General features: G+C 43.2%; 2 protein-coding genes and 1 long non-coding RNA gene across 4 annotated transcripts; 2 read left to right on the top strand and 1 right to left on the bottom strand.

The window, feature by feature from the left end:
• The first annotated feature begins 24,323 nt into the window (after positions 1 to 24,323).
• Positions 24,324 to 28,326, top strand: LOC109737539 (uncharacterized). Its single transcript, XM_020296671.2, has 4 exons — positions 24,324 to 24,598; positions 24,727 to 24,840; positions 25,883 to 25,987; positions 27,751 to 28,326. Exons 1-4 carry the CDS (start codon positions 24,487 to 24,489, stop codon positions 28,008 to 28,010), a joined length of 591 nt encoding a protein of 196 aa, XP_020152260.1. The 5' UTR covers positions 24,324 to 24,486; the 3' UTR covers positions 28,011 to 28,326.
• A 789-nt stretch (positions 28,327 to 29,115) lies between these two features.
• Positions 29,116 to 31,492, bottom strand: LOC109737540 (protein LURP-one-related 7). 2 transcript variants are annotated; one of them, XM_020296672.4, is made up of 3 exons: positions 31,106 to 31,492; positions 30,185 to 30,397; positions 29,116 to 30,043 (listed from the first exon to the last, which is right to left on the bottom strand). In XM_020296672.4, the coding sequence occupies exons 1-3, from the start codon at positions 31,346 to 31,348 to the stop codon at positions 29,918 to 29,920; spliced, it is 582 nt and encodes a 193-aa protein (XP_020152261.1). In that variant the 5' UTR covers positions 31,349 to 31,492; the 3' UTR covers positions 29,116 to 29,917. The 2 variants fall into 2 exon arrangements, with proteins under 2 accessions (XP_020152261.1, XP_073364668.1); XM_073508567.1 differs by having other exon boundaries at positions 29,116 to 29,388; positions 31,106 to 31,471.
• Positions 31,493 to 33,828: 2,336 nt separating this feature from the next.
• LOC109737541 (uncharacterized) lies at positions 33,829 to 36,148 on the top strand. Its single transcript, XR_012202698.1, has 3 exons — positions 33,829 to 34,589; positions 34,987 to 35,169; positions 35,657 to 36,148. It is a non-coding gene; the product is annotated as an uncharacterized lncRNA (long non-coding RNA).
• Positions 36,149 to 72,089: the final 35,941 nt, after the last annotated feature.

Raw genomic sequence — 72,089 nt, 5'->3', positions numbered from 1 at the left:
AAAGCCTTTATTCCAACTCCGAGAGGCTTGCACCAGTCCATAAATGGATCGCTGGAGCTTGCACACTTTGTTAGCTCCCTTTGGATCGACAAAACCTTCCGGTTGCATCATATACAACTCTTCTTTCAGAAATCCATTCAGGAATTCAGTTTTGACATCCATTTGCCAAATTTCATAATCATAAAATGCGGCAATTGCTAACATGATTCGGACAGACTTAAGCATCGCTACGGGTGAGAAGGTCTCATCGTAGTCAATCCCTTGAACTTGTCGAAAACCTTTCGCAACAAGTCGAGCTTTATAGACAGTAACATTACCATCAGCGTCAGTCTTCTTCTTGAAGATCCATTTATTTTCAATGGCTTGCCGACCATCGGGCAAGTCAACCAAAGTCCATACTTTGTTCTCATACATGGATCCCATCTCGGATTTCATGGCTTCAAGCCATTTTGCGGAATCTGGGCTCACCATCGCTTCTTCATAGTTCGTAGGTTCGTCATGGTCTAGTAACATAACCTCCAGAACAGGATTACCGTACCACTCTGGTGCGGATCTTGATCTAGTTGACCTACGAGGTTCAGTAATAACTTGATCTAAAGTTTCATGATCATTATCATTAACTTCCTCACTAATTGGTGTAGGTGTCGCAGAAACTGATTTCTGTGATGATCTACTTTCCAATAAGGGAGCAGGTACAGTTACCTCATCAAGTTCTACTTTCCTCCCACTCATTTCTTTCGAGAGAAACTCCTTCTCTAGAAAGGATCCATTCTTAGCAACGAATATCTTGCCTTCGGATCTGTGATAGAAGGTGTACCCAACAGTCTCCTTTGGGTATCCTATGAAGACACATTTCTCCGATTTAGGTTCGAGCTTATCAGGTTGAAGTTTCTTCACATAAGCATCGCAACCCCAAAATTTAAGATACGACAACTTTGGTTTCTTGCTAAACCATAGTTCATAAGGCGTCGTCTCAACGGATTTCGATGGTGTCCTATTTAGAGTGAATGCAGGCGTCTCTAAAGCATAACCTCAAAACGATAGCGGTAAATCAGTAAGAGACATCATAGATCGCACCATATCTAATAAAGTACGATTACGATGTTCGGACACACCATTACGCTGTGGTGTTCCGGGTGGCGTGAGTTGCGAAACTATTCCGCATTTTTTCAAATGTAGGCCAAACTCGTAACTCAAATATTCTCCTCCACGATCAGATCGTAGGAATTTTATTTTCTTGTTACGATGATTCTCAACTTCACTCTGAAATTCTTTGAACTTTTCAAATGTTTCAGACTTATGTTTCATTAAGTAGATATACCCATATCTGCTCAAATCATCTGTGAAGGTGAGAAAATAACGATATCCGCCACGAGCCTCAATATTCATCGGACCACATACATCTGTATGTATGATTTCCAACAAATCTGTTGCTCTCTCCATAGTTCCGGAGAACGGTGTTTTGGTCATCTTGCCCATGAGGCACGGTTCGCAAGTACCAAGTGATTCATAATCAAGTGATTCCAAAAGTCCATCAGTATGGAGTTTCTTCATGCGCTTTACACCGATATGACCCAAACGGCAGTGCCACAAATAAGTTGCACTGTCATTATCAACTCTGCATCTTTTGGCTTCGACATTATGAATATGTGTATCACTACTATCGAGATTCATTAAAAATAGACCACTCTTCAAGGGTGCATGACCATAAAAGATATTATTCATATAAATAGAACAACCATTATTTTCTAATTTAAATGAATAACCGTCTCGCATTAAACAAGATCCAGATATAATGTTCATGCTCAACGCTGGCACCAAATAACAATTATTTAGGTCTAAAACTAATCCCGAAGGTAGATGTAGATGTAGCGTGCCGACGGCGATCACATCGACTTTGGAACCATTTCCCACGCGCATCGTCACCTCGTCCTTAGCCAATCTTCGTTTAATCCGTAGCCCCTGTTTCGAGTTGCAAATATTAGCAACAGAACCAGTATCAAATACCCAGGTGCTACTGCGAGTATTAGTAAGGTACACATCAATAACATGTATATCACATATACCTTTGTTAACCTTGCCATCCTTCTTTTCCGCCAAATACTTGGGGCAGTTCCGCTTCCAGTGACCAGTCTGCTTACTGTAGAAGCACTCAGTTTCAGGCTTAGGTCCAGACTTGGATTTCTTCTCCTGAACTGCAACTTGCTGGCTGTTCTTCTTGAAGTTCCCTTTCTTCTTCCCTTTGCCCTTTTTCTTGAAACTAGTGGTTTTACTGACCATCAACACTTGATGCTCCTTTTTGATTTCTACCTCCGCTGCCTTTAGCATTGCGAAGAGCTCGGGAATTGTCTTATCCATCCCTTGCATGTTATAGTTCATCACGAAGCTCTTGTAGCTTGGTGGCAGTGATTGAAGAATTCTGTCAATGACGCTATCATCCGGAAGATTAACTCCCAGTTGAATCAAGTGATTACTATACCCAGACATTTTGAGTATATGCTCACTAACAGAACTATTCTCTTCCATCTTGCAGCTATAGAACTTATTGGAGACTTCATATCTCTCAATCCGGGCATTTGCTTGAAATATTAACTTCAACTCCTGGAACATCTCATATGCTCCATGACGTTCAAAACGTCGTTGAAGACCCGGTTCTAAGCCGTAAAGCATGGCACACTGAACTATTGAGTAGTCATCAGCTTTGCTCTGCCAGACGTTCATAACTTCTGGCGTTGCTCTTGCAGGAGGCCTGGCACCTAGCGGTGCTTCTAGGACGTAATTCTTCTGTGCAGCAATGAGGATAATCCTCAAGTTACGGACCCAGTCCGTGTAATTGCTACCATCATCTTTCAACTTAGCTTTCTCAAGGAACGCATTAAAATTCAACGGAACAACAGCACGGGCCATTTATCTACAATTAACATAGACAAGCAAGATACTATCAGGTACTAAGTTCATGATAAATTTAAGTTCAGTTGATCATATTACTTAAGAACTCCCACTTAGATAGACATCCCTCTAATCATCTAAGTGATTACGTGATCCAAATCAACTAAACCATGTCCGATCATCACGTGAGATGGAGTAGTTTCAATGGTGAACATCACTATGTTGATCATATCTACTATATGATTCACGCTCGACCTTTCGGTCTCCGTGTTCCGAGGCCATATCTGCATATGCTAGGCTCGTCAAGTTTAACCTGAGTATTCCGCGTGTGCAACTGTTTTGCACCAGTTGTATTTGAACGTAGAGCCTATCACACCCGATCATCACGTGGTGTCTCAGCACGAAGAACTTTCGCAACGGTGCATACTCAGGGAGAACACTTTTATCTTGAAATTTTAGTGAGAGATCATCTTATAATGCTACCGTCAATCAAAGCAAGATAAGATGCATAAAAGATTAACATCACATGCAATCAATATAAGTGATATGATATGGCCATCATCATCTTGTGCTTGTGATCTCCATCTCCGAAGCACCGTGCTCGTGATCTCCATCTCCGAAGCACCGTGCTCGTGATCTCCATCTCCGAAGCACCATGCTCATGATCTCCATCTCCGAAGCACCGTCATGATCACCATCGTCACTGGCGCGACACCTTGATCTCCATCGTAGTATCGTTGTCGTCTCGCCAACTTATTGCTTTTACGACTATCGCTACCGCTTAGTGATAAAGTAAAACAATTACATGGCGATTGCATTGCATACAATAAAGCGACAACCATATGGCTCCTGCCAGTTGCCGATAACTCGGTTACAAAACATGATCATCTCATACAATAAAATATAGCATCATGTTTTGACCATATCACATCACAACATGCCCTGCAAAAACAAGTTAGACGTCCTCTACTTTGTTGTTGCAAGTTTTACGTGGCTGCTACGGGCTTAGCAAGAACCGTTCTTACCTACGCATCAAAACCACAACGATAGTTTGTCAAGTTGGTGCTGTTTTAACCTTCGCAAGGACCGGGCGTAGCAACACTCGGTTCAACTAAAGTGAGAGAGACAGACACCCGCCAGTCACCTTTAAGCAACGAGTGCTCCCAACGGTGAAACCAGTCTCGCTTAAGCGTACGCGTAATGTCGGTCCGGGCCGCTTCATCTCACAATACCGCTGAACCAAAGTATGACATGCTGGTAAGCAGTATGACTTATATCGCCCACAACTCACTTGTGTTCTACTTGTGCATAGCATCAACGCATATGACCTGGCTCGGATGCCACTGTAGGGGAACGTAGTAATTTCAAAAAAATTCCTACGCTCACGCAAGATCATGGTGATGCATAGCAACGAGAGGGGAGAGTGTTGTCCATGTACCCTCGTAGACCGAAAGCGGAAGCATTATCACAACGCGGTTGATGTAGTCGTACGTCTTCACGATCCGATCGATCAAGTACCGAACGCACAGCACCTCCGAGTTCAGCACACGTTCAGCTCGATGACGTCCCTCGAACTCCGATCCAGCCGAGTGTTGAGGGAGAATTTCGTCAGCACGACGGCGTGGTGACGATGATGATGTTCTACCGACGCAGGGCTTCGCCTAACCTCCGCAACGATATTATCGAGGTGTAATATGGTGGAGGGGGCACCGCACACGACTAAAATATCGTATATCAATTGTGTGTAGAGGTGCCCCCCTGCCCCCGTATATAAAGGAGCAAGGGGGAGGCCGGCTGCCCTTGGGCGCGCCAAGGAGAGAGGGGGGGTCCTCCTCCTAGTAGGAGTAGGACTCCCCTTTCCTAGTCCAACTAGGAAGAGAGGGGGGAAGGAAAGAGAGGGAGAGGGAGAGGGAAAGAGGGGCCGTGCCCCCCTCCCCTAGTCCAATTCGGACTCCTCATGGGAGGGGGCGCGCCACCTCCTGGCTGCTGCCCTCTCTCTCCCCTCAAGGCCCACTAAGGCCCAATACTACCCCGGGGGGTTCCGGTAACCCCTCCAGCACTCCGGTTTTATCCGAAACTTCTCCGGAACACTTCCGGTGTCCGAATATAGTCGTCCAATATATCAATCTTTATGTCTCGACCATTTCGAGACTCCTCGTCATGTCCGTGATCACATCCGGGACTCCGAGCAACCTTCGGTACATCAAAACATATAAACTCATAATATAACTGTCATCGTAACTTTAAGTGTGCGGACCCTACGGGTTCGAGAACTATGTAGACATGACCGAGACACCTCTCCGGTCAATAACCAATAGCGGAACCTGGATGCTCATATTGGTTCCTACATATTCTACGAAGATCTTTATCGGTCAGACCGCATAACAACATACGTTGTTCCCTTTGTCATCGGTATGTTACTTGCCCGAGATTAGATCGTCGGTATCTCGATACCTAGTTCAATCTCGTTACCGGCAAGTCTCTTTACTCGTTCCGTAATACATCATCCCATAACTAACTCATTAGTCACAATGCTTGCAAGGCTTATAGTGATGTGCATTACCGAGTGGGCCCAGAGATACCTCTCCGACAATCGGAGTGACAAATCCTAATCTCGAAATACGCCAACCCAACAAGTACCTTTGGAGACACCTGTAGAGCACCTTTATAATCACCCATTTACCTTGTGATGTTTGGTAGCACACAAAGTGTTCCTCCGGTAAACGGGAGTTGCATAATCTCATAGTCATAGGAACATGTATAAGTCATGAAGAAAGCAATAGCAACATACTAAACGATTGGGTGCTAAGCTAACGGAATGGGTCAAGTCAATCACGTCATTCTCCTAATGAGGTGATCTCGTTAATCAAATGACAACTCATGTCTATGGCTAGGAAACATAACCATCTTTGATTAACAAGCTAGTCAAGTAGAGGCATACTAGTGACACACTGTTTGTCTATGTATTCACACATGTATTATGTTTCCGGTTAATACAATTCTAGCATGAATAATAAACATTTATCATGATATAAGGAAATAAATAATACTTTATTATTGCCTCTAGGGAATAGTTACTTCACTTTATCCTAACAGGGAAAGGTGGTTTCTCAACATAAGTAGTAGGAACAATAGGATCATTATAAGTGATAGTCTTTTCTTCAACTTTAATAGGTTCAACTACTTTTACTTCTATAGGAGGATGATATTTAAACCACTTCTCCTTAGGGAGATCAACGTGAGCAGCAAAAGATTCACAGAAGGAAGCTACAATCTCAGAGTCAAGTCCATATTTAGTGCTAAATTTACGAAAAACATCGGTATCCATAAAAGATTTAACACAATCAAACTTAGGTGTTATACCTGACTCCTTACCTTCGTCGAGATCCCAATCTTCAGAGTTGCGTTTAATTCTTTCCAATAAATCCCATTTGAATTCAATAGTCTTCATCATAAAAGAACCAGTACAAGAAGTATCGAGCATCGTGCGATTGTTGTCAGAAAGCCGAGCATAAAAATTTTGAATAATCATTTCTCTTGAAAGCTCATGATTGGGGCATGAATATAACATTGACTTAAGCCTCCCCCAAGCTTGAGCGATGCTTTCTCCTTCGCGAGGCCAAAAATTATATATATAATTACGATCACGATGAACAAGATGCATAGGATAAAACTTCTGATGAAATTCCAGTTTCAATCGTTTGTAGTTCCATGATCCCATATCATCACATAGCCTATACCATGTCAATGGATCTCCCTTCAAAGATAAAGGGAAGACCTTCTTCTTGATAACATCATCGGGCATACCTACAAGCTTAAACAATCCACAAACTTCATCCACATAGATTAGGTGCTCATCAGGATGCAATGTTCCGTCTCTTGCAAAGGATTAGCTAGCAGTTTTTCTATCATACCCGAAGGAATTTCAAAGTAGACATTTTCATTTTCAGTAGGTTCAGTTGGTTGAGGAGCAACTCTTTGCTCTACTGGTCGGGGTGAAGATACCCCGAACAAGCCCCTCAGAGGATTACTTTCCATAGTAACAAGTGACAGTAAATTTCAGCACACTATATAAATTTTCCTTACCAAAGGCGCTTCACTCCCCGGCAACGGCGCCAGAAAAGAGTCTTGATGACCCACAAGTGTAGGGGATCTATCGTAGTCCTTTCGATAAGTAAGAGTGTCGAACCCAACGAGGAGCAGAAGGAAATGATAAGCGGTTTTCAGCTAGGTATTCTCTGCAAGCACTGAAATTATAGGTAACAGATAGTTTTGTGATAAGATAATTTGTAACGAGCAACAAATAACAAAAGTAAAGAAAGTGCAGCAAGGTGTCCCAATCCTTTTTGTAGCAAAGGACAAGCCTGGACAAACTCTTATATAGAGAAAAGCGCTCTCGAGGACACATGGGAATTATCGTCAAGCTAGTTTTCATCACGTTCATATGATTCGCGTTCGGTACTTTGATAATTTGATATGTGGGTGGACCGCTGCTTGGGTTCTGTCCTTTCTTGGACAAGCATCCCACTTATGATTAACCCCTATTGCAAGCATCCGCAACTACAAAAGAAGTATTAAGGTAAACCTAACCATAGCATGAAACATATGGATCCAAATCAGCCCCTTACGAAGCAACGCATAAACTAGGGCTTAAGCTTCTGTCACTCTAGCAACCCATCATCTACTTATTGCTTCCCAATGCCTTCCTCTAGGCCCAAATAATGGTGAAGTGTCATGTAGTCGACGTTCACATAACATCACTAGAGGAGAGACAACATACATCTCATCAAAATATCAAACGAATACCAAATTCACATGACTACTAATAGCAAGACTTCTCCCATGTCCTCAGGAACAAACGTAACTACTCACAAAGCATATTCATGTTCATAATCAGAGGGGTATTAATATGCATATAGGATCTGAACATATGATCTTTCACCAAATAAACCAACTAGCATCAACTACAAGGAGTAATCAACACTACTAGCAACCTACAGGTACCAATCCCAGACTTAGAGACAAGAATTGGATACAAGAGATGAACTAGGGTTTGAGAGGAGATGGTGCTGGTGAAGATGTTGATGGAGATTGGCCCCCTCCCGATGAGAGGAGCGTTGGTGATGACGATGGCGATGATTTCCCCCTCCCGGAGGGAAGTGTCCCCGGCAGAACAGCTCCGCCGGAGCCCTAGATTGGTTCCGCCAAGGTTCCGCCTTGTGGTGGTGGAGTCTCGTCCCGAAAGCTTGCTTATGATTTTTCTTCGGATGAAAGACTTCATATAGCAGAAGATGGGCATCGGAGGGCCACCAGGGGGCCCACGAGGCAGGGGGCGCGCCCAGGGGGTAGGGCGCACCCCCCACCCTCGTGCCTGGTGGGTGGCCCCCCTCTGGTATTTCTTCCGCTCAATATTTTTTATTATTTCCAAAAATAACTTCCGTGGAGTTTCAGGACTTTTGGAGTTGCGCAGAATAGGTCTCTAATATTTGCTCCTTTTCCAGCCCAGAATTCCAGCTGTCGGCATTCTCCCTCTTCATGTAAACCTTGTAAAATAAGAGAGAATATGCATAAGTATTGTGACATAATGTGTAATAACAGCCCATAATGCAATAACTATCGATATAAAAGCATGATGCAAAATGGAAGTATCAGACATACATCAAGTGTTCTGAAATCCTTAAAGACTCAATCCGATAAGATAACTTCAAAGAGAAAACTCAATCCATTACAAGAGAGTAGAGGGGGAGAAACATCATAAGATCCAACTATAATAGCAAAGCTCGTGATACATCAAGATCGTGCCGAATCAAGAACACGAGAGAGAGAGAGATATCAAACACATAGCTACTGGTACATACCCTCAGCCCCGAGGGTGAACTACTCCCTCCTCGTCATGGAGAGCGCCGGGATGATGAAGATGGCCACCGGTGAGGGATACCCCCTCCGGCAGGGTGCCGAAACAGGGTCCCGATTGGTTTTTGGTGGCTTCAGAGGCTTGCGGCGGCGGAACTCCCGATCTAGGTTATGTTCTGGAGGTTTCTGTATTTATAGGAATTTTTGGCGTAGGTCTCAGGGGGGTCTCCGAGTGGTCCACGAGATAGGGGGCGCGCCCAGGGGGTAGGGCGCACCCTCCACCCTCGTGGACAGCCCGGGACTCTTGTGGCCCAACTATTTTACTCCGGGGGCTTCTTTTGGTCCATAAAAAATCATCAAAAATTGGCACGTCAATTGGACTCAGTTTGGTATTCCTTTTCTGTAAAACTCAAAAACAAGGAAGAAACAGAAACTGGCACTGGGCTCTAGGTTAATAGGTTAGTCCCGAAAATCATATAAAATAGCATATGAATGCATATAAAACATCCTAGATGGATAATATAATAGCATGGAACAATCAAAAATTATACATACGTTAGAGACGTATCAATGATTTGTCTTTATCATACTAACCTATCTCACGAAGTTCCGTTAAGTTTTGTGTTGTGAAGTTTTCAAGTTTTGGGTAAAGTTTTGATGGACTACGGAATAAAGAGTGGCAAGAGCCTAAGCTTGGGGATGCCCAAGGAACCCCAAGGTAATATTCAAGGACAACCAAGAGCCTAAGCTTGGGGATGCCCCGGATGGCATCCCCTCTTTCGTCTTCATTCATCGGTAACTTTACTTGGCGCTACATTTTTATTCACCACATGATACGTGTTTTGCTTGGAGCTGTTGGGGAACGTAGCAGAAATTCAAAATTTTCTACGCATCACCAAGATCAATCTATGGAGTAATCTAGCAACGAGGGGAAGGGGAGTGCATCTACATACCCTTGTAGATCGCGATGCGGAAGCGTTGCAAGAACGCGGATGAGGGAGTCGTACTCGTAGCGATTTAGATCGCGGTTGATTCCGATCTAAGCGCCGAACCAGGGCGCCTCCGCGTTCAACACACGTGCAGCCCGGTGACGTCTCCCACGCCTTGATCCAGCAAGGAGAGAGGGAGAGGTTGGGGAAGACTCCGTCCAGCAGCAGCACGACGGCGTGGTGGTGATGGAGGAGCGTGGCAATCCCGCAGGGCTTCGCCAAGCACCGCGGGAGAGGAGGAGGGAGAGGGGTAGGGCTGCGCCGAAAGATAGACGTTCTCCTGTGTCTGGCAGCCCCAAATACCTCCAGTATATATAGGGGAAGGGGGAGGGGCTGTGCCCCATCTAGGGTTCCCTCCCCAGGGGTGGCGGCAGCCCCCAAACCCATCTAGGGTGCGGCCAAGGGGAGGAGAGGGGGGCGCCACTAGGGTGGGCCTTAAGGCCCATCTGGACCTAGGGTTTGCCCCCTCCCACTCTCCCATGCGCTTGGGCCTTGGTGGGGGGGACGCACCAGCCCACCTGGGGCTGGTCCCCTCCCACACTTAGCCCACGCAGCCTTCTAGGGCTGGTGGCCCCACTTGGTGGACCCCCGGGACCCTCCCGGTGGTCCCGGTACATTACCGATAACACCCGAAACTTTTCCGGTGACCGAAACAGGACTTCCCATATATAAATCTTTACCTCCGGACCATTCCGGAACTCCTCGTGACGTCCGGGATCTCATCCGGGACTCCGAACAACATTCGGTAACCACGTACATACTTTCCCTATAACCTTAGCGTCATCGAACCTTAAGTGTGTAGACCCTACGGGTTCGGGAACCATGCAGACATGACCGAGATGTTCTCCGGTCAATAACCAACAGCGGGATATGGATACCCATGTTGGCTCCCACATGTTCCACGATGATCTCATCGGATGAACCACGATGTCGGGATTCAATCAATCCCGTATTCAATTCCCTTTGTCTATCGGTATGTTACTTGCCCGAGATTCGATCGTCGGTATCCCTATACCTTTTTCAATCTCGTTACCGGCAAGTCTCTTTACTCGTTCCGTAACTCACATCATCCCGTGATCAACTCCTTGGTCACATTGTGCACATTATGATGATGTCCTACCGAGTGGGCCCAGAGATACCTCTCCGTTTACACGGAGTGACAAATCCCAGTCTCGATTCGTGCCAACCCAACAGACACTTTCGGAGATACCTGTAGTGCACCTTTATAGCCACCCAGTTACGTTGTGACGTTTTGTACACCCAAAGCATTCCTACGGTATCTGGGAGTTGCACAATTTCATGGTCTAAGGAAATGATACTTGACATTAGAAAAGCTCTGAGCAAACGAACTACACGATCTTGTGCTAGGCTTAGGATTGGGTCTTGTCCATCACATCATTCTCCTAATGATGTGATCCCGTTATCAACGACATCCAATGTCCATGGTTAGGAAACCGTAACCATCTATTGATCAACGAGCTAGTCAACTAGAGGCTTACTAGGGACATGGTGTTGTCTATGTATCCACACATGTATCTGAGTTTCCTATCAATACACTTCTAGCATGGATAATAAACGATTATCATGAACAAGGAAATATAATAATAACCTATTTATTATTGCCTCTAGGGCATATTTCCAACAGTCTCCCACTTGCACTAGAGTCAATAATCTAGTCCACATCACCATGTGATTAACACTCATAGGTCACATCACCATGTGACCAACATCCAAAGAGTTTACTAGAGTCAACAATCTAGTTCACATCTCTATGTGATTAACACTCAATGAGTTCTGGTTTGATCATGTTATGCTTGTGAGAGAGGTTATTTAGTCAACGGGTCTGAACCTTTCAGATCCGTGTGTGCTTTACGAATATCTATGTCATCTTGTGGATGCTACCACGCGCTATTTGGAGCCATTTCAAATAATTTCTCTACTATACGAATCCGGTTTACTACTCAGAGTCATCCGGATTAGTGTCAAAGTTCGCATCGACGTAACTCTTTACGACGAACTCCTTTTCACCTCCATAATCGAGAAAATCCTTAGTCCACTAGATACTAAGGATAAGTTCGACCGCTGTCATGTGATCCATTCCCGGATCACTATTGTACCCCTTGACCAACTCATGGCAAGGCACACTTCATGTGCGGTACACAACATAGCATACTGTAGAGCCTACGTCTGAAGCATAGGGGACGACCTTTGTCCTTTCTCTCTCTTCTGCTGTGGTCAGGTCTTGAGTCTTACTCAATACTCACACCTTGTAACACAGCCAAGAACTCCTTCTTTGCTGATCTATTTTGAACTCTTTCAAAATCATGTCAAGGTGTGCGTTCTTTGAAAGTATCATCAGGCGTCTTGATCTATCTCTATAGATCTTGATGCCCAATATGTAAGCAGCTTTATCCAGGTCTTCCTTTGAAAAACTCCTTTCAAACAACCCTTTATGCTTTCCAGAAATATTACATCATTTCGGATCAACAATATGTCATTCACATATACTTATCAGAAATGTTGTAGCGCTCCCACTCACTTTATTGTAAATACAAGTTTCTAACAAACTTTGTATAAACCCAAAAACTTTGATCACTCCATCAAAGCGTATATTCTGACTCCGAGATGCTTGCTCTAATCCATGGAAGGATCGCTGGAGCTAGCATACCTTTTAGCATCCTTAGGATCGACAAAACCTTTCTGATTGTATCACATACAACCTTTCCTTACGAAAACTGGTAAGGAAACTTGTTTTGACATCCATCTGCCAGATTTCATAAATGCAGCTAATGCTAACATGATTCCGACGGACTTAAGCATCGCTATGGATGAGAAAATCTCATCGTAGTCAACTCCTTGAACTTGTGAAAATACTCTTTGCCACAAGTCGAGCTTCATAGACGGTAACATTACCGTCCATGTCCGTCTTCTTCTTAAAGATCCATTTATCTCGGATTTCATGGCTTCTAACCATTTGTCGGAATATGGGCCCACCATCGCTTCTCCATAGCTCGTAGGTTCATCGTTGTCCAACAACATGACTTCCAAGACAGGATCACGTACTACTCTGAAGTATTACGCATCCTCGTCGTCCTACGAGGTTTGGTAGTGACTTGATCCGAAGTTTCATGATCACTATCATAAGCTTCCACTTCAATTGGTGTAGGTGCCACAGGAATAACTTCATGTGCCCTGCTACACACTAGTTGAAGTGACGGTTCAATAACCTTATCAAGTCTCCACCATCCTCCCACTCAATTCTTTCGAGAGAAACTTTTCCTCGAGAAAGGACCCGTTTCTAGAAGCAATTACTTTTGCTTCCAGATCTGAAATAGGAGGTATACCCAACTGTTTTGGGTTTTCTATGAAGATGCATTTATCCGCTTTGGGTTCGAGCTTATCAGCCTGAAACATTTTTCACATAAGCGTCGCAGCCCCAAACTTTTAAGAAACGACAACTTAGGTTTCTCTAAACGGTGTCGTCTCAACGGAATTGCGTGGTGCCCCTTTTAAAGTGAATGCGGTTATCTCTAATGCCTAACCCATAAACGATAGTGGTAATTCGATAAGAGACATCATGGTATGCACCATATCCAATAGGGTGCAGTTATGATGTTCGGACACACCATCACACTATGGTGTTCCAGGCGGTATTTATTGTGAAACACTTTTCACAATGTCTTAATTGTGTGCCAAACTCGTAACTCAGATACTCATCTCTATGATCATATCACAGACATTTTATCCTCTTGTCACGACGATCTTCAACTTCACTTTGAAATTACTTGAACCTTTCAATAATTCAGACTTGTGTTTCATCAAGTAAATACACTCAGCATCTACTCAAATCATCTGTGAAGTAAGAACTTAACGATATCCACTGCATGCCTCAGCACTCATTGGACTGCACATATCAAAATGTATTACATCCAACAAGTTGCTCTCTTGTTCCATCTTACTGAAAACGAGGCCTTTCAGTCATCTTGCCCATGTGGTATGATTTGCATGTCTCAAGTGATTCAAAATCAAGTGAGTCCAAACGATCCATCTGCATGGAGTTTCTTCATGCATATATACCAATAGACATGGTTCGCATGTCTCATTCTTTTCAAAAACGAGTGAGTCCAAAGATCCATCTACATGGAGCTTCTTCATGCGTTTCTATACCAATATGACTCAAGTGGCAGTGCCATAAGTATGTGGTACTATCATTACTATCTTATATCTTTTGGCACGAACATGTGTATCACTACGATCGAGATTCATTTTAGGTGCAAGACCATTGAAGGTATTATTCAAATAAACAGAGTAACCATTATTCTCCTTAAATGAATAACCGTATTGCGGTAAACATAATCCAATCATGCTTAACGCAAACACCAAATCTCGATGGTAGAGGGAGCATGCGATGCTTGATCACATCAACCTTGGAAACACTTCCAACACATATCGTCATCTCACCTTTAGCTAGTCTCCGTTTATTCCGCAGCTTTTATTTCGAGTTACTAACACTTAGCAACCGAACCGGTATCTAATACCCTAGTGCTGCTAGGAGTACTAGTAAAGTACACATTCATATAACGTATATCCAATATACTTCTGTCGACCTTGCCCACCTTCTCATCTACCAAGTATCTAGGGTAGTCCTGCTTCAGTGACCGTTCCCCTCATTACAGAAACACTTAGTCTCGGGTTTGGGTTCAACCTTGGGATTCTTCACTACAGCAGCAAATGACTGTTTCATGAAGTATCCCTTTTGCCCTTGCCCTTCTAGAAACTAGTGGTTTTACTAACCATCAACAATTGATGCTCCTTCTTGATTTCTACTTTCGCGGTGTCAAACATCGCGAGTTGCTCAAGGATCATCATCTATCCTTGATATTTATAGTTCATCACGAAGCTCTAATAGCTTGGTGGCAGTAATTATGGAGAACCATCACTATCTCATCTGGAAGATAAACTCCCACTCGATTCAAGTGATTGTAGTACTCAGACAATCTGAGCACATGCTCAACGATTGAGCTTTTCTCCCTTAGTTTGCAGGCTTAAGAAACTTGTCAGAGGTCTCATACCTCTTGACGTGGGCACTAGTCCGAAATCCCAATTTCAGTCTTCGGAACATCTCATATGTTCTGCGACGTTTCAAAAACGTCTTTGGTGCCACAATTCTAAACCGTTAGCATTACGCACTGAACTATCACGTAGTCATCAAAACGTGTATGTCAGATGTTCCGCAACATCTACAGACGACGCTGAGGTTCAGCACACCGAGCGGTGCATTAAGGACATAAGCCTTCTGCGCAGCAATGAGGACAATCCTCAGTTTACGGACCCAGTCCGCATAATTGCTACTACCAACTTTCAACTAAATTTTCTCTAGGAACATATCTTAACCAGTAGAACTAAAGCGCAAGCTATGACATAATTTGCAAAGACCTTTTTGACTATGTTCATGATAATGAAGTTCATCTGATTATGAACTCCCACTCAGATAGACATCCCTCTAGTCATCTAAGTGATACATGATCCGAGTCAAACTAGGCCGTGTCCGATCATCACGTGAGACGGACTAGTCATCATCGGTGAACATCTCCATGTTGATCGTATCTTCTATACGACTCATGCTCGACCTTTCGGTCTCTTGTGTTCCGAGGCCATGTCTGTACATGCTAGGCTCATCAAGTCAACCTAAGTGTTTCGCATGTGTTCCGAGGCCATGTCTGTACATGCTAGGCTCGTCAACACCCGTTGTATTCGAACGTTAGAATCTATCACACCCGATCATCACGTGGTGCTTCGAAACAACGAACCTTCGCAACGGTGCACAGTTAGGGGGAACACTTCTCTTGAAATTTTAGTGAGGGATCATCTTATTTATGCTACCGTCGTTCTAAGCAAATAAGATGCATAACATGATAAACATCACATGCAATCAAATAGTGACATGATATGTCCAATATCATTTTGCTCCTTTGATCTCCATCTTCGGGGCACCATGATCATCTTTGTCACCGGCATGACACCATGATCTCCATCATCATGATCTCCATCATTGTGTCTTCATGAAGTTGTCACGCCAATGATTACTTCTACTTCTATGGCTAACGCGCTTAGCAATAAAGTAAAGTAATTTACATGGCGTTATTCAATGGCACGCAGGTCATACAAAAAATAAAGACAACTCCTATGGCTCCTGCCGGTTGTCATACTCATCGACATGCAAGTCGTGATTCCTATTACAAGAATATGATCAATATCATACATCACATATATCATTCATCACATCTTCTGGCCATATCACATCACATAGCACATGCTGCAAAAACAAGTTAGACGTCCTCTAATTGTTGTTGCAAGTTTTTACGTGGCTTGTATAGGTTTCTAGCAAGAACGTTTCTTACCTACGTAAAACCACAACGTGATATGCCAATTTCTATTTACCCTTCATAAGGACCCTTTTCATCGAATCTGTTCCGACTAAAGTGGGAGAGACAGACACCCGCTAGCCACCTTATGCAACTAGTGCATGTCAGTCGGTGGAACCTGTCTCACGTAAGCGTACGTGTAAGGTCGGTCCGGGCCGCTTCATCCCACAATGCCGCCGAAACAAGATAAGACTAGTAGCGGCAAGAAGAATTGGCAACATCTACGCCCACAACTACTTTGTGTTCTACTCGTGCATAGAAACTACGCATAGACCTAGCTCATGATGCCACTGTTGGGGAACGTAGCAGAAATTCAAAATTTTCTACGCATCACCAAGATCAATCTATGGAGTAATCCAGCAACGAGGGGAAGGGGAGTGCATCTACATACCCTTGTAGATCGCGATGCGGAAGCGTTGCAAGAACGCGGATGAGGGAGTCGTACTCGTAGTGATTCAGATCGCGGTTGATTCCGATCTAAGCGCCGAACCACGGCGCCTCCGCGTTCAACACACGTGCAGCCCGTTGGCGTCTCCCACGCCTTGATCCAGCAAGGAGAGAGGGAGAGGTTGGGGAAGACTCCGTCCAGCAGCAGCACGATGGTGTGGTGGTGATGGAGGAGCGTGGCAATCCCGCAGGGCTTCGCCAAGCACCGCGGGAGAGGAGGAGGAGGGAGAGGGGTAGGGCTGCGCCGAAAGAGAGACGTTCTCCTGTGTCTGGCAGCCCCAAATACCTCCAGTATATATAGGGGAAGGGGGAGGGGCTGCGCCCCATCTAGGGTTCCCTCCCCAGGGGTGGCGGCAGCCCCCAAACCCATCTAGGGTGCGGCCAAGGGGAGGAGAGGGGGCGCCACTAGGGTGGGCCTTAAGGCCCATCTGGACCTAGGGTTTGCCCCCTCCCACTCTCCCATGCGCTTGGGCCTTGGTGGGGGGGCGCACCAGCCCACCTGGGGCTGGTCCCCTCCCACACTTAGCCCACGCAGCCTTATGGGGCTGGTGGCCCCACTTGGTGGACCCCTGGGACCCTCCCGGTGGTCCCGGTACATTACCGATAACACTCGAAACTTTTCCGGTGACCAAAACAGGACTTCCCATATATAAATATTTACCTCCGGACCATTCCGGAACTCCTCGTGACGTCCGGGATCTCATCCGGGACTCCGAACAACATTCGGTAACCACGTACATACTTTCCCTATAACCCTAACGTCATCGAACCTTAAGTGTGTAGACCCTACGGGTTCGGGAACCATGCAGACATGACCGAGACGTTCTCCGGTCAATAACCAACAGCGGGATCTAGATACCCATGTTGGCTCCCACATGTTCCATGATGATCTCATCGGATGAACCACGGTGTCGGGGATTCAATCAATCCCGTATTCAATTCCCTTTGTCTATCGGTATGTTACTTGCCCGAGATTCGATCGTCGGTATCCCTATACCTTGTTCAATCTCGTTACCGGCAAGTCTCTTTACTCGTTCCGTAACTCACATCATCCCGTGATCAACTCCTTGGTCACATTGTGCACATTATGATGATGTCCTACCGAGTGGGCCCAGAGATACCTCTCCGTTTACACGGAGTGACAAATCCCAGTCTCGATTCGTGCCAACCCAACAGACACTTTTGGAGATACTTGTAGTGCACCTTTATAGCCACCCAGTTACGTTGTGACGTTTGGTACACCCAAAGCATTCCTACGGTATCCGGGAGTTGCACAATCTCATGGTCTAAGGAAATGATACTTGACATTAGAAAAGCTCTGAGCAAACGAACTACACGATCTTGTGCTAGGCTTAGAATTGGGTCTTGTCCATCACATCATTCTCCTAATGATGTGATCCCGTTATCAACGACATCCAATGTCCATGGTTAGGAAACCGTAACCATCTATTGATCAACGAGCTAGTCAACTAGAGGCTTACTAGGGACATGGTGTTGTCTATGTATCCACACATGTATCTGAGTTTCCTATCAATACACTTCTAGCATGGATAATAAACGATTATCATGAACAAGGAAATATAATAATAACCTATTTATTATTGCCTCTAGGGCATATTTCCAACAGGAGCGTCATTTTATTTTATTAGTATTTGCTTGTTGCTATTTAGAGTAATGTTTTGCAGCTTTTAGTTCAATAAAAATGTCAAGTATAGCCTTTACCATGCTTATTTTGCAATTCCATATGTTGCTGTTTGGAAAACAGAAAATTTTCTATCATTGTATGAATTATTTAAAAATGTCAGAACGTGATAAAATCTTGAAATTTTCACACAGTATGCTATGATAAATTTTCTACAGTATGGTAATTTTTCAGAATTTTTGGAGTTACAGAAGTATGGATTTTCTTGCATTCTTTACAGATTGTTCTGTTTAGACATATTGCTGTTATGTTTGCATATGTTTGCTTGTTTATTGATTCTATTTGAGGATGGGAGTATTAAATATGCAGAGGCAATTAGTATGCAATGTCAAATAATAATTTTAGTGATTTGCTACAGTAGAGAATGATAAGGTTATGCGTTGATTTATACTAACTTATCTCACGAGTTCTTGTTGAGTTTTGTGTGGATGAAGTTTTTTAAGATTTAGGGAAACCGCGATATGAAAGGAATTAAGGAGACACAAAAGCTCAAGCTTGGGGATGCCCAAGGCATCCCTAGTCAATATTTCAAGAAGTCTCAAGCATCTAAGCTTGGGGATGCCCCGGTAGGCATCCCACCTTTCTTCTTCAACAACTATCGGTCAGTTTTGGTTGAGCCTAAGTTTTTGCTTCTTCATATGATATGTGCTATCCTTGCAATGTCATTTTATTTTGTTTTGCTTGTGGTTTGAATAAAGTACTTAAGATCTAAAATTTTATTTATGAGGGGGAGTCTTCACATAGTTACATAATTATTCAACTACTCATTGATCTTCACTTATATCTTTTGGAGTAGTTTGTCATTTGCTCTAGTACTTCACTTATATCTTTTTAGAGCACGGCGGTGGTTTTATTTTGAAGAAATTGATGAACTCTCATGCTTCACTTATATTATTTTGAGAGTCTTAAACAGCATGGTAATTTGATTTGGTTATAAATTTAGTCCTAATATGATAGGCATCCAAGAGGGATATAATAAAAACTTTCATATAAAGTGCATTGAATACTATGAGAAGTTTTATTCCTTATGATTGTTTTGAGATATGAAGATGGTGATATTAGATTCATGCTAGTGAGTAGTTGTGAATTTGAGAAATACTTGTGTTGAGGTTTGTGAGTCCCGTAGCATGCACGTATGGTGAACTGTTATGTAACGAAGTTGGAGCATGAGATATTTTTTGATTGTCTTCCTTATGAGTGACGGTCGGGGACGAGCGATGGTCTTTTCCTACCAGTCTATCCCCCTAGGAGCATGCACGTAGTACTTTGTTTCAATGACTAATAGATTTTTGCAACAAGTATGTGAGTTCTTTATGACTAATGTTGAGTCCATGGATTATACACACTCTCACCCTTCCACCATTGCTAGCCTCTCTAGTAGCGCGCAACTTTCACCGGTACCATACACCCACCATATACCTTCCTCAAAACAGCCACCATACCTACCTATTATGGCATTTCCATAGCCATTCCGAGATATATTGCCATGCAACTTCCACCATTCCGTTTATTATGACACGCTCCATCATTGTCATATTGCTTTGCATGATCATGTAGTTCACATCGTATTTGTGGCAAAGCAACCATTCATAATTCTTTCGTACATGTCACTCTTGATTCATTGCACATCCCGGTACACCACCGTAGGCATTCATATAGAGTCATATTTTGTTCTAGTATCGAGTTGTAATTCTTGAGTTGTAAGTAAGTAAAAGTGTGATGATCTTCATTATCAGAGCATTGTCCAATGTGAGGAAAAAAAGAGGCCAAAGAAGCCAATGAAAAAAAGGAGAGGCCAAAGAAGCCAAAAAAAACAAAAAAAAGAGAGAAAAAGAGAAGGGGCAATGCTACTATCCTTTTACCACACTTGTGCTTCAAAGTAGCGCCATGATCTTCATGACAGAGAATCTCCTATGTTGTCACTTTCATATACTAGTGGGGATTTTTCATTATAGAACTTGGCTTGTATATTCCAACGATGGGCTTCCTCAAATGCCCTAGGTCTTCATGAGCAAGCAAGTTGGATGCACACCCACTTAGTTTTCTTTTTGAGCTTTCATACTCTTATAGCTCTAGTGCATCCGTTGCATGGCAACCCCTACTCACTCACATCGATACCTATTGATGGGCATCTCCATAGCCCGTTGATACGCCTAGTTGATGTGAGACTATCTCCCTCTTTTTGTCTTCTCCACAACCACCATATTCTATTCCACCTATAGTGCTATGTCCATGGCTCGCGCTCATGTATTGCGTGAAAATTGAAAAAGTTTGAGGACATCAAAAGTATGAAACATTTGCTTGGCTTGTCATCGGGGTTGTGCAAGATTTGAGTATTTTGTGTGATAAAGATGGAGCATAGCCAGACTATATGATTTTGTAGGGTTAAGCTTTCTTTGGCCATGTTATTTTAAGAAGACATAATTGCCTTGTTAGTATGCTTGAAGTATTATCATTTTTATGTCAATATTAAACTTTTGTTTTGAATCTTATGGATCTGAATATTCTTGCCAGAATAAAGGAGATTACATTCATAAATATGTTAGGTAGCATTCCACATCAAAAATTCTGGTTTTATCATTTACCTACTCGAGGACGAGCAGGAATTAAGCTTGGGGATGCTTGATACGTCTCCAATGTATCTATAATTTTTGATTGTTCCATGCTATTATATTATCCATCTTGGATGTTTTATATGCATTTATATGTAGTTTTATATGATTTTTTGGGACTAACCTATTAACCTAGAGCCCAGTGCCAGTTTCTGTTTTTTCCTTGTTTTTGAGTTCTACAAAAAAGGAATACCAAACGGAGTCCAATTGACGTGCCAATTTTTGATTTTTTTATGGACCAAAAGAAGCCCCCGGAGTAAAAGAGTTGGTCCAGAAGAGTCCCGAGCCATCCACGAGGGTGGAGGGCGCGCCCTACCCCCTGGGCTCGCCCCCCTATCTCGTGGATGACTCGGAGACCCCCTTGACGTGAGACCGACGCCAAAAATTCCTATAAATACATAAACCCCCAGAAAGAAACCTAGATCGGGAGTTCCGCCGCCGCAAGCCTCTGTAGCCACCAAAAACCAATCGGGACCCTGTTCCGGCACCCTGCCGGAGGGGGGATCCATCACCGGTGGCCATCTTCATCACCCGGCGCTCTCCATGATGAGGAGGGAGTAGTTCACCCTCGGGGTTGAGGGTATGTACCAGTAGCTATGTGTTTGATCTCTCTCTCTCTCTCTCTCTCGTGTTCTTGATATGGCATGATCTTGATGTACCGCGAGCTTTGCTATTATAGTTGGATCTTATGATGTTTCTCCCCCTCTACTCTCTTGTAATGGATTGAGTTTTCCCTTCGAAGTTATCTTATCGAATTGAGTCTTTAAGGATTTGAGAACACTTGATGTATGTCTTGCATGTGCTTATCTATGGTGACAATGGGATATTCACGTGATCTACTTGATGTATGTTTTGGTGATCAAGTTGCGGGTTCAGTGACCATGTGAACTTATGCATAGGGGTTGGCACACGTTTTCGTCTTGACTCTCCGGTAGAAACTTTGGGGCACTCTTTGAAGTTCTCTGTGTTGGTTGAATAGATGAATCTGAGATTGTGTGATGCATATCGTATAATCATACCCACGGATACTTGAGGTGACATTGGAGTATCTAGGTGACATGAAGGTTTTGGTTGATATGTGTCTTAAGGTGTTATTCTAGTACGAACTCTAGGATAGATTGAACGGAAAGAATAGCTTCGTGTTATTTTACTACAGACTCTTGAATGGATCGATCATAAAGGATAACTTTGAGGTGGTTTCGTACCCTACAATAATCTCTTCGTTTGTTCTCCGCTATTAGTGATTTTGGAGTGACTCTTTGTTGCATGTTGAGGGGTTGTTATATGATCCAATTATGCTATTATTGTTGAGAGAACTTGCACTAGTGAAAGTATGAACCCTAGGCCTTGTTTCCTAGCATTGCAATACCATTTACGCTCACTTTTACCACTTGCTACCTTGCTGTTTTTATATTTTCAAATTACAAATACCCATATCTACCATCCATATTGCACTTGTATCACCATCTCTTTGCCGAACTAGTGCACCTATACAATTTACCATTGTATTGGGTGTGTTGGGGACACAAGAGACTCTTTGTTATTTTGTTGCAGGGTTGTTTGAGAGAGACCATCTTCACGCCTCCCACGGATTGATAAACCTTAGGTCATCCACTTGAGGGAAATTTTCTACTGTCCTACAAACATCTGCACTTGGAGGCCCAACAACGTCTACAAGATGAAGCTTGTGTAGTAGACATCATAGGGCCAGGAGGTGGGTTGTGGTCCATTAGGTTGAAAATCCCTACACTAGGAGAGGCCTCCTTGCTTGGACTTGTACTTTGCTACTTTGTCTTCTCCTTTGAATTATTCTTTTATGTGGTCTCCTTCTTTTAACAGGTCTTGACTAGTGATGTGGTATTCCATGTAGGACAGGGGTTGGCACCTTAAGTAGGATTAAAATCCTCTATTGTAACAGGAGTCCCCTTGAGCCAGAGTCATCAAAGTCTTCTTTGTGTCTTTAGATCAACAATCTTATCTTTGTCAAAGGATGTTCAGGAGGTGGACCTGACTTCTACTTCTTGTTGATGTACTTAGCAGGTAGATTGTGTCCTCATCGTCCTTCACTGGTCCCTTTGATGGTTGTCGACGTCTTTTGGAGTCCCCAAGACATATCTATGACCTTCAAGAGTCTTTTTGGATTCGAGGACAAACCTTTCAAGTCCCCAAGTGCTCCTGTAGGTGCATACAACTTTCGAGGAATTTTTTGGATTTTTTTCCAGATTTTTTTGATGATTCCTTGAGCTTCTTCACGAAATCCTGGTCGAAACAGGGCATTCTGGGCACATTTTGGACCTCCAGGGGCTTTATGAAAAATGCATGTGGCCTCATGGATGAGCTTTTGCATAATTTTCCATAATTACAAGGGCCTCTTCATAAAATTTCTTTTTCACGCGAAGAAAGAAAAGAAATATCGGTCGGCTATGGGCCGAATTTTGGCCCATATTGAGCCTCAGTCGGGCCACATCGCGCACAACTCTCCCCTTTTTCCTTTTTTGCGGCCTCTTGCTGGGCCTTGTCGGTTGGACTGACCCGGTTTCGGCGCGATACACCGAACGTTCGTGATCGAGCTGTGGCTCACAACGTCTTCAAATTCCTTATGGAAACACTCATGGGTCCACCAGAGGTCCTTGTCCAGCATCCGTTTTCAGCCTGCGGTGACGTTGGCTCAGGCGGTCGGCTGTGCCTATAGAAGAGGCACCCCTAGTCGCCGCAGGATCTCTGGTTGCACCACTGCACCGTTCAAGGTGCTGGATCATGAACTGACCCTAACCATTTCTCCAAGGAGGGAGCCGCACAATCACGGGGTTAGCCGCAATCAGAACCCACGGGTGGAGAACTTGGTTTGGCGAAACGAGTTGAGTGACCACGCAGAGCCGACGTGGATGGGAGGACCTCCGAGCACGATCCGATCCAGTGTATAGGGTTTCCAATGCGGCGGGGAGCAGAGTGGAGGAGGGGATCAGCACGGGGTTTCTGTTGGTGGTGTCGACGTGGACGGGGGAAAGTAGGGAATGTCACGACCGAACCGTCACCTTCCTTTAACTTTTTCTTGATTTTTTTAGGGCTCCTTTTTCCTGACAAGATCGGAAACGTCGGCTATCCACGGAAACAACACAAACGCTCAGCCTAATGGGCTGGTTCCCTCAGCTGAAAAGCCCAATCACCAGCATACTCCGCTTTTGCCGCCGGAAAAGCGTCCCTTAGGACAGCAGGAAAACGGGCGCACATATCAGTTCGTACGGCCGAAAACGGTTCGATCTGGACAATGGACGGCCTAGACGTCTAATGGCGTGAGAAGTCGTGAACGTGTATGAGGGAAGATCTGACGGCTATCACCCAGACGCGAAATCGAACGGTTAAAAAGACGGATAGCGTGAGAGGGCTCGCTTTAGGCTCAGTTTAGATGCTGTGTACAAGCCCAATACTGGCGATAGCGGAGAAGCGAGAGAGCCCATCAACCGGATATTTTAGCTCACCGAAAGGGTCACCCGATATTGGGCCCTCCGTGCACTCAGCCCGAGCTCTGTTCAGTCACCTCGACGCCAAGCCCGACCACAGCACCACGAATGTCTACTCCGGCCGGCGACGGCGAGGACCCCGGCGCAGGGACGCCGGAAGCAGCAGCGCCATTCTCTGCCGACTGGAAGGAGCGGATCTTGGTCCCCGTCGTGGCCGCCGGTGAGCCGCCCTCACCTGTCCTAGTTTTCACTTCCGCCTCCGTTGGAGTCAGGAACTTGTCGTGGCGTTCGTTTACTTTCGGGAGATATCTCTGATCTGTTGAGTTCGTTGACCTGGTTGCCTGGCAGGTGTTGCCGGAGCTGGGTTCGGGCTGCTGTCGCGGCACAGGGCGCGCCTTGGCCCGATCCGCGCTGCCGCTACCTATGCGGCTAACCTATCCATCGTGGCCGGATGCTACGGAGGTGAGGCCCCTAACACAGAGGCATCAGATTCGTTGCCTTGATTGCAACTTCGAGATGAACTGAATCAACTTTTGATGTTGCTGCGTGGAACATTTAGTGTAGATGGTATCATGATGCGGCGGTGGAATGCTTTTCCTGTTTCCAGTGCACCATTTGAGATACTGGAAATGCATCCTTTTACCATTGAATTACGGGGATTATGGTTTTGATGAATTTCCAGTCATTATGGTGGGAAATTTGAATATGGTGCCTGCCCTGCCCCTGCCCATGCTATGAACGGTTTGCAAAATGTTGTGCCCTAACCATAGTAAAAACTCAATTACCCAAGGCCTTCTTTTATCAAGGAGTGTCAAGTAGTATTTGATTATCTTAGTCTGTTGTTCACTTCATTATCATTGCGTAAAATTGCTCGTAATGTAAATCACTCTATTGAAGCAACCTTTTTTTTGTTCTTGGATATTTTGATCACAAGATCTAAGGTCTTTGCTCATGAGTAATCACATAGACAACCTGGCAGGCTGGCAGCTATAATCTTGCAGCACATTGCTCACAGCAGGATATATTTATTACTGCCAGCACTTGACTAGTGAAAGAATGTGCCCAGGGATTTACTGCTTAATATCGCTGGGAATTGTGTAAGTGGCTGTTTATATGTTGAAGTAGGATGTAGCCACGGCCCTATATGTGTTCTGGGAATAGTGTAGTCTTTGCGGGTTCAGCTTCTATTGGTTGGCATGATGAATGTACTTACTTTTAAGTCATCAAATATGGTTTATGTCTTGATCTTTAGTTGGCTATATACAAGTTTCACCTGCTGGCTTGAGTCTTGCTTTAAGGATGCAAGTTAAATATATAGCTACAAGCTAATTTAAACAGCAAAGTGGCCCATATTAGTGCCAGTTCCCATGGTATTGCACGCTTGCACAGTTTCGTGACTTCTTTTTCTCTACTTTGAAATGTTAGTTTGCTCATGTGAATTAATCAAGGTAACAAATAGCATGTTGGAGTAAACTTGCAAAGCACATACTCTTTTGATACTTAGGTGCACGTGAACTTGCAAGAGATGCTCGAGCTACAACACCTGATGACCTCATGAATTCTGTTGTTGGTGGGCTAGCAAGTGGAGCTGTTCTTGGCCGAATACAAGGTTGGTCATTATATTGCACAATCATATATTGACTTATGTTTCTTTTCATACTTAACATCTTTCAGTGACTCACGTTTGCAGTTTTCCTCAAGTCAAATTTGTCTATAGTGTTCAATTCCTCATTGTTCTTATGGATTTAATCACCACAATGCACCAAGCAAACTTATATATCTGAAAGAATTAAGTTTATGGTATCACACATACTAGCAGTATCAGATCAAGATACATATTAAATTGCATTACGCACTGAAGGTCAGGGAAACGTGCGATTGTGGTCAGTCATGTGCGTTCTGCTAGAGCTTGTGCAAGTGCTTAGAAGCTAGGTGCTGTGCCAACTGGCTACATCATACACGATCAAAATAATTTTTTACCACATGACCTCCTCGTGTAATGGGACACTCTTATTTTCGCACAAGTACAAGTTTTTTTTTCAACTACATAAATGTATCCATGTACGAAACATCACAGGGTGAATTTAAATGGCACCTTGGGCTTATCTTGTTCTCTATAATCACATGCTGTGTGTGGCCAGGGGCGTAGTAGCAAGGCAACTATTGAGAAAGTTGTCTGTTTTCCCATATTTGGTGAGATGGCAGATTGCCTGTATTACTTTGCACATCCGAGATCTCCACGGGATCTTCTGATCTGTTCAAATTAACCCCTACCACAGCGCCCCCCCCCCCCCCCCCCCCCCCCCCCAACACACAGACACAATAAGAATTCCAGTAAGATCATTTTTGACACTATCATAGTGTCAAAAATGGTCTTACATTTTGGGACAGGGGTGTACCTTTTCTGATTGATTTGCAAGTCGGCCATTCTAACTCTATTGTACTTCAGGAACTTAAAGATATTTAACCTTGGTTTTCCATGGGTATTTGAGATCAGTTAGCATCTACTGCAAATTTCAATCGGTTTTGGTAATTCTCAGATGCTTCGAATGTTTGCTAATCCTGGTCATCTCAACTTAAACAATAGTAAACCTAAAATTGTAGTCCAAATATGTGCAGTATTTAGTAAAAAGTTACTGCAATTCTCAGTTTTAGTGAGGTTAATCCTCCATAGGATACTTCTTGGTATCTTAGATTTCCGTTTGTCTTTTCAGTTTCAAACAAGCTTAATCAATTTCTTGTATTTAAAATTTAAGTCAATTCTCTATATACGTGGGATTGGGACGAGGAAGATTGGATGTTGATCTAATGGATAAGAAATGTGACTGGGATATAACAAAAAATCAAGTAAGGTGTGACTAGACAATCTCAATTTCAATATATTCAGTTTGATACGATTGCAGAGACACACCGTTGTATTTGACTCTGTAGCCCAAAAGTACTCTGCTCACTTTGGAAAAATTGGGTCTTACCAAACTTAACATCGTTGCCCTAAATGTGCCAAGAATTTTGGGCTAGTTAAAATAAAATTTTAACCTCAAAAGTGAAATCAGGTGATTTTTTATGGGATGTAAGTTTCATGTATGCTAATGTGCATTTTTCTACCAGGTCAAGTTGGCCCTGCATATTGCTTTTGTGTACCTTTAATTGTCCATCGATACTGCAATGTAACTTTGACAAAAGGGAATTTATTTTGGAGTACAGTTAAAAGCTTGCAGGCCTGCATATGCACTGATCATTTCATTTTAGTGGCATGTGCACGTTGTGAGCCTTGAATATTCAAACAAAGAAAGTTATATTTATGTCCTAAAGGCCTAAACACACCAACAATGCGTCACCATTTCTAATTTCCTCAACTGACCGTAACTGTAGGTGGTCACTTTGGGGCGGTGAAGTATGCAGTCACCCTAGCGGTTGCTGGTACTGCACTGGACTACGCCGCGATGAAGCTAAGCCCTCAATGGCATGATTGGAAAGAGCATTTGTTCGTTGATACGAAAGACTGGTTTACTGTACCCGAATGGTCACCTATCCAAGTGCTCGATGAGGAGGCCTTGGCGAAGAAACGAGAGCGAGAGGAGTTGCTGTTTGCTCAGCGAGCACTTGGTAAAGTTAGCAAGGAGGAGCCTTAGCTGCCGTGCTTCAGAAAAGTGCATACTGATATATAGGTTCGACGATTTTGTCAAGGCGTTGTATGTCTCCCAAGCCGTTGTGTCGGGAAGGTTGCCAGTTGCACCTATCTTGCCCTGAGCTTTATATTAACCTTTTGACATATATCTTTTTTTTTGTCCAAGACATATATCTTTATAATCTTGTTTTGTTCTACTTATTAGTATGTCTGTACAATGCCAATGGCTCTTTGGGCGTCCTAGGAAGAATAAATATGGGAGAATCCAATCCAAAATGGAACTTGGTGTGAGAGTTCCAATGAATTTCCATTCCCTGCAACTTCTCTCTCTAATCATGTGCTCTCTGCGTTTAAGTAACTTTTTCTGATTTAGATGTATATAGACACGTTTTAGTGTGTTTGTTCACTCATTTCAGTCTCTATGTTATACGTATTAAAATATCCAAAACATTTTATATTTGTAAATGAAGGAGTAACATCTACTCCCTCCCTTTCTAAATATAAGCCTCTTTAGAGATTTCAATAGGGATACATACAGATGTATATAGACATATTTTAGAGTGTAAATTCACTCATTTTGCTTTGTATGTAGTTTGTATTGAAATCTTTAAAAAGGTTTATATTTAGGAACGGAGGGAGTGGTAGCAAAGTTTTGCATTTTGTTTCCTGGATGCATATGGACATGATTAGAAATCATTTTTTCTTCCATGGCTGCATTTTATCTTCATTTTACCGAACTCTTAGACTACGTTCCAAGAATGCCCCTCTAAGATGTTTTGGAGATTTTTCTTTGAGAACTCCACCCTTCATAAATGAAACAACCACAGTTTTGAGTGATACAAAACCCTCGGATGGATCAAGCAGCCACACATGGCATGCCAACCAAGGTCAGTATACACGGAACTCTGTCGCCATGTGATGCCATGTTTTTGGTAATGCCCAGGCTGAACAAATGCAATTTAACATTTTCATTATTGTCCATGACATGATACAATTCATAATCATCTGGACACATGCCAGGCCAAGGTCAGTGTATTGTGAACTCGAAGAACCTCGCCAAGTGACGGCGCCCTAAGCATTCAAAGGTTCTGGTAATTCAAGCGTTGAAATGATTGCCCATACTTTCACTGATTCCATCTATTCAGTCAAAATAGCATTTGTTATAAAATTTATACATTTCATCATCGGCGATAAGTGAACACGACAAAACTTTGGTGCTCAACTCAACTTCTCTTATCCTGTTGCAGAATTTCACTGAACACCTTACTCAAGTTCTCAGAAGTTTTCAGAGAGAATGTATCATTCTAATGGAACACTGTTTCTCGTGTGGGTGCTTAAGGGCTTAAGGCCTTTCTACTGAAGGCGTCTCCTTCATTAGGAACCTGCGCAGGAAATTCAATAGTTCATTCATTGTCTAATAAGAAAAGAAAATTCACTAGCTATTTTCTTCCTTTTGAGGGGAAAATTCACTAGCTCAGTACAAGGGCTGAGTTCTGGTATGATTTTCCATGCCCTCCGTAACAACTAGAACAAACATCTGTTCGGTAATCCGGATTATAGCCACAATTATGCAACACATACTGCTGTCTTGATCAGAAGATAATGCTGGGTTTCATAGTACCATGTCCTATCCATCCCTTGATGCCAATGAATGCGAGAAAAATATTTAGGGCATGAACATGTAAAATTTGGATGTACGTAGTTATCTAGCCAAAAAAAAAAAAACGAAACTGGACAACAACAAAATATTTACAACATATCAGCCTGTCCAGTAAGAAAAACGACACGCATTTGGGTGCATGTTCGAGAATCCTTTTTTCGTCCAGTAAGTGCATTGGTCAGTGAGAGAAGAATGAACTAAATCATCCTCTCAGCTTTCTGAAAGCAATGTCTGAGTACTCATCACCTATGTTATTTTTGAACAAGGAAGGTCATAACCATTGCCATGATCAGAATGTTATCGTTTCCTGGGTAAATCGTCACTCTAAACTTCCGCCTTGAATAGACGGCCTTATTGAGTTTGTACGGGAGATTTGTCTGCACAAATTAATGATTGACAATTTTAGTGTCAGTCCAAAATGTGTTCAAAGTTATAACCATTGGACCAACCTAGCTAGTACACTAGACAACAGATAATGATCATCAGTGGATCACGCCCATCCAATATTTCCATAGTACCTGAGCAACAATGGAGTTTCCCCTTATAATCGTGCATGCTCTTCGAGATGGATTTCCTACGAGTATGTAGCTTGGTTTTTGCTCCTCAGATGTGCTTCTCGGCGGGACAAAGACATGTACCTCCTTTCGATCTGAAGAAGCACAAATTACCTTTGTTGAAAAAATTATGTCTGTCTGTTCCCAACTAATTCCTCTGAATGCCTGCCACGCACCCTGGAAAATAGTAGCCTCCCACTCAGTGACATAGTTTATATATGTATTATGCGCAACAAGGGATAAATCGTGAATTATAAAGGCGGGCATTACAATTGTAGCATCATCTTCAGGCTTCCGAGAGCCAAAGTGCGGACAATAAACTTATGTCAAGTATTGCACCTGACGTTTGTTTTGTCTTATCGGCCTAATTAAGCTTATTAGGTACTACTCCCTCCGTTCCTAAATATTTGTCTTTCTAGAGATTTCAACAAGTGACTACATACGGAGCAAAATGAGTGAATCTACACTCTAAAACATGTCTATATACATCCGAATGTGGTAGTCCATTTGAAATCTCTAAAAAGACAAATATTTAGGAACGGAGGGAGTAGTACCTCTGTTCCTAAATATAAGACGTTTTGGCAGTTCAATGAACAGAGGATGTATGATATTAGACACGAAGTGCTTGTATTCTGTCCTGAACTCTCCTGAAGTGTAACATTTTTGCAGCAATCCAACTAATACGAATCAAGTGAGGATAAACAAATTGGAGCAATCTACTCCTATTTCATAAGCAGTATACAGTATTGCGTATGCATACTTGAAGCTGAAACTTTTCTAAGCTACACCGGAGTAGACCAAATTAAGAAGCCAAGTTGACTTGATGATGGTGCAATCTCTCACTCAGAATTAAAGGAGAGCAGACACCCAAGCTGGAATCATCACCTCGCTGGTCCTGGCAGTGACCAGAGTGCTCCCGGAGGCGTCGAGGAGCGCCCTGCCTCCGCACCTCCTGCCACAACCGTCCGCCGCCGTGACACGAAAGGCGAGACCGCCAGACGCGTCGTGGACCGCCAGGTCGCCGCCGCCCCCGAGGAGCTTCTTGACGACCGTCAGATCGACCGGGACGACGGGCGCCGCCATGGGTACCGGCGGCGGGGCAGCGGCCGCGGCGTTTGTCCCGTCCATGGCAAGGGGAGAGCAAGCAGGGCGTTGGTTTAGGAAAAGGTCATCGGTAGGGGCAGGAAGGAAAGGCGAATGATTCAAGAGTGGGTGGAAGAAGCGAAATGTTTTTGGCTGGAGAGTGCTTGCAAGTTAGCGTTTGGGTTCTTCTGTTTGGCGTGGCCGACCAGAACCAGCTGACGTGGTCATTCGCATCTGATTATCCTTTTCCTTAGCGGAATCAGATGTACGTGATTAGGCCATCTTCGACACCGTCCATTAAAACTACTAGCACATATGCCCATGTGTTGCAATGAGAAAGAAAATCGCATGCTCCTAGCCAATAAGCATGACTCAAAACCCTTTTGCAAGTCCAAGTTATTTATTTGAACCCCTTCACAGGTTCAAATTATCTATTTGAACATAGCGTCTCATTCGTGTTGTGGTTTATCCTTCTTCCCGTCTTTATTGGCCATGGTCAAAGGTGTCCACCTGATCACAATGTATTTGAATATGGTCAATTTCAAAATGATGATCTAGGCCACCACACACCAGTCACTGAACTACACCATCGCAAGTGAATGTCTAATAGTTTTAAAACTAATCTCGTTAAACTGGTGTGACAGCTGTCCTTCCTAAGCTATTGCGTACTCCTAGTCCATACAACACCCCTCTTATGCCAACTCACTTTAAAATTGTATATTTGTTTTTCAAAATTCATCAACATTCTTTTTAAAACATGAACACTTTAAAATCACATGAACCTTTTTAAAGAGCATGCATATTTTAAAATTACAAATATATTTGCACGTGAACACTTTTTAGAATTACATGATTTAAAAAAAAAGGGTGAATACATTTTAAATGATATAAACATTATTTTAATAAATGAACACTTTTCTTAATACAACGCAAATATTTTAAGATTCATGAATGATTTCAAAAAAAGTACATCACATTTTTCAGAAGGTAGAAGACTTTTCAAATGACACAAAAAAAACTTTTTGTGAGGATGCCCAATTTTTTGCGAAGACTAATGATTTGTATTGCAAGTGATCAGGAGGTATGCAACCAAGCTTCATATAATATATATCTCTACCTAATAATAAAGCACGGAGGGTTTCTGCCCGTCCGTCGCACCATTTTGCAAAAAAGCCCTTGTGTTTTCATGAAATCAACCCGCAGTCCGGATTTAAGTCACACCGAACCGTTATTTTATAGTTTTTCGAAAACCCCCTGACTTTTTAGGTATTCCATCCATGGGTCATATATTTAAGTCAAACAAATGCTTTTCTAAATCATCCATATCTTTTAAACCGTAACTCCGATTTAAACATGTTATATATGAAATTTGATTAGAAAAATATGTAGAATATGAATATAAGATTATTTTAACCTGTTAAGTATTTATAAATATTATTTTGGAAGGTATTTAATTCAAACAAATGGTTTTCTAAATTATACGTATCTTTTAAACCGTAACTCCGATTTTAACATGTTATATATTAAATTTGATTAGAAAAATGTGTGAAATCTGAATATGATGTTAATTTTACCTGTTAAATATTTTTTAAGTATTGTTTTGAAAGCAAACTTATAACTATAGCGCACGATCCATTTTTCTTTCGTACAGGCGGCGATCCGGATTGCAAATAAACACCCACTATAATCATATAGGAAAAAGAAAACATTAATAACTACACATGCATACCTCTGAATACATCACAGGGGAAAACAACAGATTTCTCATTGTGAATGTGAGAGAAAGCGAGAGAGAGAGAGAGGGAGAGAGGGAGGAGAGGGAGAGAGACGTCTTAGGATTAACCACATTCAAACACGTTTTGGTTTGTGTGAACACTAAGGCCACCGCCAGTGAGGGTGAGAAGAAGGATAAGCGGCAACACAAATATGATGCGTCGCTAAAATAAAGGAGATAGACCTATTGTGGTCTTAAGTGATGGTTGTTCGGTTAAGAGTGTGTGTTGTGTTTTTCTCCCATTGCAACGCACGGGCTCTTTTGCTAGTGTGTCTATATATATATGTGTGTGTGACAAATGTTTCCTACAAGCAGTGGTAGTTACCACCACTTGCGTTTTGTATGTTGTATGTAGTATCTATCAAAATCGAGAGTATGTACGTGTAGTATGTAGTATATAACAATGATTAGGTAGTATATATACTAATTTTTAGGTAGTATGTACCATGTTTTGAGTATACTCTTTTTTACGTACAAATATGTACGTATTTCACAAATATAACAAAACTATGGGCTCATATGCAATTTTTTCATCTAACTTGCTTTGAAAAATCTTAGATATAGTCTATGAACATATTTAAAATAATAAAATAGTATATACAATACCACATGATAGTATATGAAATATGTGGGGTAACTACCACCAGGTGATAGGATATATATATATATATATATATATATATATATATATATATATACTATTCTAATCTTGGAATTAGAATAACTATTTGCATCACTCGCGAGGATGTTCCCGAACTCAACCCCGCCGCCCCGTCCCGCACATACCACACCATCTCTCTCCCCCGATCCACACGACCACCTCTCTGCCCCGATCCTCTTGACCACCCACCGCCGACCTGGCTCCGGCGAGCCACCCGCCGCCGGCCCTTGGCTTTGGCGCCACCGACGGACGCCTCGACGCGCCACCCAGCACCGCCCCTGCCTCCGGCGCTCTACCCCCCGCTACCCCCACGACCTCGACGCGCCACCCTCCGCCGTCCCCGCGGCCTCGACGCACCACCCTCTCCCGCCCCCACGGCCTCGACGCGCCACCCGTAGATGCCCCCCAGTCACCCACGGCCTGGACGCGCGCATCCCCCGCGGCTGCCCAGACCCGAAGCACCTCCTGCAGCGATCCCCTCAGCCCCGCTGTCGCTCCCACCAGGACCCAGACGCATCTCCTGCAGCCCTCCCCTCCCCCTGGCCCCGAGAATCCTCCTGCTGCCACTCATCCTCGACGCGCCTCCCGCAGTCGGACCTCCAGAAGCAGAGCAGATCCCATGCTCCTGCAGGTCAATTGCGACTCCCGCGGACGGTCAATCTCCACTGGCGCCCTTGCATCGTCTCTTGCATCGCAAAAAATCCTTCTCCCCCTTAAACTGCCAGCGATGGCAACGGTGTCCGGGTCCAGTCCTGCTCCCCTCCTGACCAACCACCGCCTCACCATCCCTCTGGGCGACCTGCAGCTGGGGGAGGTCTCGAACTGCAGCTTGAGGAGGTCTCGACCTGCAGGTACGTATGGCTGAAAAGCCTGAACCTTACTATGGATACTTGGTCTTCTACAAATAGTTGGGATTACAAGAATATATGCAGTCACAAATTGTCATCGATGGTGGTGTCTTATTTCAGGCGACGATCTTACTAAAAGATCGATATGAGCTCAAGCACGTTAGCCAGCTAGGCTTTAAGCACCGTCTCCATGGATCGATCGCCCTGACTGAATGACCCAACCACGTTAATCAACAGGAAATAGGCGAGAGAGAGAGAGAGAGAGTCTGGGTTACATACAGTGTACATTAGCTGTGGCAGAGAAAATATATGTTCGAATTCTTGCACCGTTGTGCTAGATAACACAGCTTATTATTCAGTGATTTGCACAAACACTTCACCTGGAGGTATTGACTTGCAGCATGTCGCGCCTGCCGCTGCCGCCGAGGTCCACCACATACAGTGGATGCTGCGGCAACCACTCCCACCACTGTCTGTTGCCGATGCGTGCAACCACGTCCAGCCACCCACTGGACGTGGGCACAGAGGCAGGGCCACGCCGAGGGAGCTCGAGCTCCACCTCCCGCAGCCGCTTCCCCTGCAGGTTGTACACCCCACCGACCACACCATCTTCTTCTCCTCCTCTATTCTCTTGCCTCTTTGCTTCTGTAGTTCAAGATGTTTTAAAAAGGTTGGTATTTTTGCTCTCTGTAATGTTTAAAAGTTTGGTACTGTAATTTTTTAGGATCTGCAAAGATGTAATCTCAGCAAGGTTGGACTATGTTAAAGTAAGATATTACCAACCAAGAAAAAAGGGAAATTTGGGTCTATGATTTCCCACTATATTTACCCCAACTTGTGTTCTGATTTCATTTGAAAAATCTAGAAGTTTAATGATATAAAATATATAAGTTCTGACTCCACAAGATGTATGTTTGGAGAATAAAAACAATAGTTAAATGAACCCACCTGCAGAGTAAAAAAGAACATATAAATTTGCATTACGGAGTTACAAAAATTTAGAGCCAAAAACATATAAAAGTTCATAGAAGGCAGTGATAAAAACGTTCAATTTTTTCCCTTTGTTTCAGGTTGTAGCGGAAAAATAAAAAACAGAAGTTCAAAGATGAAATTTGAAGAAGGAAATATGCAACAATCAAAGAAGTGCGGGTCTCATTACAGAGAAGGAGAACGCCTTGCGATCCAGCCGAGTTGACTCCTGCCATCGGCACTGCATAATTATCACTGGATGCCCATGGCCACCGGTTGGATAATTAGCACTGAACGACTTGCAATCCAGAAGAAAGTTGCGCCCATAACCCGTGGAGATCTATCACGTTGTGCAGTTGGTCGTGATGTCTCCTGGAGCTTCAGTTTTATGACCTTGATGCATTTTCTTCTTTTTTGATGTGCCATTTGATGCATAAATTATCACTGGATGCCCATGGCGGGTGCACAGTATGTGTTTGTGTTAGTTCCCGACAGGTTCCATCATGTACTAAATGGTGATGGATAGAGAGATCCAATATTCATTTGTATAGAAGTTCAAATTTAAATAAAATAGAGGTTCAATGTTTATGAAAGCTACTTTAGTAATTCTTTATTAGAAGTGTACTGGCGTTGCAGGTGGCAGCCGCGGCATTTGTGTGTGTGCGAATAAAATGGATAAGTTCAAGTTAAAATAATGGAAAAATTGTTCTTTGTTCTTTACATAAAAAATGTATCATGTATTGGTTGGTTTCCCAAACTAGTTGCTCTCTGACGCACATTATGTTGCTGCTTTCCTTCTCCTTCATGAAACGGTTAAAAAAATAGAGCATAGAAGTTAAAAATAAAGCATAGAAGTTGAATATTAAAAGCAAAAAATAAGCACGCATTTCTTGAAGACAAAAAAAGGTTGATGCGAAGTTCATATTCTCTGCCGCGGATAGTTCAATATGTTCGCTTACGGCAAAACACACACATTGGGTATCCAAAAATAAAGACGCGAACATGCAAAAAAATCCGTGAAGTTCAAAATTTGAAAATAGAGAAGTCTGAAGTTTATTAAAAAAAGAACAAAATTTATTCGTTTCTAAAAAGTAAAATAAAACGTTCAGGTTTAAATACCACAACAGTTGGATGTTCATTAAAATACTCCTAGGAAAATAAAAACTAGGAAGTTCAATTTTAAATAATAGAATAGTTTGATGTCTATTAAACCTTTGATTTTTCTCGTTATTAAAAGAATAAAACCAAGAAATTCAAACTAAAATAACAGAGTAGTTCAATGTATATAAAAAACTCAAATTTTCCTCATTACTAAAACAATAAACCCAAGAAGTTCAATTTATAATAGTAGAGTGGTTTGATGTTTTTTACAAAACTCAGATTTCTCCAGTTACTAAAGAATAAACCAAGAAGTTCAATTTATAACAATAGAGTAGTTCAAAATTCAAATAACTCGGTTTTCTATACATAAGCTTTTCCAAACAGTATTATCACACCCCAGCCGCCGCCCCGTGCGCCACCGGCTGTGGCTCCCGTCTCGGCTGCACCGCACCGCCACCTTGCACCTCAGGGCACCGAATATGGTAAGGATCCGAAACAAAAGCAGAGAGAAGTTCAAAGTGAAAGTAACCCGCGGTTCAACAACTACATGGAGTGTGTTTCATATAAGAAAAAAAGAATAAAAATAAAAAGACTTTAGCTAGAAGTTCACGTGGTCGTCCCACGATGTTTAAATGTTCTTGTAAAGGACGTTCGCTGTCTATTTACTTGTGCAAAAACACACAAAAACGTTGTGCAACTCCGACGAATGGGTGAGGAATTATACGAACAAAAATACGTTACCGAAGTTCAATGTGAATACAACGAGCAGTCCAACTATTATACATAATGTGTTTTCAGATGAGAATAAAATAATACAAAACTAAAAGCCTAAAATGTTTGTTGCAAAAAGTTCAGGTGCTCCTTCTTGCACGGTTCAAAAATTAAATTGTGAGACGTCCGACCTTCAATTGAATGTAAAAAAGTGAAAACCAATGTTGTTTTCGCCATTTTTAAAACCGCTCTCAAATGACAACGAATGTGTAACAAGTGTCTACATGAAAAAGTTGCTGAAGAATAAAACCAAGAAGTTCAATTTTAAAAGCCGAACATTTTGATATTTATTTGAAAACTCAGTTTTTTCGGTTACTAAAGAATAAGACCAATACGTTATATTCAAAATAATGAAGAAGTTTGATGTTTCTAACAAAACTCCAATGTTCACATTTCTAAAAAATCCACAAAGAAGTTCAAATAAAAAAGTTAGAGCGGTTTGATGTCTATAAAAAACTCAGATTTTTTTTCCGTTACTAAAGCGAAACAAAGAGAAGTCCAAATTGACAACTGTCGAAAGTTCACGTATTGCATGGTGTGCATTTCATATGAGAAAAAAAGAATAAAAAGATAAAGTTTAAAATTTTGTTGCTAGAAGTTCAAGTGCTCTTCCCTCGGAAGTTAATTGTTAGAGAGGTTCAACGTGGGTTTACATGTTCAAAAAAACACAATAAAGATGTTGTGTCTCATGTTTTAAAATAATTCTCTCAATCCATTGCAAGTTTGGAACAAAAAAACTCTACACGAAAAAAGTTTTTTTTCTATTCAACAACTTTCCAAAGGGTATATTGTATGCTCTATTCGAAATATAAATGGTTAAAATAAATTGGCGTATGTTGTTCGAAAAAAAAATTTAGCCGTATTAAAAAAAGTTGCATCTTTTCAACAAGTTTCTAATGATTTATCATTTGGGAAAACTCCGAGGAACGGGTGAGGAATTACAAACTAAAAATACGTGGCCGAAGTTCAATATGAAAACAGCGAGAAGTTCAACTACTACATGGAATCCGTTTCAGATGAGAATAAAAAAATGCAAAACTAAAAGCCTAAAAGGTTTGTTGCAAGAAGTTCATGTGCTCCACCCTACACGGTTCAAAAATTATATTACGAGACTCCAACCTTCAATTACATGTTAAAAAAGAGTGGCAAAAACAACATCGTGTTTGCCATTTTTTTAAACGGCTCTCAAACGACAACAAATTTGTAACACCTGTCTACATAAAAAAGTTGCTCCTATTCATAAGCTTTTCAACCGTATATTATATGCTACATTCTGATGAACGGTTTAAAATTTTCATATATACCATTTAAAACACGTTTTTATGTATTCAAAAAACTCTTTTGAACCGTCGCGAGCATAAAAAATTGATCAACACGGGAAAGTTGCGTGTTTTCAACAACTTTCCATTGGTACATCGGTTGCTCAATTCCAGTAAGTGGTTTGGGAGTTACTATCAAAAAAGAACACGTCAAAAATAGAGTGAAGTTCAAACACACATGCCCTTGAAGTTCAACTACTTCACGCAGTGCATTTTCATTCGCGATGAAGGCAGAAATTATGATCTCATAAGTTCAGATTGATAGTGACAGAAGTTCACGTACTACACGGTGTGCATTTTGTATTTAAAAAAGAATGAAAAAGCAAAGGCTAAAAGTTTTGTTGCTAAAAGTTCAAGTGCTCGGCCCGAGAAAGTTCAAAAATTCTTGTGGGAGAGGTTGAACAAAAATATGTGACAGAAGTTCAAGGTGAAATCAGCAGGAAGTTCAACTACTACACGAAATGTGTTTCACGTAAGAATATATGAATAGAAAACAAAGAGCTTAAAAGGTTTGTTGCAAGAAGTTCACGTGCTCCTCCTGGTGAAGTTCAAGATCTCTAGTGCGAGACGTCTGACCTTTAATTACATGTAAAAAACAAGCAAAAAATGACGTTGTTTTTGCCATTTTTAAAACTGCTCTCAAACGACAAAAAATTGTAACGTGTGTCTACATGAAAAAGGTGCTCCTATTCATAAGCTTTCCAACGGTATATTATATGCTATATTTTGATGAATGGTTTAAAAATTTTATGTATACCGTTAAAAGCACATTTTTACTCATTCAAAAAAAATATTTGAACCATCGCAAGTATGAAAAACTGATCAACACGAAAAAGTTGCGTGTTTTCAATAGGTTTCCATTGGTATATCATTAGCTCAATTTTGGTAAGTGGTTTGGGAGTTACGGGCAAAAAACAGCACGTCAAAAACAAAGTGAAGTTTAAACAAACATGCCTGAGAAGTTCAACTACTTCACGCAGTGCATTTCCATTCGGGATGAAGGCAGAAATCATGATCTCGTCATTTCTCTAATTTACTTCAAAACGGTAGGAATATCATTTATGTAAGTTCAAGTCCTCGGTCAGAGAAAGTTAAAAAAAAATATTGTGACAGAGGTTTGTACAAAAGGAATATCATTTGTGTAACACTAACGAAGTTGATGAGAAAATTACAAACGAAAATATGTCATAGAAGTTCAGCGTGAAAACAGCAAGAAGTTCAAGTACTGCACGTAATGAATTTCAGATGAAAAACTTTTAAAATCGTCGCGAGTGTGAAAAAATGATCAACACGGGAAAATTGCGTGTTTACAACAGCTTTCCATTGGTATATCACATACTCAATTCCGATGAGTGTTCCGGTGAGTGGATGGAGAGCCACATGCAAAAAAGCACATGAAAAACAGAGTGAAGTTCAAGTAGACATGCCGAGAAGTTCAAGTTCTTCACACGGTGCATTTTCGAAGAATCTGTTTCGCGATAAAGGCAGAATGAATGATCCCGCCATTTTCAAAATTACTTGAAAACGGCTAGGAATCAGAGAAAACCGTCAACATGAAGAAGTTTCGCATTTTCCATAGCTTTTCAACGGTACATTATTTACCCCATTCCGATAAAGTTTGTAGAAATTACGGCGAAAATACGTTTTTAGCCATTTTCAAATTGACTTAAAACAGTAAGGAATTGGGAGAAAAAATATATAGAAAAAAGTTTTCCATTTCCTCAAGCTTTCCAACGCCATATCACTTGCTGCATTCAGACATACGGTTGAAAAATTAGCTTGAAAATACGAACTCGCTGGAACTTGTACCATTTTCTAAATTACTCTTAAACCGTTCAAAACTAGAAAAATCTTTCAACATGAGAAATTAGCACATTTTCATAAGCTTTCCAACGCCATATCATTTGCTTCAATTGGATGAGCCGTTTAGAAATGACATAGAAAATACGAACTCGGCTGTTCGGTTTACGAAATTTTACGATTTTCCAAATTACTCTTTAACCTTACGGAATTAGAGAAAACTTTCAACATGTGGAAGGAGCGGTTTTGCAGCAGCTTTCCAATGCCATATTATTTGCCTCATTCTGATAAATGGTTTAGAAATGCGATCGAAAATACTATTCACGTTTTTTGTATGAAGGAAGAACGATTTTCAAAACTGCTCTTAGACCGCTTATATTTTGCCAAAAATTTAACTTGGGCCATGATACTCGTGTCCATAGCTTTCCAACGGTGTATCGCAAGCCCCATTTGGGCAATGTTGGTGGAAGTTCAACCTAGCACCGGGGGAAGTTCAGGTCGGACAACTCAGGCAGTAAAATTGCAAAAAACGCCACGACCCGAGAGCAAAATCCGCCAACGAGCGAGATTCCTATTTAAAATAGGCATTTAGTTGCTAAAAACCATTTCTAGATTGCACTTAAATCACATATAACACGACTGACCGAAATAATTCACGCGGGGAGACACGGTTGTGAAGATAGCCCGAAGGTCGGGTTCCTACAGAGGGAAGTTCAGGCGTGTAACTCAGGAAGTTCTGGTTGTGATCAGAATATTATTCTGATCCTGTGATCAGAATAGTGTGTGTGTGTGTGTGTGTGTGTGTGTGTGTGTATATATATATATATATATATATATAGGGGACTCGCCAACATATATGTAACAACTCGTTGTATACTCGATTCTTCGTTTAATTCAGTTTTCTTAGTTCCTCTTTTAATTCCTTTCCTTCCTGAGGCAAGGCGAAATTTATTCCTTCCCTTAATTTCTTTCCTTCCGAAGGCAAGGCGAATTTATTCCTTCTTTTACAATTATTCTATTCCTTCTTTTAATTCTTTCCTTATTCCTTATTGAGGCAAGGCTGAATTTATTCCTTATTTTATTTTCTTTCTTTTTCTTAATTTATTTCCTTCCGAAGGCAAGGTGATTTCTTCTTTTAATTATTTTCCTTATTGAGGCAAGGCTGAATTAATTCTCTCTTTTATTTCCTTTCCTTCCCGAGGAAAGGCCGGATTTCCTTCTTTTTGTTTCCTTCTTAGCGCCTTATGTTACAATTGTTAAGGTGGCTTGCTAATTTTAGATCACAAAAATATATAAATTGGTGGGATGAGATGCAAGGAGGCGAGGTGGCACTATTTTATAAAAGAATAATATTTACTTTTACATTAAACCATGTTGTAGCTTGGTGGATTGTAGTCTTTGTGGAAACATGCAGGTGTTGGGTTCGATCCCCCACTGCAGCGCCTTGTTTCTCCCCAAAAATGATTTCCCATGAGCCCGTATAGAATAAAAGGAATTTTCCTTTGTTTTCTCACAAAGTGGGGTAGCTAGGTGAGCTGGTTTCTGCGAGTGCACTTAAAGTAGTCCTAAGAATGCATCTTAATTTTAATTTATGGCACGCAATTTTTTTCCAACAACACAAAAAGGACGGACGAAAAAAAGGACGTACAGACAGAAAAAAGAGAGCACGTACGAAAACACCTGATGGACGAAAAAATGGAGAAACGACATGTCCTTTAATATTAGGTATAGATGAGAGCAAGTATAATAAGGTACAGTCAGCAGGTTGTAAGGAGTAAAGTAATATTTCTATGCTTAGTTGGAGGAGAGAAGATAGGGGAAAGAATATAAGTGGGCTCTCATGCAAGAGCCAGCTACAGCACGTGCTTCTAGACATTGTGTGAGAGTGAAAGATGGGCCACGTATTAAGGCTAGTCATAGTGGAGAGTAACTTAGACTAGTAACATGCATATGTTACTAGTCTATGTTACTACCTTCATAGTGGGTAGAGTCATAGGTGTGGTAACATAGATGTCTTTATTTATTGCTTTTTAGACTCATTTTGCATTGGGAAGCGCTATGTGATGGTACTTCCTCCTTTCCGTTTTATAGGGTTTATCTAAAAAAATTCAGTTTCCCGTTTTATAAGTCTCAATTTGATTGTTTCCCATCACATGCTCAGATTTTAAGGTGCATTAATTCATTGCATGCAAGGATTATGAGAAACTTGACCAATGCATGTACTTCATGCATGCATGTATTGTAATTAATGCATTGGTAAACACAATTCTTTGAGGAAAACGAGTGCATTAATTGAGTGCTTTTACAAACCACGAAAATTATTCCACCACTCATCATCTACCCTGAACGTATAAATGCCTATGAGACGGTTCTCAAAAAAAGAAAAACACAGTCCACTAAATCGAAGACAACAAAATTTTCGTCCAACGTGTCCGTGGATAGCAGATAGGGGAACGGTCATCCGACTCTATGCATCAAATATTTGCCCATATTTCAAGTGGTTATTTAAATAACCAGACAAAATGCATGAAAACGAACAAAATTTAAGCAAGTTTCATATATTACATGCACAACAAACACTATTCAACGAGGTCAACTAAAATTTTAAAAAGTAAATTAAATTATGCGAGGTATCGGACGGTGACCCAATAGGCATGATCTCCGAGGCCGCCAGCACCTCCGCTGACGTCCATGTTGCCGTTGTTGTCATCGTCCTTCCAGAGGACGACTGCCTAGGGGTCGCGGTAGCCCTGACCGATCGGCGCTACGCGTTCGCGGCAAAGCCGCTCCTCCTCGCGCGGACGATCGGCCTCCGGCCCACACCGCCCGCCCCCTTGCTGGAAGGGCAAGGGAGGCATGCTCAAACTCGGACAACCCGATCTTGTATTGTTGGTCAGTGATCTGGCGCCGACGGCGGGAGGAAGTCTATGCGGTAGTCCTAGATCGATCCTCGGCCTAGGCCAACACAAGGTCCGGGTCAGCACGCACCCAATCCGGCACCACGTCCGACTTCGCAAAGGTCGAACGATGTGCCGCGTTGCACCGCTCCCAGGGATCCTCCTCGAGTGACGTCTTGTCGATCGCCATCCTGGTGCGCGAGGGTGAGGAAATGCCGCCACGAGCGAGATAGTAAAGGAGGCGGCCGCGCGCATTGGCGGTTGCCAGGGAGGGCTCCTCCTTCACGATGGTTGCGCGCCACCGGGGCGGGGATGTCGGTACCAACTCCGAAGGCTTGACATGTACTTCTTTAACGTGATCAAGATGGATTCTGCCAAAGACTTGACATGTACTCCAAGGACAGCATCGGCCGCCAGCGTATGTATCCCTAGATGGGCAACCGACCACGTGTAACCTTAGTTAATCTCAACATCTATATAAGTTGAGTGGTTTAGTCCATAGAGACCACGGTCACAATTACAACCACCTAGTCTTAGGGTTAGAACACAACTTACGATCTCGAGGTAGATCAAGCTTGTACTCGATACATCATTATCAATACAATCAAAGCAGAAGGTAGGGTATTACCTCTTTGAGAGGGCCTGAACCTGGGTAAATACTGTCCCCTTTGTCTACTGTTACCCATAGATCTAAGATCCACAGCTCGGGACCCCCTACCCCGAGGTCTGCCGGTTTTAGTACCGCCAGGCGGGAAACGATAACGTCTCTGGATATAACACCATTAATATAATATAGAAAACTTAGGAAAGAAGGAAGCACGAACTAGTACGACGTGTGCGCACACAGTGCTTACCCACGGGTGCCAGACGGTTGTCCACAACTGCTTTAAATGATTCGTGGTTCATTTGGCCTTTTTATACATTAATTGAGTTTTCTAGGAATTTAACATGCATAATTCAAATTTGAACTACAGGCACATGCTCCAGTGCATCAAAATGGGTTAAAAATCATATATATGTCCTTGGGTACATGTTTAGGTCTCATGCAAGGAACGAGAAAGATTTTCAAACATCTCGGCGTCGTGGCTCGACTTCAAACATTGTGAATCTTGGTTTTTAAGTTTCCGTAAATCCAAAACTCGCCTGAAATTCATGAAACTTGGCATGGTCTCATGACATGACACATATATGTAGTGGTAATTTTTTTATCCAATTTGGGACAAGTTTTGGTACAGGCCTATTACAAATCGGAGCTTCTCACAAGAAGTCTCGTGGTTTCGATAGGGAACGTGTCACCTTTGTGGGCGAAACGACATCCTGCCTCTTCTCGCCTTGAATTTTTTTTCTAGAGGCAACATAGACCAATAGGAGTATCGTGCTAAAATATGGAATTATTCAGGGTTCGTTTGACCTTTTTATACATTAATTGATTTTTTAGGCATTTAATGTGAATAATTCAAATTTGAACTACAAGCACATGCTCCAGTTCACCAAAATGGGTTAAAAATCATATATATGTCCTTAGGTGCATATTTAGGTCCCATGCAAGAAATGAGAATGAATTACAAAATCTCGGCGTCGTGGTTCGGCCACAAACATTGAGAATCTTGGTTTCTAAATTCCGTAAATCCAAAACTTGCCCGAAATTCATGAAACTTGGCATGGTGTCATGACATGGCACATATATGTCGTGGTAATTTTTTGTCCAATTTGGACAAGCCTCTTTGATACGTCTCGAACGTATCTATAATTTTTATTGTTCCATGCAGTTATATTATAATTCTTGGATGTTTTACAATCATTTTATAGCAACTTTATATCATTTTTTGGGACTAACCTATTGACATAGTGCCCAGTGCCAGTTGTTGTTTTTTGCTTGTTTTTTACTTTGCAGAATATCAGTACCAAACGGAGTCCAAACACAGTGAAACTTTTTGGAGATTTTTTTGGACCAGAAGACCACCAGTGGGCCAAAGAAGTACCAGAGGGGAGCCCCGAGGGGGGCATAACCCACCAGGGTGTGCCTGGGGGCCCAGGCACGCCCAGATAGGTTGTGCCCACCTCGATGGCCTCCCGCACCGCCTCTTCGCCCTATACCCAAATATTCCAGAAACCCTAGGGGAGTCGACGGAACACAATTCCAGCCGCCGCAAGTTCCATAACTACGAGATCCAATATAGACACCATCATGGAGGGGTTCATCATCCTCATTGGTGCCTCTTCGATGATGTGTGGGTAGTTCATCATAGACCTACGGGTCCGTAGTCAGTAGCTAGATGGATTCCTCTCTCTCTCTTTTGATTGTTAATACAATGATCTCTTGGAGATCTATTTGTTGTAACTCTTTTTGCGGTGTGTTTGTTGGGATCCGATGAACTTTGAGTTTATGATCAGATCTATATCCATGAATATTATTTGAGTCTTCTTTTGATCTCTTATATGCATGATTATTTACAGCCTCGTGTTTATTCTTCGAATCTTTGGTTTAGTTAGGCCAACTAGATCGGTTTTTCTTGGCATGGGAAGAGGTGCTTTGTGATGGGTTCGATCGTGCAATGTTCTTTCCCAATGGCAGAAGGGGCAGCAAGATACACATGTATCGTTGCTAAGGATAACAAGATGGGGGTTATTCCTACATGAATAGATCTCGTCTACATCATGTCATCGTTCTTATTGTATTACTCCGTTTCTCCATGAACTTAATACACTAGATGCATGCTGGATAGCGGTCGATGTGTGGAGTAATAGTAGTAGATGCAGGCAAGAGTCGGTCTACTAATCTTGGACGCGATGCCTATATATTGATCATTGCCTGGATATCGTCATAACTATTCGATTTTCTATCAATTGCCCAACAGTAATTTGTTTACCCACCGTGTGCTATTTCTTGAGAGAAGCCACTAGTGAAATCTACGGGCCCCGGGTCTATTCTTTATCATATTTGCTTTGAGATCTATTTTTATTTGCTTTTGTTTTCAGATCTATAATTCTAAAAACCCATAAATACTTTGCTGCCCTTTTTATTTCACGTTTTATCGGGATCTATTTATCCAATCTACCACAAATTTATTCCGTCAACTTGACAATTTTTGGCGCTGTTACCCGAAGAGCGACTGACAACCCCTCATACGCGTCGGGTTGCAAGTATTTGTTCTTTGTGTGCAGGTACCATTTACATTGTGTTGCTTGGTTCTCCTACTGGATTGATACCTTGATTTCATAACTGAGGGAAATACCTACCGTAGTTGTGCTGCATCATCCCTTTCTCTTTGGGGAAATACCGACGTAGTTCAAGCGACATCACTCTTACAAACTGGAGCTTCTCACAAGAAGCCTCGTGGTTCTGAAAGAGAACGTGACACCTTTGTGGGTGAAACGGCATTCGCTGCCTCTTCTCACCTTGATTTTTTCTAGAGGCAACATAGAGGAGTGTCGTGCTAAAATATGAAATTATTTATGGTTCGTTTGGCGTTTTTATACATTAATTGAGTTTTCTAGGCATTTAATGTGCATAATTGAAATTTGAACCACTGGCACATGCTCCAGTGCACCAAAATGGGTTAAAATCATATATGTGTCCTTGGGTGCATGTTTAGGTCCCATGCAAGGAATAGGAATGAATTTCAAATATCTCGATCTCGTGGCTTGGCCGCAAAGATTAAGAAACTTGGTTTTAAAATTATTGTAAATCCAAGAGTCGTCTAATATTCATGAAACTTGGCATGGAGTTATGACATGGCACCAACATGTTGTGGTAATTTTTTTGTCCAATTTGAGACAAGTGGTACAGTGTTTTTACAAAGTGAAGCTTCTGACAAGAAGCCTTGTGATTCTGATAGAGAACGTGTCACCTTTGTGGGCGATACGACATTTGCTGCCTCTTCTCACCTTGAATTTTATTTGAGAGACAACATAGACCAATAGAAGTTTCATGTTAAAACATGGAATTATTCAGTTTTTTTGGCCTATTTATACATTAATTGAGTTTTCTAAGCATTTAATGTGCATAATTCAAATTTGAACTACATCCACATATTGCAATGCACCCAAATGGGTTGAAAAATCATATATGTGTCCTTCGGTGCATGTTTAGGTCCCATGCAAGAATTGGGAATGACTTCCAAACATGTTGGCATCATGGCTCGGCCGCAAACATTGATAATCTTGATTTTTAAATTCTTACAAGTCCAAAACCCGCTTAAATTTCATGAAACTTGCGATGGTGTCATGACATGCCACGTATAGGCCATGGTACCTTCGTCTTTCCAATTTGAGACAACGTGCACACATTAACAACTAACGTAGGCATTTTGGAACAAAGCTGCCACGTTATTATCACAAACGGTTGTATTATTTGAATTGTAGGCATTCCACTAACCATTTACGTGCCACCACGCGCCCCACTTTTATTGTCTAGGAAGTGATGTGTGATACGTCTTCAACATATCTATAATTTTTGATTGTTCCATGCTATTATATTATCTGTTTTGGATGTTTTATATGCATTAATATGCTATTTTATATTATTTTTGGGACTAACTTATTAACCTAGAGCCCAGTGCCAGTTTCTGTTTTTCCTTGTTTTTGAGCTTCGCAGAAAAGGAATACCAAACGGAGTCCAAAGGGAATAAAACCTTCGTGATGATTTTTCTTGGACCAGAAGACACCCCGGAGACTTGGAGTTCAAGTCAGAAGAGCCACGAGGCGGCGACAAGGGGGGAGGGCGCGCCCCTGCCTTCTGGGCCCCTCAGTGACCCCCTTGTTGGAAATATGCCCTAGAGGCAATAATAAATGGTTATTATTATATTTCCTTGTTCATGATAATTGTCTATTGTTCATGCTATAATTGTGTTATCCGGAAATCGTAATACATGTGTGAATACATAGACCACAACGTGTCCCTAGTAAGCCTCCAGTTGACTAGCTCGTTGATCAACAGATAGTCATGGTTTCCTGACTATGGACATTGGATGTCATTGATAACGGGATCACATCATTAGGAGAATGATGTGATGGACAAGACCCAATCCTAAGCATAGCACAAAAGATCGTATAGTTCGTTTGCTAGAGCTTTTCCAATGTCAAGTATCATTTCCTTAGACCATGAGATCGTGCAACTCCCGGATACCGTAGGAGTGCTTTGGGTGTACCAAACGTCACAACGTAACTGGGTGACTATAAAGGTGCACTACGGGTATCTCTGAAAGTGTCTGTTGAGTTGGCACGGATCGAGACTGGGATTTGTCACTCCGTATGACGGAGAGGTATCTCTGGGCCCACTCGGTCATGCATCATCATAATGAGCTCAATGTGACTAAGGAGTTAGCCACGGGATCATGCATTACGGTATGAGTAAAGTGACTTTCGGTAACGAGATTGAACAAGGTATTGGGATACCGACGATCGAATCTCGGGCAAGTAACGTACCGATTGACAAAGGGAATTGTATACGGGATTGATTGAATCCTCGACATCGTGGTTCATCCGATGAGATCATCGTGGAACACGTGGGAGCCAACATGGGTATCCGGATCCCGCTGTTGGTTATTGACCGGAGAGGCATCTCGGTCATGTCTGCATGTCTCCCGAACCCGTAGGGTCTACACACTTAAGGTTCGGTGACGCTAGGGTTGTAGAGATATTAGTATGCGGAAACCCAAAAGTTGTTCGGAGTCCCGGATGAGATCCCGGACGTCACGAGGAGTTCCGGAATGGTCCGGAGGTGAAGAATTATATATAGGAAGTCCAGTTTCGGCCACCGGGAAAGTTTCGGGGGTTATCGATATTGTACCGGGACCACCGGATGGGTCCCGGGGGTCCACCGGGTGGGGCCACCTATCCCGGAGGGCCCCATGGGCTGAAGTGGGAGGGGAACCAGCCCCTAGTGGGCTGGTGCGCCCCCCATGGGCCTCCCCCTGCGCCTAGGGTTGGAAACCCTGGGGGTGGGGGCGCCCCACCTGACTTGGGGGGGGGGGGAGTTTCCCCCCTTGGCCGCCGCCTCCCCTGTAGATGGGATCCCAGGGGCCGGCGCCCCCCCAGGGGGCCTATATAAAGGGGGGGGGAGGGAGGGCTGCTGTACCCTAGCCCCTGGCGCCTCCCTCTCCCTCCCGTGACACCTCTCTCTCCCGCTTGCGCTCGGCGAAGCCTTGCCGGGATCCCGCTACTTCCACCACCACGCCGTCGTGCTGCTGGATCTCCATCAACCTCTCCTCCCCCCTTGCTGGATCAACAAGGAGGAGATGTCGCTGCTCCATACGTGTGTTGAACGCGGAGGTGCCGTCCGTTCGGCACTCGGTCATCGGTGATTTGGATCACGACGAGTACGACTCCATCAACCCCGTTCACTTGAACGCTTCCGCTCGCGATCTACAAGGGTATGTAGATGCACTCCTTCCTTCTCGTTGCTAGTATACTCCATAGATGGATCTTGGTGATGCGTAGAAAATTTTAAAATTCTGCAACGATCCCCAACACCCCTGACCTAGTTCTGCCTCCTATATATTCACATATATTCCCAAACCACCAGAAGCATCCACGAAAACACTTTTCCACCGCCGCAACCTTCTGTTCTCGTGAGATCCCATCTTGGGGCCTTTTCCGGCATCCTGCCGGAGGGGGATTCGATCACGAAGGGCATCTACATCAACTCTATTGCCCTTCCGATGAAGCGTGAGTAGTTTACCTCAGTCCTACGAGTCCATAGCTAGTACCTAGATGGCTTCTTCTCTCTCTTTGATTCTAAATACCATGTTCTCCTCGATGTTCTTGGAGATCTATCCGATGTAATCTTCTTTGTGGCGTGTTCGTCAAGATCCGATGAATTGTGGATTTATGATCAGCTTATCTATGAATATTTTTTGAATCTTCTCTGAATTCTTATATGCATGATTTGATATCTTTTGTAATTCTCTTAGAACTATACGTTTTGTTTGGCCAACTAGATTGGGTTTTCTTGCAATGGGAGAAGTGCTTAGCTTTGGGTTCAATCTTGCGGTGTCCTCACCCAGTGACAGTAGGCCTAGTGAGGCACGTATTGTATTGTTGCCATCGAGGATAAAAAAGATGGGGTCTACACCATATTGCTTGAGTTTATTCCTCTACATCATGTCATCTTACTTAAAGCATTACTCTATTCTTTATGAACTTAATACTCTAGATGCAGGCAGGAGTCGGTCGATGTGTGGACTAATAGTAGTACATGCAGCAGGAGTCGGTCTACTTGACACGGACGTGATGCCTATATTACATAATCATTGCCTTGGATATCGTCATAACTTTGTGCTTTTCTATCAATTGCTCGACAGTAATTTGTTCACCCACCGTATTATTTGCTATCATGAGAGAAACCTCTAGTGAAACCTATGGCCCCCAGGTCTATTTTTCATCATATTAGTTTTCGATCTACTATTTTGCTATCTTTTATTTTCAAATATATAAACCAAAAACCCCGAAAATATTTACTTTATCTTTTGTTTAGTTTTATCCATCTCTATCAGATGTGACCGTGAAGGGATTGACAACCCCTTTATCGCAGTGGGTGCAAGTGTTTGATTGTTTGTGCAGGTATTAGGTGATTTGTGCGTTCTTCTCCAACTGGATTGATATCTTGGTTCTTAACTGAGGGAAATACTTATCTCTACTTTGTTGCATCACCCTTTCCTCTTCAAGGGAACCAACGCAAGCTCAAGAAGTAGCAATGTGCGGGTAGCTGTTTGATTAGACGAGACGCATGCCAGCAGTCCGCCGTGCAGGCTCAATGGGACGCGTGCAAGAAGTCCGCCGTGCAGGCTTAGTGAGACGCATGTGAGCAGTCCATTGTGCAGGCTCAGTGGGACACATGCGAGCAGTCTGCCGTGCAGGCTCACCAGCAAGTGAGCCCTTTGACCTCCACCCTTCGTCCGCGTCACTTCCAACTTCTCCATTAATGGCAGCCAAGCCGCTATTTAATAGGCGGTTAATACACCTGGACGGAAGGAGTGGTTTTCTTATGATCCCACGACTCCACTCAATGTTAGCATTGTTTTGTTCGTGCCTCGCCGAGAACATGACTTTTAGCCTATTTTCAACTCATATACATTTGCCTACGAACGAATAAGACGGTGACAATGGCAACGGATAATAATTGTGTTACATATTCTGCATAATTTAAAATGCCACATGCGGCAATGCCCGAAAGACACAGGGGCAGAAGAAGAAGGAAGACGCAGACAACGATCAGGGTCACCGCTCTCTACTTCATGATGGGTTGCTGGGCACGGAGTTCCTCCATCTCCTTCTTCATCGCCTCCACGGCCCTCATCTCCTCTCGCCTCTCCTCCACCATCTTCGTCATTGCGTCCATGGCGCATGATTTCTCGTGGAGAGCGTCGATGCTCTCCTTCACATCCTCAAGACTTTGCTTGGCAGCAGCCATGAATTCCACTACCAGTAGGTCGCGCTTGATGCGGAGCTTCACCATGTCATTGATACGTCTCCAATGTATCAATAATTTATGAAGTATTCATGCCATGTTTACAATAATTTTATATGGTTTTGATATGATTTGATTAGAACTAACCCGGACTGACGCTGTTTTCAGCAGAACTACCGTGGTGTCGTTTTTTGTGCAGACATAAAAGTTCTCGGAATGGGCTGAAAATTTACGGTAATTTTTATGGACCAAAAGGGACCCGGAAGCATCGGAGCTGGGCCAGGAAGTGACCGAGGAGGCCACAAGCCTAGGGGCGCGCCCCCTGGCTTGTGGGCCCCTCGGGCACCCCCTTGACGTGAGACTGACGCCAAAAATTCCTATATATTTTGTAACCTCCAGAAAGAACCCTAGATGAGAAGTTCCACTGCCGCAAAGCCTCTGTAGCCACGAAAAACCAATCAGGACCCTGTTCTGGCACCCTGCCGGAGGGGGAAATCATCACGGGAGGCCATCTTCATCATCCTGGCGGCCACCATGATGAGGAGGGAGTAGTTCACCCTCAAGGCTGAGGGTATGTACTAGTAGCTATGTGATCTCCCTCCCTCTCTCTCATGTTATTGATTTGGCACGATCTTGATGTACCGTGAGCTTTGTTACTATAGTTGAATCATATGATGTTTCTCCCTCTCTATCTTCTTGTGATGAATTGAGTTTTACCTTTGAGGTTTCACTATTATCGGATTGCATACTTTTATGGATTTGAGAACACTTGATGTATGTCTTGCATGGGACACCCGTGGTGACAATGGGGTGTTCTATTGATTCACTTGATGTATGTTTTGGCACTCAACTCATGGATTCCCGAGGTGACATTGGGGTAATCTATGCATAGGGGTTGATGCATGTTTTCATCCTTGTTTCTCCGGTAGAAATCTTGGGGCACTCTCTGAGGATCTTTGTGTTGGATTGAATATTATGAATCTGAAGTTGTTTGATGCATATCGTATAATTGACCCACAGATACTTGTGGTGACGTTGGAGTATCTAGGTGACATTAGGGTTGATTGATGTGTATCATATGGTGTTATTTTAGTGTGAACTCTAGGGTTGTTTGTGACACTTATAGGAATAGCTCAAAAGATGATCAGAAAGAATAACTTTGAGGTGGTTTCGTACCCTACAATCAATTTCATCTTATGTTCTCCGCGATAGGAACTTTGGAGTGACTCTTTGTCGCACGTTGAGGGATTGCCATATGATTTAATTATGTTATCATTGTTGAGAGACTTTGCACTAGTGAAAGTATGAACCCTAGGCCTTGTTTTCAAGCATTGCAATACCGTTTTTCCTCACTTTTGTTACTTGTTACCTTGTGATACGTCCATTTTGCATCATGCTTTTATGTCAATATTTATTGCATTATGGGCTGTTATTACACATTATATCACAATACTTATGCCTATTCTCTCTTATTTTACAAGGTTTACATGAAGAGGGAGAATGTCGGCAGCTGGAATTCTGGACTGGAAAAGGAGCAAATAGTAGAGACCTATTCTGCACAACTTCAAAAGTCCTGAAACTTCACGGAGCATGTTTTTGGAATATATAAAAAATATTGGGCGAAGAAAGTACCAGAGGGGGGCCACCAGCCAGCCACAAGGGTGAGAGGCGCGCCCTACCCCCTTGGGCGTGCCCCCGACCTTGTGGGCCCCCTGGCAGGCCTCTGGTGCCCATCTTTGGCTATATGGTGTCTTTTACCCTGGAAAAAAAATCAGAAGGAAGCTTTCGGGACGAAGCACCGCCGTCTCGAGGCGGAACCTGGGCAAAACCAATCTAGGGCTCCGGCAGAGCTGTCCTGCCGGGGAAGCATCCCTCCGGGAGGGGGAAATCATCGCAATCATCATCACCATCGACCCTTCATCAAGAGGGGGTCAATCTCCATCAACATCTTCACCAGCACCATCTCCTCTCAAACCCTAGTTCATCTCTTGTATTCTCAGATTGGTACCTGTGGGTTGCTAGTAGTGTTGATTACTCCTTGTAGTTCATGCTAGTTGGTTTATTCGGTGGAAGATCATATGTTCAGATCCTTAATGATAATTAATACTCGTCTGGTTTTGATTATGAATATGCTTTGTGAGTAGTTATGTTTGTTCCTGAGGACATGGGAGTAGTCTTGTTGTAAGTAATCATGTGAATTGGTATTCGTTTAATATTTTGATGAGATGTATGTTGTCTCTCCACTAGTGGTGTTATGTGAACGTCGACTACATGACACTTCACCATTATTTGGGCCTAGGGGAAGGCATTGGGAAGTAATAAGTAGATGATGGGTTGCTAGAGTGACAGAAGCTTAAACCTTAGTTTATGCGTTGCTTCGTAAGGGGTTGATTTGGATCCATATGTTTCATGCTATGGTTAGGTTTACCTTAATTCTTCTTTCGTAGTTGCGGATGCTTGCGAGAGGGGTTAATCATAAGTGGGAGGCTTGTCCAAGGAAGGGCAGCACCAAAGCACCGGTCCACCCACATATCAAATTATCAAAGTAACGAACGCGAATCATATGAGCATGATGGAAACTATCTTGACAACAATTCCCACTCGGGAGCGCTTTGCTTTATATAAGAGTGTAACATCCCAATTTTCAATTTGGATGTTATACATAGGTCATTATATGCATATCATATTTTATTTGCTTTTGGTTGAGATCCTAGAAATCTTAAGCAACTCAAGGACCCAAGGAGAGAGTTGGAGGTTTCACAAATTTTCATATTTGAATTTATTTTCAAATTTGAAGAAAGGATCGATTTGATTTTAAAATATTTCTTTTCTCCAATTATTTCCAATAATAAAAATAAAAGAGAGAAGATAAAATGACTTCTTCAATAAGAGAGGAATATTGGAGAAGAAATTTTAAAATCAAATTAATATTTTATTTGCATTTTATTTGCTATTTTATTTGAGTTAGAAAAATATGCATTTTAGGCCAGAAAATGTTCATCTTGTCATAAATATTAGGTCTGGGCGGTGAAAATTGTTTCTGGTATTTTTAGAATTTTTTTCTATTTTATTAGGATTTTTCTTTCGGGCGAAATTTATTTAAAAAAAAGATTCGAACCGACCGGGCCGAAGGCCCAGCCGGCCCAGTCCGCGCCGCCGCCTCGTCCCCGTGCTCGCGTCGGACTCCCGACGGAGTCTGGGTCGTAGCCGCTCTGCCGCCGCCCCGCTTGCCCCTCCCGCAAGCCGGCCTCGCCCCCCTCCTCCTATAAATGTCGCCGCCACCGCCCCCTCGCCTCCTCACCCCGCGCCGCAGCCGCCACCTCCCACCGCAGCCGCCGCCGCCGCTGCCGCTGTCGCATCCTCCGCGCACCGCCGCCGCTCGTTGCTGCCGCTGCCGCCGCATCCCGCCGCCGCTGACGCCGCCGCCGCCCGCCTTGCCCGCCGCCGCCGCTGACCCGCCACCGCCATTTAACCAGTATAAAACCGTCCCGGTTCGCCGGTTCTTTTTCATTTTTTTCTAGTTCTTCGGTTTTAGATCGATTTTTTTAGGATTCGCTTTTTCGCGAACGTTCTCTGTTTAGTTTGTTTTAACGAACGGATTCGTTCGTTTAGTTCTGTTAGTGGAACGTTCGTTCGTTAAATTTTTCTTTTTCCGTTTATTTTCGGCCAGGGACCTATCCGCAAATACTTTTATCACAGATTAGTCCATGATCTTCAAACCCTCGCAACTTTTTCCTCGTTTGTCCAAATCCAGTGAAACCAATGCCAAAATCTTCGTCTTGTTCCCCTCTTTACAGATAACCAACTTGAACATGATTTTGAAAATTTAAAATTTGGTTTCAAGAAGATTTGAATGTGAACTTCTTTTGATCGTAGTTTGAGTTTCGTAGCTCCGATTCGATTGATTCTTTTTGCAAATCGAAGCTCTTTAGTTGAACTTTCAGTTTATATCTTTTCCCTTGAGTTTTATCCTTGCATCTTATGCTTGAGTGCTTATGTATGCTATTGTTTGTTTACGATAGAGTTTCTGGGGTGCGAAGGGTGCTACTACAAGTCACTAGGGTTTTCAGATCGTCAACAAGGCAAGTAACACTTTGATCATACCCCTTTATTACCCAGTTTTTATGCATTAGTTTCAACCCTCAAACATTGCATGAGTAGGATCTGATTAACATGTGGGTATTGGGAAGTAGTTGATGAGGTAGAACCTATTGTCTTTTACTTCAAACCTTGGGAGTTACTTCTACGTTATGCTTATACTGCTATGCTATGCTCGTAGACGTGGTTTGGTTTGAGTGATTCATGACAGATGTGAGAGATTATTGTTAACTAAGGTTTAACTTAAGGTGGCTACTTTAACACACATCTGGGTGGATTGGTTTGTGGGCACCTGGGGTAATCCAGTGTTGTCCAAAGGAGATCCCGGGGTATCCGTGTGATTTTTCCTATGGTTTGCCACCCAGACTCAAAGGGATCATTATGTTATTCATGCTGGAAACTTCCGTGTGCAGCCACAAGCCATTATGGGCTTTGGCATAGTTGAGTATGTTGTGTGACCTCTTTCAGTGGTAAACTAGCAGATGTAGGGGATGTAGGTGGTACAATTTACCCGTCGAAAGAGTTAATGCTTCTGAAAGACTGTGTCTCGGTCATCCGTTTCTCAAACATCATGTAGTGTGAGAAATTCAACGGAGGAGATCGAGTCTTGTGGGGAAAAGTGTGCAAACCTCTGCAGAGTGTACACACTAATCATGATTAGCCGTGTCCCTGGTTATGGACATTTTGAGTATCTGGTGCTTGAATTATTATATTGATCTCATCACTTTACTTAATTAATTTGTTGGGTTATTGATTATTAATTTGGGATTGAGATGGGGTTACCATTCTCAATGTTTTCAACACACTTTGTAGTTAAATAAAATATATTCCTTTGCTGTAGGGAAAAATTGGCTTTACGCAAAATGATAACCATAGAGCCTCCACCAGCCATATATGCATATAGTAATAGCTGTTTCATGTTCATTTGCTCTATAGTGTTATTTTGCCAGCATATTCCATGTGCTGACCTACACAGGCTGCAACGTATTATGTTGCAGAGTTTTCAGACGAAGAGTAAGGTGCGCTAGGTCGTTGTCGTGCACTCAACTATGCCGTTGGAGTTGATGGACTCATTTACCTTCGAAGCTTCCGCTGTTATCTTATTTAGATGGCCTTAAGCCATATTATTGTAATAAGTTGTCTTTTGAGGCATTCGATGTAATAAGTGTGTGATTGAAACTCTATTATAAATCCTCGAGTACTTTGTGTGTCAGCATTACCGATCCAGGGATGACACTTATACATAGAGATTTGACCATGTGAGGTCGGATTGCTACAAGATGGTATCAGAGCACACGCTGACTATAGGACGCGACCACTAAGAAAAGCCATAGGACACTCTTCTCTACTCATTTCTGACTCTTCTCCATTTTCTACTCTATAGATGGCGGACCCAAGGAACAAGTTTGCTCAACCGAATGAGGACACACCTTTTGGACGACACTTGAAGGAAGTCACTAGGTACCTGAACATCGGAATACCAAGTTTCACCGGGACCTACACCGCCACTTTACCAGAAGAGTAGCGTTGGATGATTCAAGTTCATGTTCCAGGAAGGACCTTCACACCAGTTACTGAGCCCATCGAGTTTTCCTTTGATGCACCAACCTGGAGTCTAGGAAAGAGCATGGCAGCCCACATCGCCATGGGACGCATCGGCGAAGTTTATCACAAGGATCTTAAAGACACCATCTACCAGATATGTGGACGCCGAGATGAGAAATGGGAGATGATTTGCACCAGGAGGGATAAATCCATTGCAACCTACATCCAGGAGTTAAACCAACACATTCGTCGTCAGGAGAACCAGATGTGCGCCAGCATGATAGACATGAATAAGGTGATGACCAGGAACATGGAGCTAGAAGAGGAACTCAAGACTACACACGATGGATATGAAGAGGAAATTGCAGTGTTACTGGAGAAGAATGAAGACCTGAAGAAGAAGCTAGGAATATTCATGGGAGATCCCGCACCAGAGGAAGACAACCACCCTGAAGACTACATCATCATCGATGATACCGACTCCGACCCCGATAGCGATGATGATTATGGAGACGAAGCTGGAGCAGATATCATGGAGTCTTCCTCCGATCACAATGTCTAGTCGACCACCATATTATCAGTAGTATTCCCCCATGTATATAGTAATAGTCCGAGTATTTTGAAACGGTAGTTAGATCGATTATATGATCTTGTTTGAATTGAGTGGTGTGATATGAATGTGTTTATCTCATGTGCATATGGGTAGTGCTTTCTCCTTAGACCTCACTTTATTCTATTCTCCCCCTCTAAACCTATCAGATGCATCTGAGACGTGACCCCGGATTTGTCTTCCCACCGGAGCTCACTCAGTTGATCCAATAGCAGAATGCCTTGATGCAGTTGCTAGTCCAGAACCAAGGCAACAACAACCCACCGCCACCACCTCCAGTTGCCAACCTTAGCCCTTAGGTCACCCATGTTAGTAAGCTCGCCAGGAGCAGAGTATATGGCCAACTGATGGTGTGATCGAGTACCATTAACCATTGGTAGCCATGTTTTCCCCTCAGACCTAATAATTTTGGAGTCACGAGGATTGGATATAATACTAGGCATGGATTGGCTATCGAAGTATGGAGGAAACATCGACTGTGCTAGTAAGTCAATTTTACTCACCACCCTTGAGGGAAAGAGGATTAAGTATGTGTCACGGCATGCGCCGAGGAGAACCCAAGTAAATTCCCTCTCGGGAGTTGTTTAGGAGGAAGTGCCTGTTGTAAAGGATTACCCGGATGTATTTCCAGAGGAACTACCAGGCATGCCGCCAGATCGAGACATAGAGTTTTTAATAGAGCTGCTGCCAGGCACCAGACCAATATCAAAGAGGCCATACCGGATGCCCACAAATGATCTGGAGGAAATTAAGAAGCAGATCAAGGAGTTACTGGAGAAAGGTTATATTCGACCAAGTTCATCACCGTGGGGAGCCCCGGTGCTCTTAGTTGAGAAGAAGGATGGATCTTTGAGAATGGCTGTTGATTATCGGGCATTGAATGAAGTGACGATCAAGAACAACTACCCACTACCGATGATCAATGATTTGTTTGACCAGCTGCAAGGAGCTAAAGAATTCTCCAAAATCGATCTTCGATCAGGATACCACCAGTTGAAGATCCGAGAACAAGATATACCTAAGATAACTTTTACCACAAGGTATGTGCTATACGAGTACATGGTCATGTCTTTTGGATTGACTAATGCCCCTGCCTATTTTATGAGTATGATGAATAAGGTGTTCATGGACTTCTTGGATAAGTTTCTTGTGGTGTTCATTGATGACATTTTGGTATACTCGAAGAATGAAGAGGAACACAAGGAACATCTGCGGTTAGTTCTCGAGAAGCTCAGGGAACATCAGTTATATGCCAAGTTCAACAAATGTGAGTTTTGGTTGAAAGAAGTTGGATTTCTTGGACATGTTATATCTGGAGAAGGTATAGCAGTAGACCCTACCAAGGTTCAGTCTGTCACTGAGTGGTTGGCAACCACCTCAGTAGGAGAGATCCGCAGTTTTCTGGGACTCGCAGGGTATTATAGGAGGTTCATTGAGAATTTTTCCAAGATTGCGAAACCCTTGATAGAGTTGTTGAAGAAGGACACCAAGTTCAAATGGACCAAAGATTGTGAAGCCAGTTTTCAGGAGTTGAAGAAACGTTTGGTTACAGCCCCAGTGCTAATTCTTCCAGATATATGCAAGGATTTCCAAGTGTATTGCGATGCTTCTCGCCTAGGACTTGGAGGTTTACTCATGCAAGATGGAAGACTTGTTTCATATGCCTCACGTCAGCTTCGACCTCATGAGTTGAATTATGCCACACATGATTTGGAGTTAGCAGCCGTAGTGCATGCGCTCAAGACCTGGAGACATTTTCTGATTGGAAACCGTTGTGATGTATACACGGATCATAAGAGTTTGAAGTATATCTTCACGCAGAAGGAGCTGAATCTCAGGCAAAGGAGATGGTTAGAGCTCATAAAGGATTATGATATGAAGCTGCATTATCATCCAGGAAAGGACAATGATGTAGCAGACGCTTTGAGCCGTAAGAGTTATGTTAATACCCTCGTAAGCAGAGGATTACCGCAGGAGTTAGTTGACGATCTCAAGGAACTTCGTTTGGAGATAGTCCCAAGAGGTTTTGTGGCAGAAATGGAGGTTCAGTCTACATTATTGGGAAAGATTCGAGAAGCTCAAAAGGATGATAAGGAAATTGCTGAGATAAAGGAGAAGATGAGCAAAGGAAAAGCCAAGGGTTTTCGTGAGGATGAGCACGAAACTTTATGGTTTGAGGATCGTGTATATGTGCCCAATAACACGGAGATCAGGAAATTAATACTTCAGGAGGCTCATGACTCACCATACTCGATTCACCCCAGAAACAACAAGATGTATTTGGATTTGAAGGAACGTTTTTGGTGGATCGGTATGAAGAAGGATATTGCCGAGTATGTAGCAGTATGTGATGTATGTCAGAGAGTGAAGGCAGAACATCAGAAGCCAGCTGGATTATTACAGCCTATGCCGATACCCGATTGGAAGTGGGATAAACTTGGCATGGATTTCATCACCGGATTACCCAGGACCCGATCGGGATATGATTCTATCTGGGTAGTAGTTGATCGCTTGACCAAAGTGGCTCACTTTATCCCCGTGGAAACCACTTATACGAGCACGAAGTTGGCCAAGATATATATGACCAGGATCGTATGTCTACGTGGAGTTCCGAGGACCATCGTATCAGATAGAGGGACACAGTTTACCTTGAAGTTTTGGAATCGGCTGCACCAGACTTTGGGTACTAGGCTAGAGTTCAGTACAGCCTTTCATCCACAGACTGATGGACGGACCGAGAGAGTCAATCAGATTCTGGAGGACATGTTGAGAGCTTGTGCGCTAGATTATGGGTCCAGTTGGGATGATAATTTGCCTTACGCAGAGTTCTCATACAACAACTATCAAGCTAGTTTGAAGATGGCCCCTTTCGAAGCTTTGTATGGAAGAAGATGCAGGACACCGTTAATGTGGGATGAAGTCGTAGACCGTCCGTTGTTCGGACCAGATTTAATCAAGGAATCTGAAGAGAAGGTTAAGTTGGTTCGTGATAGAGTGAAGGTAGCTCAGTCTAGGCAGAAGAGTTATGCCGATACTAAATGCAAGGAGGTAGTCTATGAGATTGGAGACAGAGCATATCTCCGTGTGTCACCACTGCGAGGAGTTAAACGATTCGGAGTTAAGGGAAAGTTAGCCCCGAGATTTTTAGGACCATACCGAGTTCTGGAACGTATGGGAGAGGTGGCCTATAAGTTGGAATTACCCGAAGGATTGTCAGGAGTTCATGATGTGTTTCACGTTTCCCAGTTGAAGAAGTGCCATGCTGAGATGGTCGCTATTCCTCTGAGAGATACAGTGCCCCTGGAAGCAATACAGTTGGATAGTGACCTAACCTACGAGGGAAACCCATCAAGATTCTTGAATTTGCCAGCCGAGTTACACACAGCTAGGTTATGAAGTTTTGAAAAGTTCAGTGGAGCCACCATACCGAGGATGAAGCCACCTGGGAACGAGAATAAGACCTACGGAAAGACCACCCACACCTATTTTCTAGCCAACCCGAATCTCGAGGGCGAGATTCATCCTAAGGGGGCTAGGTTTGTAACATCCCAATTTTCAATTTGGATGTTATACATAGGTCATTATATGCATATCATATTTTATTTGCTTTTGGTTGAGATCCTAGAAATCTTAAGCAACTCAAGGACCCAAGGAGAGAGTTGGAGGTTTCACAAATTTTCATATTTGAATTTATTTGCATATTTGAAGAAAGGATCGATTTAATTTTAAAATATTTCTTTTCTCCAATTATTTCCAATAATAAAAATAAAAGAGAGAAGATAAAATGACTTCTTCAATAAGAGAGGAATATTGGAGAAGAAATTTAAAATCAAATTCATATTTTTATTTGCATTTTATTTGAATTAGAAAAATATGCATTTTTGAAAATTGCATTTTAGGCCAGAAAAATGTTCATCTTGTCCTAAATATTAGGTTTGGACGGTGAAAATTGTTTCTGGTATTTTTAGAATTTTTTTATATTTTATTAGGAATTTTCTTTCGGGCGAAATTTATTTAAAAAAAGTTTTGGACCGACTGGGCCGAAGGCCAAGCCGGCCCAGTCCGCGCCGCCGCCTCGTCCCCATGCTCGCGCCGGACTCCCGACGGAGTTCGGGTCGGAGCCGCTCCGCCGCCGCCCCGCTTGCCCCTCCCGCAAGCCGGCCTCGCCCCCTCCTCCTATAAATGCCGCCGCCACCGCCCAGTCGCCTCCTCACCCCACGCCGCAGCCGCCGCCTCTCACCGCAGCCGCCGCCACCGCCGCATCCTCCACGCGCCGCCGCCGCACCCCGCCGCCGCCGCCACTGACGCCGCCGCCGACGCCGGACCTTGCCGGAGCCTGATACGTCTCCAACGTATCTATAATTTTTTATTGTTCCATGCTATTATATTATCTATTTTGGATGTTTAATGGGCTTTAATATACCTTTTTATATTATTTTTGGGACTAACCTATTAACCGAAGGCCTAGTGCAAATTGCTGTTTTTTTGCCTATTTCAGTGTTTCGCAGAAAAGGAATATCAAACGGAATCCAAACGGAATGAAACCTTCGCGAGGATCGTTTTTGGAACAAACGCAATCAAGGAGACTTGGAGTAGACGTCAAGGAAGCCACGAGGTGGCCACGAGGTAGGAGGGCGCGCCCAACAGGGTAGGCACGCCCCCCACCCTCGTGGGCCCCTCGTAGCTCCATCGACCTACTTCTTTCGCCTATATATATACTCTTATACCCTGAAAACATCTAGGGGAGCCACGAAACACTTTTTCCACCGCTGCATCCTTCTGTACCTGTGAGATCCCATCTTGGGGCCTTTTCCGGCGCTCCGCCGGAGGGGGAATCGATCACGGAGGGCTTCTACATCAACACCATAGCCTCTCCGATGATGCGTGAGTAGTTTACCACAGACCTTCGGGTCCATAGTTATTAGCTAGATGGCTTCTTCTCTCTCTTTGGATCTCAATACAAAGTTCTCCTCGATTCTCTTGGAGATCTATTCGATGTAATACTTTTTGCGGTGTGTTTGTCGAGAACTGATGAATATTGGGTTTATGATCAAGATTATCTATGAACAATATTTGATTCTTCTCTGAATTCTTATATGCATGATTTGATATCTCTGCAAGTCTCTTCGAATTATCAGTTTGGTTTGGCCTACTAGATTGATCTTTCTTGCAATGGGAGAAGTGCTTAGCTTTGGGTTCAATCTTGCGGTGCTCGATCCTAGTGACAGAAAGGGAAACGACATGCATTGTATTGTTGCCATCGAGGATAAAAAGATGGGGTTTATATCATATTGCTTGAGTTTATCCCTCTACATCATGTCATCTTGCCTAATGCGTTACTCTGTTCTTATGAACTTAATACTCTAGATGCATGCTGGATAGCGGTCGATGTGTGGAGTAATAGTAGTAGATGCAGAATCGTTTTGGTCTACTTGTCACGGATGTGATGCCTATATACATGATCATGCCTAGATATTCTCATAATTATGCACTTTTCTATCAATTGCTCGACAGTAATTTGTTCACCCACCGTAAAATATGCTATCTTGAGAGAAGCCACTAGTGAAACCTATGGCCCCCGGGTCTACTTTCCATCATACAAGTTTCAGATCTATTTTATTTTGCAATCTTTACTTTACAATCTATACAATAAAAATACCAAAAATATTTATCTTATTATCTTTATCAGATCTCACTTTTGCAAGTGGCTGTGAAGGGATTGACAACCCCTTTATCGCGTTGGTTGCAAAGTTCTTATTTGTTTGTGCAGGTACTAGGGATTTGCGTGTATTCTCCTACTAGATTGATACCTTGGTTCTCAAAAACTAAGGGAAATACTTACGCTACTTTGCTGCATCACCCTTTCCTCTTCAAGGGAAAACCAACGCATGCTCAAGAGGTAGCAAGAAGGATTTCTGGCGCCATTGCCGGGGAGATCTACGCACAAGTCAAGACATACCAAGTACCCATCACAAACTCTTATCCCTCGCATTACATTATTTGCCATTTGCCTCTCGTTTTCCTCTCCCCCACTTCACCCTTGCCGTTTTATTCGCCCTTTTTCGTTCGTCGCTTTTCGCCTGCTTCTTGTATGCTTGTGTGTTGGATTGATTGCTTGTCACGAACTCAAGACAATACTAAATTGTGTGACTTTTCCAATACCAACAACAATGATTTTATTAGCACTCCGATTGCTCCTATTACCGATGCTGAATCTTGTGAAATTAATGCTGCTTTGTTGAATCTTGTCATGAAAGATCAATTTTCTTGCCTTCCTAGTGAAGATGCCGCTACCCATCAAAACAACTTTGTTTATTTGTGCGATATGCAAAAGAAGAAAGATGTGGATAATGATATTGTTAAATTGAAGCTATCACTACAAAAAAAATACACTTCCGTGATGATACGTGTTTGTCACAGTAGGTCGCGTTTTTTGTCATGCATGTACATCCATGACAAATTTATGACAGAATCAAGATAGTTATACATGTGCTGTCGTAGAAGTGTTCCATGACATTACCAAAATTATCATCACGGAAGTGTCCACTTCCATGATGATAAATCGCGCGTCACAGAAGTGCTTTCGTCAAGGGTGACCGACACGTGGCATCCACCGTAACGGAATGCCGTTAAGCTATCAGGTCGGGTTTTGGATCCGATAACCCGTTAACAGCCCCGACCAATGGGGATTTTCCACGTGTAAAATCATCATTGGCTAGAGGAAACACGTGTCGGCTCATCGTTGGGACAGATGTCATTCACTCACTGGACAGAAGGCGCCTATGATACGTCGACACGTGGCACGGCCCAGCAGTGGCCCATTCCTGTGAAAAGGCCAGCCCGTTTGACTTGGTCAAAAGCTGGCAGGCCGGCCCATGGAAAGCCTGTTAACGGCCTGTTCACATATAGCCCATTTACAACCCGCTAACCCAAGGCCCGTTACGCCCTATCCGAATTAGGCCCAGTAGCGTCATCTGGGCCATCCAATATGATTCCAGCCCGTTTTCACTTCTGGCCCATGTATAGCCCATGACGTCTTTCGGCCCATATGAGGCCCTTTGTAACTCTTGGCCCATTAGCGGCCCGTGCTAAAACTGGCCCGTAATGAATAGTGTATTACTTTACACCCATTAACGGCCCGTGGTGAAACTGGCCCGTAATGAACAGTGTATCACTTTATACCCATTAACGGCCCGTTATTCCGTTGGGCCGTTTCCAGCCCAAGTTAACTTTCGGCCTTCTGAGGGCCCATTTATTCTTGGGCTCATTTGCAGCATTCGATTACTTACGGCCCGTTACTGTCATTTTCTGCTTATGGGCCAAATTCAGCCCGTCGTTACAGTCGGCCCGTTTGTGGACCGTTAGTCTGTTGGGCCATTTTCATAGCATCACCAAATACGGCCTATTAACGGCCCGTTATGGTCAGCCCATAAAACGTATGATTTCCATTAAAGGCCCGTCTACGGCCCATTAAAGGCCCGTACAAGACCCATAAATGAGTCGGCGACCCATGGATCCTACGAGACATAGAAGGCCCATGGATCCTACGAGACGTACAAGGCCCATGGATCCTACGAGACGTACAAGGCCCATGGATCCTACGAGACGTAGAAGGCCTATGGATCCTACGAGACGTAGAAGGCCCATGGATCCTACGAGACGTAGAAGGCCCATGGATCCGACGGCCCGTGAAGGGCCATGGTCGGGCGAGTTGGCCCCCGTTTGAACGATATAGCATATTCAAAGAATTATCCTACTCAATACTATCACCTCTAAAAAGCATACACTATACAACAAAGAGATCAAGGCATAGAAAGGTAGAATAATCCTACACTATACAATAAAGAAATTACAGCCGATTATACCCACTGGGCATTATGGTTCGGCACAGGTGATAATAAAGCATACACAAATAGCAAATTACATACACTGGGCAAATACAGCTCATACATCATGGACGCGCATCAACTTAACTCCATTTTAACTATAATCTCTTCAGAAAATAGGATTGGCCGGATTCAGATAGCACAAATTTCAGTCTGCAAAATCTCCAATTCCTTCATGGTTACCTCAGTGTCTTGTTTCATTTTCTTGACTCTTGCATCTAATACCTGCATGTCCAGTCTCAACTTGTTGATTATACGTTGACAATCATGTACACGTTGTCTTGCCACCTCTAGTTGATGCTCGAGAACATCAGCACATTCCAATTCCAATCCATAATCATTCGGTAACGGCCATGCCGCACTGCTCGCAGATCTTTATGTTGATGTCACTTCATCCTGAAATGTTTCTGTAAGTACACATGACTAGGGCAAAAATATAGTTACAACAGTGAAGCGAACAAGACACTATTTTGTACTACATGGCAAAACAGGACTAACAATAATGTTACACGTCACTTTCAAAAAAAATGTTACACGTCATGAAGCATAAGTAGGTGATATTTTAAAAATTATAAAAAGATAGTCTGTGCAGCCTGCATACAAAAATCCCTCTTAGCTCACCAGAGGAGCATGATGTTGGGGCCCAATCGAAAACACAGACAAGTTACAAATTTAGACAGCACGTTGCGTATAAGTAAGCAAGCAGTTGGCCATTCTGTGCCTCAATTAAAGTCTTAGGGAGCATAATGAACAACAGAGGGTTTCATACAAACATACTACAGCAGGCAAAACTATGCAATCATTAGCGTAGTATAAACTAGATTGTGAGCCTCATGCAATAATAGTTGGTTAATAGACTTCAAAGCTTCAGGCACACTTCGGCAGAGTAATTAAATGGTAAGGCCTTTAATTATGTCAACTAATAGTGATACAAGTACCGAACATCAGGCATGATTATTTGGGCATCTCATTAACTAAGGACAAATAAAGCAATTGAAAAGAGAAAATTAACTATGCCTGAAACAAACAAGGAATTGAACTGTTGAGTTGCATACAGTGACTTACCTTAGCAGGTTGAAGAGGCTCAGCGCAGCTCCTACTTCTCTTGCAAGGCTCCTTCCTAACATCTTGTACTTGGAAATCCTCAATCTTATCTTCATTGCACCCCCTCTGCAAGGTGACACAAACTAGTTACTCGTCTCCTTGGAAGATAAATATGCATACTTTCCAGTCTGTGAACACAAAAGGATGAGATTATAACAAAACAACACCACATAATGAAACATGCCGCATCTCTTGCACTTGCACACAATGAAATGAGCATTTACTATGTCTGCACTATGTAAAAACTAGGCATACCTTCGAACTGGATCTCCAGGTATTCTTGGAGAGCCTACTGTAGTGTACAACCAAACCTTTATGTCACATATGAGGTAGACAAGGCCCCACTATAACAGCCCTTAGTGTTTAAATCGTTGACAAGCTCTGTTAGAGTGTTAGGTCAAGAACAACAAGTAATCAAAGCAAACAGTCCTAGTATGGCTGGCTGATGCAAACAAGCAATTGAACAGATGTGTGAGCAAATCTTACATATCAAGAAAAGAAGCAAATAAGGAGGCTTAAAGACCATCACTTGACTGACCAGATTTAAGGGGCATTTAAACATCATGTGCAACGTATGAACTAACATAAACATTGCATATTCCAGATTCTACAATGGAATGCACATGTATTAGGTTGTGCCATGTATGATGATGCCTAAATGTACAGATAGCAGGCAGGAGTGATTCATCATTGCACGCACAATTGAATTGCAGGTTAAGGGCCAGTTCGATTCTGCCTTTTCAGGGCATATTGTCAAAATAAGCCATAAAAGATGTAAAGAAGTCATTTTTGAGTTATGGGCTTGGGCTTAACTAATTTCGCTTTGGAGGGGGGTGTTTCGGGTAGAACCTCACTAAAAATTGAAGGGAAGGGGAATAGTGAAATGACTCTGTTGTCTGCCTATATTACACTCAAAATGCAACTGCTGACGCCCATGTCACACCTGACCCTCAAGTAAAAACAAACACGCAAGCATTCATTGCCCTGCCCGCTTGCATCTCCTCTCCCCTTTCCCTCTACCTCGATCCCCTGCCTGCAGCACTAGGGTTCCTCCAGCGAGCCGTCGCCACTGGTCCCATCTGGCCTGGTCCTCGACGATGCTATGTCCAGCTAGGCTACATGGCCGGCGGGTAGGGGCAAATCTCCCTGGCTGCTCCTCCCTCTGGCGCCGCCCCTCATTCTCATGGTCTCCAGCAGCTGCTCCACTGTGGTTCGTCCAACGCACTACTCCGGCAGGCGCTGCACAACTACGGCTGATGCCACACTACGGCAGAAGGCACCTTATTCCCCCTCCCCTCCTCCCAGGCCATGGCCTTGAGGTGCTGTTGAAGGATGAGCTCATCCAACAAGGTGAGGATCTCCTTTGTTTTTTGCCAAATTTTCATTCTGATCCACTATACGATGAATTGCTATGAGCTGCTTCTGCTGCTGCTATATGATGCATTGCTATGAGCTTCTCCTGCTGCTGCTATATGATGAATTGCTATGAGCTGTTGCTGCTGTATGATGAGTTGCTATGAGCTGTTGCTGCTGCTGCTGCTATATGATGAATTGCTATGAGCTGCTGCTATATGATGAGTTGCTACAAGCTACTCCTGTTGCTGCTATATGATGAATTGCTATGAGCTGCTCCTACTACTGCTATATGATGAATCGCTATGAGCTTCTCCTGCTGCTGCTATATGATGAATTGCTATGAGCTGCTGCTGGTATATGATGAATTGCAGACTGCTGCTGCTGTATGATGAGTTGCTATGAGCTGCTGCTACTATATGATGCTTTCAGGTGGTGCTGCTATACGATAATAACCAGCCACTTGGACCATCGAATTTCAATAAATAATTGTTCTTCATTTAAATGTGGGTCATGCATTCTTCGTTTAAATTAGGCAATGGGATCTCTATGGAAAACATTGACCAAAGTAGATTGTGCCAAGTAGATGGTATCTTTGTATTTGAATTTTGAGCAAATAGTGATGGTCTGTTTTCCTATCATATTAATTACTACACTGGGTTCAATTTGTGATGTTTGCAAGTCAAATTAATTTCCATATGGGCAGCAAAATGAAAAAAATATAATGCAATCTAGACTTTCCACTGATCATACCAAAGATAAGCTGAAAACGCAATGAAAAGAACTGGTTGGCTTATTACATGGAGCTTATATTCACAGGTGCTTATTTTCTTAGGATAACTCGTAATAACTGTCCCTAAGAAACTTGGCTAATAGAACTGGCATACAAATAACATGTCACGTTGATTGCAATGGAGGAGTGATGTACCATAGCACACTGTATAGGCTCACCGCTGCCTCTCCTTTTTTGCGATGTTCCATGAAATTGCCACATACATCTTGTACTTTTTCATTGTGTAACCCTATCTGCAAGTTGACACAGCTAATTTCAGACATCTCTACATGATACTACATTGCATATCCCTTGCGCATATTTAAACCAGCAATTAACGATTGTGTGCGTACCATAAACTAGCCATGACTCTGTATGCTGGACTAGCAGGCACTCTAAGGGAGCCTAATGTAGTGCACCGGAATTCCTACATGCCACCTACGATTTTGTGTAATGTACTGCCCCTGTTCCTAAATATATGTCTTTGTAGAGATTCCAGTATGGACCACATACAGATGTATATAGATGCATTTTCGAGTGTAGATTCACTCATTTTTCTCTGTATGTAGCCTATAGTGGAATCTCTAGAAATACTTATATTTAGGAACGGAGGTACGAGGTAGTATCATGTATGACATCTACATATCTAATTTAGAAGCCAGTAGTAGAAATCATTGTCTGCACAAAGGGATTACTGGTCGAAAATCCTAGCAAAGCACCCTGGCAGGCACAGAACAATACAAGAGAGAGAGACGCGCTTACAAGATCATAGCAATGCCTCAGTCCAGGATCTTGGTTGGCCAAGCTGTTAGATCCAGAAGAAACATCGTCCTTGTAGTTTTTGCCAGCTGCATAACAGGTAACAGCGACCGGTTAGTATATTTGAAGTACATCGGGCAGGTGATGCTGGACGGGTTTAAAGGTGACAAGTACCTAGGCCGTGGCGGGTGCTTGGCATCTCTCCAGACGGTGGGAATCAGGTTAGAAACGTCGAGGGTGATGACGCTGCGCTGGCTGTCGGGGTCCGGTAAGGAGATCTAGAACCGTCGAGTAGGGTGTTTGTGGAGCGGCCCCGGTAGGGTGGACTACGGTGTGGGTGAAGCGGATCTGTGGCCGTGGACGAGGGCGTAGGTGAAGCTGCTCCGGTGGTTGGGTTAAGGATGGTGTCGACGACGCGGATCTGCGGCCGTGGACGGGGCGTCAGAAGCTGCTCCGGTGGTTGGGTTAAGGATGGTGTCGACGATGCGGATCTGCGGCCATGGACGGGGCGTCAGAAGCTGCTCCGATGGTTGGTTTAAGGATGGTGTCAACGATGCGGATCTGCAGCCGTGGACGGGGCGTCAGAAGCTGCTCCGGTGGTTGGGTTAAGGGTGGTGTCGATGATGCGGATCTGCGGCCGTGGACGGGGCGTCAGAAGCTGCTCCGGTAGGTTGGATGAGGGTGCGAGGAAGCGGATCTGAGGCCGTGGACTTGTGAGTTGGCAAAGCGGCCGCGGTAGGGTTGAGAATGGTATAGGCGAAGCTACTCCGGTAGGGTTGAGGATGGTGTCGGCGAAGCGGCTCCGGTAGGGTTGAGGAAGGTGTCGGCGAAGCGGCTCTGGTAGGGTTGAGGAAGGTGTCGGTGAAGAGGATCAGAGGCCGTCGACGGGGGCGTCGGTGGGGCAGCTCCGGGGGGTGTGGACGAAGCGTCTCCGGTGGGGAGTACGAATGAGCCGCTGCAGATGCGCGGCGGTTGATGAGAGTACCGGCGAAGCAGATCCGGCACCGTGGACAAGGCCGGCACTGAATGGGCTGTGGTACAGTGGTGGATGAGCAGTCTACTTGTTTCTAGGGGAGGTGGGAGGGGTAGATGCGGCCGCAGAAGCAGATCCGGCGAGGTGGATGCCGCTGGCAGTGAATGGGCTATGGTACGCCGGTGGATGAGCAGTCGAGGGTTTCGAGAGGGGAGGGGAGAAAGGGCGATGAAGTACGGACGACGTGATGTAAGATGCTCTGGTGCTGTGGAGTTAGTCGTTTTTGCGGGAGGGGGAGAGGAAATGGGGGTGCCGTGTAGTGGGGGAACCGGAAGTTACCAAAGCAGCCCTGACCTATCATGTAGATGAGGGCGGTATTGTAACTTTGTCTCCGTGCACCAAGGACAAAAGGGGGATTTCGCATGCTAAAGACTAAGGTGGCGGAAATTTTAGAAGGAGGCGGGAGATTTTGCCGCCCGCGGGATCATTCGTATCCAGTTTCAACTAATTTTGGACCGTGCTAGCGGGAAGGTCATGCTAGACTGTGTACATGGGGCACGCGTCAGCAGTTAATAACTGGTGTGAAGTCCACCCCAGAAAAAAGACAATAACTCGGGATGATGCGCAGATAACTTGGACGTTCACATGGGCGCGGCCAATCGTACGGGTGTAGTGGCGCGTTCACAAAAAAGGGATCAAATGCTCAGCCTATGTATTTCTCGTGTAAATAGATAATTTAGTGCCATTGGTTATTTACTTTAAACATAATGCATTGACGTGTTAGTGTAGAGGCGCACAAAAAGAAATGGATATTGTAGTCAGCTACTTAAAAGTGTTACCTCATCTGATTACATAGCCTCCATTCATAAATTGCGTACCCGTTGAATTCATATATGAATATTACATATATTACTTCAAAATAGAACTTAAATCATCCAAGACTAATGAATTTGAATGCAAGAGTAACAATGGTGCATATACATGATAGCTACATTGGTTGTTTGAAGAAACATCACTGTAACTTTGGCATGCACAACTGAAAAGGTTTATTTAAATAGAAAAAATGTGATATGTGAGTGTCCAATTTTTGTAGCGTTGAATCGATATTGTACCTTTGGCCACGATACGAAGTAGAT

Source organism: Aegilops tauschii, chromosome 2, assembly GCF_002575655.3.
Source record: "Aegilops tauschii subsp. strangulata cultivar AL8/78 chromosome 2, Aet v6.0, whole genome shotgun sequence".
Classification (NCBI taxonomy): domain Eukaryota; kingdom Viridiplantae; phylum Streptophyta; class Magnoliopsida; order Poales; family Poaceae; genus Aegilops; species Aegilops tauschii.
Note: the sequence above shows the minus strand (reverse complement) of the source record. Positions and strands in the feature narration are given on the sequence as shown.

Bases quoted from the DNA above. Each gene is read 5' to 3' on its own strand.
- LOC109737539 (XM_020296671.2), top strand. From the start codon at position 24,487: ATGTCTACTCCGGCCGGCGACGGCGAGGACCCCGGCGCAGGGACGCCG. The intron at 24,599-24,726 runs GTGAGCCGCCCT...GTTGCCTGGCAG, and splicing joins GGTCCCCGTCGTGGCCGCCG to GTGTTGCCGGAGCTGGGTTC. The intron at 25,988-27,750 runs GTTGGTCATTAT...CCGTAACTGTAG, and splicing joins TGTTCTTGGCCGAATACAAG to GTGGTCACTTTGGGGCGGTG.
- LOC109737540 (XM_020296672.4), bottom strand. From the start codon at position 31,348: ATGGACGGGACAAACGCCGCGGCCGCTGCCCCGCCGCCGGTACCCATG. The intron at 30,398-31,105 runs GTGATGATTCCA...ACTATTTTCCAG, and splicing joins TCACTGCCAGGACCAGCGAG to GGTGCGTGGCAGGCATTCAG. The intron at 30,044-30,184 runs GTACTATGGAAA...TAATTTGTGCAG, and splicing joins GAAACTCCATTGTTGCTCAG to ACAAATCTCCCGTACAAACT.